At 37.0% G+C, this 72,089-nt stretch overlaps 1 long non-coding RNA gene across 1 annotated transcript; it reads left to right on the top strand.

Annotated features, from left to right (window-relative positions):
- Nucleotides 1-29,210: 29,210 nt before the first annotated feature.
- LOC131273156 (uncharacterized) lies at nt 29,211-53,663 on the top strand. The gene is made up of 3 exons (XR_009180318.1): nt 29,211-29,287; nt 44,860-45,013; nt 53,358-53,663. It is a non-coding gene; the product is annotated as an uncharacterized lncRNA (long non-coding RNA).
- Nucleotides 53,664-72,089: the final 18,426 nt, after the last annotated feature.

The following is a 72,089-nucleotide window of genomic DNA, read 5'->3' as shown; positions in this document are numbered from 1 at the left end:
AGGCTCTTACCACTCAGGAGTCAGCATGGCATAGCAAGGAGCTTGAGAACCCTGCCTCAGTAGACTGCTTGTCTGGGTCCAAGTCTCCACTGATTATTTTTTATGTAGCCATTTGAACATGTTACTAGTTTTAATTGTTAACTTTAGTTTATGCACACATTTACTATGTGACCTTTGGTCAAGTTTTTTCACATTTCTGTACTTCAGTTTTGACAGCTCTAAAATGAGGACAATGATTTGCACCTATCTCATAAGGTTTTGAGTTAATGCTGGCAAAGTAAAGCACTCGGAACAGGACTGGCAGGGCACAAGGCAAGCAGCATGTACTAACTGCTAGCTCTTACTGTGTAGCTTGCATTTGGTCCAATTTTGGGAGTGACTTCCTTGCCCCCCTTGTATTAATTACCAATGGCTGGGAGAGGTGCAAATAAGCCTTGAACTTCACATTCACAAGGTGTTTGGGAAACTGCTCAAAACACTTTGATGTGCACAGAAAAATATTTTTCCTGGAGTCATTATTATCACTGGGGCAATGAAATCTCTTGGGCACAGCCTGGAAAACCTCTTCTGAGGACTCAAGACTCTAAGATCATTTAAATATCTCCAATTGTGAGGAAGCTCAGAGCTTTATATTAAAAAAAGAAGAATCTATTAGAATTTAAGAGAAAGCTGATTACATATGAATGCAGAGAAGGGAATGCTAAGAAGATTAAGAATGCCATGCCCCAGCCCCCTTTTCCACAGGGATATTCTAATACGGACACCATCCCAATCAATAGTACCCAAAGGCAATCCTTACCTCCCTGTGTCTCTCCTGTTAAAGAGTGAGCTCAGCCTTTGGCCAAAGGTAACAATAAATATTAAAACCTTTATTATCAATGTTTGATAGCAGCATGAAACATTTATATTTATGTATTATTTTATTTGCTGCAAAGATGCAGGTGGTTGTAAAGATGCTATTGCTAGACCATTTACAAAAAGAAGATCTAATTATCTTCCTACCAATTTCCCATTGTTAGAGATGAACAGAATGTACTCAACAAGGAAAAACTGTGCTGGAAGTAGGGTTGTGATAATGCTTGCTTAGAGCAAAATAATTTGTTCTGAATCAAGGTCGACAGTATAGAGGCTGTTGTGTTTTGCCTGTTTCTTAATTTTCTATTTAACTTCCTTCACAATCTTTCTGTGATTTAGAAACAAATGTGTACAGACATTTTGGCAATTACAAAAGCTGTTTTCAAATGATAGAAAGCATTAACAGGAGAGGTAAGACATTAAGTATTCCTTCCGTGTGGATATGGTGAGACCTTGCTCCTTATGTAGATTTCTTTGTGTAATTTAAAAATAAAGACCCTGGAGCCCTCCATCCAGCACATTTCTGTGTGTAGACATAAGTATGTTGTTCAACCTATTTTGTTTTGGTAAATGTGGGACATACGTGGGGTTGAATGGGACCTCACATATATATTTTTAATGTAATATTATTACAAAGTCAATAAAAAATAAAAAAATTAAAAAAAAAAAATGTGTACTACAATGGGATTAGGGAAAAAAAAAATCATTGTATTTATAATCCCGAAACCCTAAGTGGGTGGCTAGATCTTAGAGCACCTGTTTTGAATTCAACATACCTGGATTTGAATTCCCCTGCTGTCACTTATGACCATTATGCCCCTTGGCACAATACTTTCTGAACTTAATTCCTTTGTCCATAAAATAGAGATTATGACATCTATCTTCATAGGTGATTGTGAGGATTAATTAAAATTTATAAAGACTCTTAGTAGCAATGTTTAGCATACAGTAATCTGCTTGTTAAATAGTAGGTGTTTTGCCTCTACCAGCAATGGTTTTGTGAACTAATTTTAGAGGTGAAAATAATAAATCAGACACTTTCTGTGTACATAGTTATTTTGTCAGGTCATTTAAAAGTTGCATTTTCAGTTATATTAAAGAACATTTAGCTTCTTGAAAGTGTTCAATTATTTCCAAAAAGTAAAGAATTTACTCTAGTTTTTAAAAAATTTTACTCTTTCTTGAAGATGTAGCATTGCAAATTTTCTTGAAGATACAGTTTCAAAGTATAATGTGTGTGTGTGTGCATTTGTATGGCTTTTAACCAACTCTTCCCGTACATATTCAAGTATTTTTATTGTTTCATGATGTGGTGGTTTGGAGCCATAGCTGCAGAAAAACATGTTCTTAAATTTAATGCATTTCTGTGGGTGCGAACCTTTTGATGAGATCACTTCACTTAAGGTGTGGCCCAATTCAATCAGAATGGGTCTTATCCTATTACTGTTGTTCTTTATAAGTAGAATGAAATTCAGACAGATAGAAAGCAAGCCCTGGACAGCAAGAGCTGAAGGTCAACAGAACCTGGAAGAGAAGGGAAAAACTAAGAGAAGACAGCATGTGCATTGCCAAGTGACAGAGGAGCCCAGGACCGAGGATCACCAGCAGCTAGTCCCAGAACAAATTCTTCAGGAAGAAAGAATTGCCTTGAAGATGCCTTAATTTGGACTTTTCCTAGCTTCGAAGCCATGAGCCAATACATTTCCATTTTTTGAGCCTAACTATTGCATGGTTTTTGCTTGAACAGCCAAGGAAACTGGAACACCTAACTGCGCTTTTGTTAACATGACCATGAAAGAATTTTAGACATTTGCTCAACTCTTCTAAATAATCTCTCGCACTGGGTGTTGGAGGTCTGACACAAAGTAAACTATATATTTAATAAATTATTAAATACGTGCTTTTAAAGGAGCCATAAATAGCTGCCCTATTAATATTGACTTCTCACAGTACAAAGGATCATTCAACCATCTAGTTGAGAAACATGTTAATTAAAAATTGGGGCGGCGGACTTGACCCAGAGGTTAGGGCGTCTGTCTACCACATGGGAGGTCCGCGGTTCAAATCCCTGGGCCTCCTTGGCCCGTGTGGAGCTGGCCCATGCGCACTGCTGATGCGCGCAAGGAGTGCCCTCCCACGCAGGGGTGTCCCCGTGTAGGGGAGCCCCACGTGCAAGGAGTGAGCCCCGTAAGGAGAGCCGCCCAGCGCGAAAGAAAGTGCAGCCTGCCCAGGAATGGTGCCGCACACACGGAGAGCTGACACAACAAGGTGATGCAACAAAAAGAAACACAGATTCCCGTGCCGCTGACAACAGAAGCAAGATGCATATATTGTTTCAAATTTGGAAAAATCAAGAAAAATATAAAAGAAAATTATTTATAACCTCACTGCCCAGCAGCAATGACTTCCTTCTAGTCTTTTTTCCCTTTGAAAATCATTTCACATAATTGTTAGAAAATAGAATGTGAAAAAGAGAAATAAGAAAAAATTAATTAATAGATCCAAATATTGAATGATTCTTATATTCCACAGAATAATCCCAAGGATATGGAAAAAAATAATACTGTTCCCTAGTTGTGTAATGCCATTCATCACAAACCAAAAATGTATCCTTATTGTTATTTATTTGTTGTACATGCCTGAGCTAAGGACAGGTATTGTTATCCTCATTTACAGATCTTCAACAGGCATTCTAGCACTAGAAACTTCATCCCATGAGTCACACATCAGAGTTCCGTATAGCTTTATCTTTTTTTTTTTTTTTATTAATATGAGAGAGAGAATAATTTCAATTTTGAAGCCACTGAACATTAGGGATGAAATGTAGAATGAGTGTTATATAGCGTCATGAAATTCAACTGCTTTTGATGACTGGAAAATAGTGTCAGTAGATTTTGCATAGTTTAATACTTAAGGAATCTAAAGAAAATATGCTTACTAGTTACTTGTAAAGGCAAGTCTATAGAGGAGGTTGAGGTGGTATTGTATAGTTTATTTTTTCTATTATTAACTGCTAGGATTTGAATTCTGTTCTTTTTTTGTTTAAATATTCTTTCTGTTAGATCATAGTGCTGACCATTTGGAGGAAAATCTCTCTATGAAACCCCATGAAAGATGGAAAATTAAGTTCTCTGAGCCTTGACTGAAGTTTTCAGACAAGTAGGGATTTTTCAATTGCTTCTATTGAATTTTTATAGGCTTATATAGAATTTAGAGCATATCTACCAATATCCTCTTTTGAGGAGGATATGCTTCTTAGCTTGGGAAAATTATGCTTAAATTTCTGATTGAATCTCCAGAACCTACCTAATTTAATCTGAACCAAAAAGAGAGAGCTCATATTAAGAATTAGATTGCTTCCAAATGTTTGATATGCAAGAGCCAAATGTGGTGTGATTTCCCTGCAAGTCAAATTTTTTCATAAATTAAACAAATTAAATATGGAACTGCTACATATTTAACTCTTAGAATGTACAAACAATGCAAGGGAAAAAAGAAAATCTCTTGGGTCCATATTACTCTGATTCTCAATCATTTCAGTGTTGCAAGATTATAATCAAATAATTGTCTCATTGAAAATTTTGGTGTGCTGTATGTAGTATAAATATTTTGTTGTCCTAGAATAAAAAGAAAATTCCAAGTGTTAAATGGTTTAAAATTGTAAGATTATTTAAGCCCTTCTGTTGGTATGCTTTAAAAATGAATTTGCTGAAATTATCTAATTTTTATCTTGGCGCAGATAGATACAAAAAGCTAGATTAACATTGTGGAAGGGTTTCTTTAATTATGCCTATTTCATTTTGCATTGGCAATTAAATTAGTAAACACTTATTAAATATTTGTTATGTGTGAGATATTGTGATAAGTATTACAGAGTATACAAAATACATGGAATTTATTTATCAGAGAGTTTAGGGATTTTCATGAGATTTTCAGATATGAAACTATTAGAGACAGAGTAGTTTATATTAAAATAATTATCAAATAAATTTTTGATAATAATAATTGAAAATATTTAAGAAAATATGGACATTATTCATCCTCACTAATAAAGAAATGAAAATTAAAACGTAGTATACTTTATACCTATAGGTAGCAAAAACACATATATATTGGATAAAGTAGGAAAGGAAACTAGGTAAGAAAAAGGTTTGCATGACTCTAAAATCTCAAATTAAAGTTCAAGATGCAGATGATAAAAATCAAAACTGTACTATTGAAAACTTCATCAGTGATATGAAGAACAAATGCCCTTAAGAGAGGAAGAGGTAAAGATTTGAAAGTGATAGAGAAAAAACAGATGAGAAGGACAAAGACCCATGTTAAAGCTAAGAAGTATTTCTGATGAAAATAGTGCCAAATGACTATGTCTGAAACTTATTAAGTATGTTAACATATATGGCAAATAACTTCTTTAAATTAAAAGGTTAAAAGAAAAAAGTATTTTTATGCATACAAGGAGAAAAAGAGGTGACCTGTAAAATTTCGGTTGAACTTAGGCTTCTATAATATCAGAGATCAGAAGACAATTTAATAGCATCTGAAGTTTGAGGGAAAAATATCTTGATTCCCAAATTTTATACCCAGACACATAATTCATGTTTAAGTGTGCCAAGTTATACCACTCTTGTGCCTACCTTGGAAAAAAAATTCCCACTGCCCACACCTCCCATGCTTCCCCACATTAGCAACATCTTTCATCAGTGTGGTGCATTCATTGCAATTGATAAATACATTTTGGAGCATTGTCATTAAGCATGGATTATAGTTTACATTGCAGATTACACTCTCTCACATTTGATTCTGTAGGTTATGGCCAGATATATAATGGTCTGTATCTGTCATTGTAATGTCATTCAGGATGATTCCCAAGTCCCAAAATATCCTAATTCCCTTTGTAAGGTGCTATCCTAAGTATATAATAGCAATATAGCAATATAGGTGATGTATATATTAGCAATAATATTGGAAATGCTAGAATATAATAAAATTATGAAACATATATGATGGAATATTACATATTCATTAGTAATTATGTTTTCAAGCTGTTTTTAAGCGTAAGGAAAAATACTTTCCTTGTATAGTTAAAGAAAAAGAAGAAGACTCAACCAAACTTAGACACAGAGTGATCCTAATCATGTATGTGTATGTCTATGAAATATACATGTATATATAAAGACTGATAGAAAATGTAAGTAGGGGGTGAACAGTATATGTCTCATGGTAGCATTTTTCTTTATATTTTTCCTTCATTTAAAAAATTTTCATAATTCAAATTATTGTGTACGTTATGATTTCATTGAGTAAAATGTGTGCTTATGAATTATATAAGAAAATAAATTTATAATTAAGGCATTAGGGTCATGGGATTTATTATTTTTTCAAATAATTTCAATATACTATTTTAAATTAAAAATGGGAATTTACAGAGAGTTGAAGACAAAGACACTGAAACATTTTTAAACTCTCTGATAAACTTTTTTGTTGGAGAACTGTCATTGAGCTAAAAGCCAGGCAATGGTAAAGTCAATGAAGCTTCATTTTCTATATTGTTTTCTTTGCTTGCCTGAGATCAGAAACAATGACTTTCAAAAATTTTGACCCACATCTTCCCTTAAAGAACTTTGAAAATACTATGTACTCTTGTTACACATTTTTAAGCTGACATCTACAACTTTTGCATTAATGCAAAATTTCTGTTTTTTAATGTAATTAATGTAATTTCTGTTGAATTATGAATGTTAAAATTATAAAGTAAAATGGTTAGATCACTTTTTAAACATATCCAATGGAATGTAAATACTTTAGCCCAATGGTTTTCAAAATGTGGTCTGTACTCCTGAGATTCTTGTGGTACTTTTGGGACATCAGCATGATCAATGCTATTTCATAAAATTATGAAATAGTTATTTGCCATTTTCATTGGGTTGGTACTTATACTGATAATACAAAAGCAATGGTGGATAAGATGACTGGTGCCTTAGCACAAATCAAAAAGTGGCACTAAACTATACTAGTTATTACTCAGTGTATTCTTTACTGTCACACAGTTACATCTAAGAATGTCCATTAAATTTATTTAGTCTTGATCCTTGAGTATACATCTTTTTTTTAAATTATATTTTTTACTAGACAAATTGTAGGTTTACAGAAAAATCATTCAGAAAATAGAATTTCCATATATCCCCTCTCAAACACACAGTTTTCCCGATTATCCACACTGCATTAGTGTGGTATCTTTGTTACAATTGATGAAAGGATATTATTATAATTTTATTATTAACTATAGTCTATAGCCTACATTGTTTCACCAGTTATGTTGTATAGTCCTATGTTTTTAAAAAAATATGTATTCTAGTAACATATAAACAACCTAAAAACTTCCCCTTTGACCATATTTAAATATATAATTCACTGTTATTACATTCACAATGTTGTACTGTCATCATCACTACTACCCATTACCAAAACTTTTCCATCACCCTGGTGTTAGTCAGGGTCTCCAGGGAAACAGAACTGAACATAAAGGGTAGTGAGTGTAGGTAAATATGAGATTTATTATAGGAATTGGCTCATGAAACCATGAGGCTTGGCAAGTCTGAATTCCATAGGAAATGCTACAAGTTGGAAATCTAATAAAGGTTTCAATGAAGCTGGTTGTCGGAAGTAGAGACAGAATTAATTTTTTTTCTGATGGCTGAGATCATCAGTTCTCCCTTTAAGGCTTTCAACTCAATGGATAAGACTTCTCTCATTGCTGAAGACATCTCTTTCATTCATTGACTGCAGATGCAATCAGCCATAGATGCAACCATCTAACTAATAAGTTAAATCCATGAAATAACCTCACAGTAATAACCATGCCAGTGCTCGCTTTTTTTTTTTTAAAGATTTATTTATTTATTTAATTTCCCCCCCCCCTCCCCTGGTTGTCTGTTCTCTGTGTCTTTTTGCTGCGGCTGCACTTTCTTTCGCGCTGGGCGGCTTTCCTCACGGGTGCACTCCTTGGGCATGGGGCTCCCCCACGAGGGGGACACCCTTGCGTGGCACTGCACCCCTTGCGCGCATCAGCACTGCGCATGGGCCAGCTCCACACGGGTCAAGGAGGCCCGGGGTTTGAACCGTGGACCTCCCATATGGTAGACGGATGCCCTAACCACTGGGCCAAAGTCCGTTTCCCGCCAGTGCTTGCTTGACCAAACAACTGGACACCATAATCTAGCCAAGTTAACACATGAGCTTAACCATTATAGTCCATCCTTCGTAAACGTGGCAGCCATACACATCTCTTTAAATCATACTTAATCTCTAAATAAAAAATATTAACATCATACTTTTTGCCTAACATATTCAACTGTCCTGTGTACAACTGGAAACAAACTAACCTTTTCCCCAGAAGAGGATGCAAGTCCTTGGGTAAAAGTCACTCTTAAATTTGATATCCTATAACTTAAATACTACAACATAAAGTTAATACAACATATACTATATATTAAGGGGATAGTATAGGGAGGAAAACAGAGAAATATGCTTCATATATAAATACAGATATATTCATAACAAAACAAAGAAGAAACACTCATAACCATTATAATCTTCATTTCTGCAACTGGTCATGTGGGCATAGCTCATATGTATAATTACCCATTCCATATTCCCTAGACTCTCAGCAAGCTAATTTTGGTTCTTTGCCTGGTGGACTGACCCAAATCTTCATTTCTAAAGGGTCTGTGTCATTGCCTGAATTGGGTTGTTGTAGTTTTCCATTGACTTTAGTCACAGGACAATAGTAGTACTAAGAGATGCAGTAAGTGATCTCATATATGCTGGTCAAACTTTTCTTTATCTCTATTGTTTTGTAGCAGTCCTAATTGCCCCCCCTCCTTTTAAAATTTCTCTCCCCCCCCACCCCTGTTGCCTGCTCTCTGTGTCTATTTGCTGTGTGTTCTTCTGTGTCCACTTATATTCTTGTCAGTGGCACCAGGAATCTGTGGCTCTTTTTGTTGTGTCATCTTGCTGCAACAGCTCTGTGTGTGTGTGACTCCACTCCTGGGTGGGCTGCACTTTTTTCACGCTGGGCGGCTCTCCTTACGGGGCACACTCCTTGTGCGTGGGGCTCCCCTACGTGGGGGACACCCCTGCGTGGCATGGCACTCCTTGAACGCATCAGCACTGCTCATGGGCCAGCTCCACATGGGTCAGGGGCCCTGGGTTTGAACCCTGAACCTCCCATGTGGTAGGCAGATGCTCTATCCATTGAGCCAAATCTGGTTCCCCTAATTCCCCCTTGATAATCAAGATTAATCACCCCAGCAAGTACAGTAATTCCCTTGCTTGCCTGTTGATTCAGAGGCATGAAGAGTCCAATGTAGCTGGATGGTAGTTTTAACTTCTAGTTCAATGGAATTGTTGTGTTACCTGGTGGAAGCAATCCTTTGGAACTAAGACTTATAGAACGGCAGAGCTTAAAGTTGTGAGAACAGGAAGCAAAAACTTTTCTAGGGGACCACTGGGAGTAATGAGTGATACTTCTCCATTTGCATCCCTTAATTCCTGGACCCATTAATCTTGGCTGTGGGATATACAGCACCATAGAGTGGTTACTGGTTTAGAATATACACAGCCTCCTGGAGAACATTGCCCCAGACCTGCAAGGTATTGCCACCCATTTGGTGCTGTAATTGGGTCTGCAAAAGGCCATTCCACTGCTCTATCAATCCAACTGCTTCAGTGTGATGGAGAACATGGTAAGACCAGTGAATTCTTTGGGTATGTGCCCATTCCCATACTTTATTTTCTTTGAAGTTGCTCTTTGACCTGAAGCAACACTGTGTGAAATACCCAGATGTTGGATAAGGCATTCTGTAAGTCCACAGATGGTAGTTTTGGCAGAAGCGTTGCAGACAGAAGATGGAAATCCATATTTGGACCTTCTGTTTTTATGATTCAAGTTACACTTTTGTTCATTTGACCTAAAACTCTTCTGATTTTACATATCAAGTAAGAATTTAGTAGATTTCCCACCTATTTCACTTCTAGTACCCCATGATCAATTAATTAACACCATAGTTCTCTGTGAGTCAGACTATTCTGATTACTGCTTTGACTCTGCTGTCTATTATGGTAGCCACACCTACCTTATCTTTGGTAATTAAGTGCTGTCACTTGACTCCTGCCAACCTGGAATCAATCATCCCAATTGTATTTAAGGATCCAAGTTTAGTGGCAGCAGTTCCCACAGTAATATCTGACCAACAAAGATGAACAACCACAGGGATGATGGAACTGTTCTTATATTTCTTTCTCACAGTCCTGGTGAAAGGTGTGTCCTCTGGACAGTCCTGGGGTGAGTGAGCAGGTCTTACGTGATAAATCCACTCTAACATTCCAGTCTCTATAAGTTTTTGAATCCCCTTATCAAAATTATACCAGGAAAGTTCTGGCATTTCAACTACAAAATGTCCCCACCGTCATCATTATCAGCCTATATGTCCCCATTCCAATTTCTAAGATGTCATTCCTTCCCAATCAATTCCCTACCTTAATAGCAGATACTCTGCAAGGTTGGCAATTCAATTTATGTTTTAATTCACCCATGCACACAATGAGACTGTGGGTCCAGTTTTCAGAAATCGCAAATCTGCAGCTACAAGAAATAAGAGTTTCTTTCAGGGTACACATAAAAACTTTCATGTCCTCCTGCAGCGCTTGAATTGGGAAGTTGCAAACTAGATCTCATCCCTTTTTAAATAAATGCATCCAGTGTATTTAAGAACAAATAGCCAACATCATTGTATTTTTTAACTGTGCAAAACTCTATTAAGGTATCAAATATACTGTTACTCAGAGCCCTTCCTTTTATGATCATTTGAGTAGTAGTATGCAATGGTGATATTCTGTATATCTCTATTGCTTGTTGTGTATTTTCCCCAGGATTTCCTGTGTATAGGATTGTGTGATTTACAAATAAGAAAGTTTTACTTCTTCCTTTCCTATATGGATGCCTTTATTTCATTTTCTTGTTCTTACAGTACAGTGTTAAATAACCATGACAGTGGGCATCTTTGTCTTGTTCCTGATCTTAGAGGGAAAGCTTTCAGGCTTTCAACAGTGAATATGATGTTTGCCATTGGGAACATGATAGCTTCCCAATATTTCATTATTTTTCTTATGATATTATTGGTGATCATAACAAATGTGAATTTTTGGTATTTTGTGATGAAATAGGTCAACAGTTACAAGATCTGCTTAACTCATTGAGTCCATATTTTCCAAGTGAGAAATTTATGATATTACAAGTCTTGCTTGGGTAAAAGATTAATTCAAAGTACAAGACAGACCAATAGATTTTCAAGTTAACAGCATGAAAACTTCATTGATGTGGTTTCAGATTCCACATTACAACTAACCTTTAAGAAATTACTATTTGTTGAGTTTGGTGTAGTGTCAAAGAATTCCACATTTATAGGAAAAAGCTATTAAAATGCTTTTCCCTTTTCCATCTACATATCTTTTAAAGTCTGGATTTTTTTCATATCCTTTAGTGAGATGGCTTATCACAACAGATTAAATGCAGAAGCAAATATGATAATACAGTTGTCTTGTATTAAGCCTGATACTAAACGTTTTGCAAAAATATAAAAAATCATCACTCTTCTTACTATATTGTTTTTGCTTTGGAAAATAGTTATTTTTCATAAAACTAAATTTATGTTAATATGATTAGGTTTATTATTGTTATTTTAAAGTGAATTAATAAATACTTAGCATGGTTTCTCTCAATTTTGAAAACAATATATATTTTAAAAAACGTATTAAAAATATCTTTTGGATTGAGTTGTCATTTCACTTATTGGTGCATGATTGATCAAAACAACAGAATAAATACATCTCACATTTTGATAATTATTAAACCTCAAAAGAATATTTTATTAAAACTGTATCTCTTCATGAGGATATGACTTTTTTTTTTTAGGTGGTGGATTCTTTTTTTTTTTTTTTCCCCTCTCTTTATTTTTCTTAAATGTTATTCAAAAAATATGAGAGGTCCCTACATACCCCCACCTCCCTCACCCCACTCCTCCCAAATCAACAATCTCTTTCATCATCATGGGGCATTCATTGCATTCGGTGAATACATTTTGGAGCACTGCTGCCCCACATGGATAATGGTTTACATTGTAGTTCACACTCTTCCCCAGACCACCCAGTGGGCCATAGCAGAACATACAATATCCAGCATCTGTCCCTGCAGTACCACCCAGGACAACTCCAAGTCCTGAAAATGCCCCCACATCATATCTCTTCTTCCCTTTTCCTACCCTCAGCAGCTACCATGGCCACTTTCTCCACATTAATGCTACAATTTCTTCTGTTACTAATCACAATAATTCCATAGTAGAATATCAGTAAGTCCACTCTAATCCATACTCTATTCCTCCATCCTGTGGACCCTGGGATGGTTACGTCCACTCCACCTCTATATTGAGAGGGGGCTTAGATTCCACAAGGATGATGGATGCAATTCTCCTACTTGCAGCTGTAGGTGCTCTTGGCTCCCTGGTGTGGTGGTTGACCTTCTTCACCTCCCTGTTCATTGGCTGGGATAAGTCCAATAAACCAGAGGGTAGGATTTACAAGTCTGCTGAGGCTGGATATGACTGTTTTAGTTCACATTTCTGTGGCTAAATATTACATTTGCTAGATGAGACAGATTCAAAGAAAATTACCATCAAAGGAAGAGAATTTACTGAGCAACTGGCAAGAGCAGCGCTTACAACAGTTGTAGTAATGCTTCATTTTATGTGCAATAGTAACATTTGCATCCAGAAATTTTCCATTGGATTCATTTAAATCAAAGAAGTGCATAGGTGGAATGAATGTATGATCAGAGCAATGGTTGAGAATAAGCTAGAGGTGTGAACAAGGGAAAAATAAATACTGCTCTGTGCCATCTAATATTCTTTTAGAAAAATTAATGAAAACACAAACATTTCTGTGATTCAGAGGACTTCATCAAGAAGGTGAAAAGGCAGCTCAGTCAATGGGAGAAAATATTTGGAAATCACTTATCCAATAAGGGTTTAATTTCAATTCTACATAAAGAGGTCATACAACTCAACAATAAAAGAGCAAGCAATCCAATTAAAAAATGGGCAGAAGATTTAAATAGATATTTCTCCAAAGAGGAAGTACAAATGGCCAAAAAGCACATGAAAAAAATGTTTCATATCACTAGCTATTAGGGAAATGCAAATTAAAATAACAATGAGATATCACCTGACATCACGTAGAATAGCCATTATTAAAAAAACAGACAACAATTAGTGCTGGAGAGAATGTGGGAAAATAGGAACACTCCTTCATTTTTGGTGATAGTGTAAAATGGTGCAGCCTCTGTGGAAGACAGTTTGGCAGTTCCTCAGGAAGCTAAATATAGAACTGCCATATGATCCAGCAATTCCTTTACTAAGAATATATCTAGAAGAACTAAAAACTATGACACAAACAGACATCTGCCCAACAATGTTCATAGTGGTGTTGTTCACAATTGCCAAAAGATGGAAACAACCCAAGTGTCCATCCACCAATGAATGGATAAACAAAATGTGGTATATACATACGATGGAATACTATGCTGCAATAAGAGGAAATGAAATTGGGACATATGTGATAACATGGATGAATCTTGAAGACATTATACTAAGTGAAGTAAGCCAGGCACAAAAGGACAAATATTGCATGGTCTCATTAATATGAACTAAACACAAATAATAAACACATGGAATTAAAATCTAGAGTATAGGTTATCAGGAGATAAGATAAGGGTTGAGAAGAACTATGGCTACTTAATGTATGTAGAAGTTTTAATTAACTTGACTGTAAAAGTGTGGAGATGGATAGAGTGATAGTAACACATTACTGTGAGAAAGAACTGGTTTATAAATGGGATTGTGACTGAAAAAGGTAGTCAGGGGAAGTAAATGTCAATAGAAAGAAAGCTAAAGAATAATCTACAGACTGAATAACACAGTGAGTCCAGAGACGGTTGAGAATTGTGGTTAAGGGTTCAAATGCAAGAGAGTCCTTCCGTTAACTAGAGCAGATGTACATCACGGTTGCAGGGTAATGGGAATATGGAGAAACATGGGAAAACTACAATTGATGTGACCTACAGACTGTGGTTAACAACGGTACTATAATATTCTTGCATTAATGCCAAGCTATACTGCGTTGATAATGGAGATGTAGTATGGAAAAAGGGTGCCAAATGTATCCATGGACCATGATTGGTGATAATAGTCTGATTATATTATATTATATAATCTGTAACAAATGTTCTACCAGGGTATGGAGTTGTATGGGAAATCTACACATCTGTATGATTGTTTTGCAAATTCACAATATCTGTAACAAAAATACATTGAAAAAAAAATAGTATGGGTTGGGGAAAAATACACCAAATGTAAGATAAGGAATATAGTTGGTAGTAATATTTTGACAATGCTGTAGCATAGTTTGTAACAAATGTTTCACACCAATGTAAAGAGTTGGTGGAGAGGTGATGTATGAAACCCCTGTGTGATGTTATGTATGGTTATTTTGTAAGTTCACAATCTTTACTATACACTTATTGTTTATGTGTGTTCATGTATGAATGATATACTTGAATAAAATATATATATATATATATAAATTAATGAAAACATTTCTTCTACAAGTGTGATACATGGTCAAGAAAATGTAACCGCCACTTGCCTCTGATATGTATTCCTTTTACCCACGATGTAATGTTGAGTGGTCAGAGGTCATTGTGGATACGATCTTGATTTGAGGCTTCCCTAACCCCAAATACCTCCCTATTGAGAGATGCAGTGCCTAAAATTCTCCCCTTAGGCTAGCAATGGTAAAGTGAGTTAGTTACTGAGTTGCTTTTCTCTACCAATGAACACTTAAGAGAACCCAGGGCTGCTGAGTAAGAAAGAAGTGCTGAAAAGAGAAAGCTTAGAGAAAATGTAGCTGAAGAAGGGAGAGGAGGCAAAAACACAAAGCAGTTTGATTTCATAATGTGACCCACACTAACTATAAAACCTGTTATTATACATTAGAAAGTCTACTGTTAAGAGTCAAGTTTCTGTCAGGGAGAGGAATGCAGAGGGGAAGGAGAGATCATTGACCCAAGGAAAATTCAGGCTGTGACTCCAAATATCTGAAAGCTAATTTTAGTTACGCTGTTTGTTCAACACATTTGAACAGTTTTATATTTTTATACATTAAGGAAGTCTTGAATTCCTTATACTTTATAATGAAATCTTTGTAAAGGGGACTCAGTGGACTGTGCTTAGGGAAAAGGCAAATTTGACTATTTTGAACTTAATTGAAGAGGTTCTCATTTGAATTGACTTGTGATCTTATTGAAAGGTAAAAAAGTCAGTGAAAGATGACAACCTTTAATAATGATTTTCCTCTCTGTCCCTCAGTGTCATGTGTCCCAATCATTTTATTGCTCATTTGAGAAAGCTATGTCATATGGCATGTGCAAGTGCATGTGGGTTCCTTTAAAGGCAAGTACAGGTCCTCAACCGCTAACTTATGGAAGAATTTATTTTAATTCACAGTACAGTGAGTGGTGACTAGAAAAGACTCCCACATCCATAGTTATAGAGAGTCTATAGGTGAACTTGGCCACACACAAATTTGTTTTAGCTGGAATATTAAAATCATAGAGCTTATGATTTTTAATATGACTTTAGAGCTGAAAGGACAGATATATCTTTTATCATTATCAATATTTCTCATTTATATAAACTATATATGAATATGCAGCTGTAAAATTATATCAGTATTTGCTGACCTAAAAATTAAATATATTATAATTAAAATATAATTGAATGTACGTGTAATTTAATAACAGGTCAAGTGCGCTGTGGATTTTTTGTTTTGTTTTGTTTATTTGTTTTGGAGTTTGGGATTTTGGAGTTTATGACTCATTCCTTATCTGTAGACTATGGATAATAGAAAAACCTCATAAGAGGTTGTAAAGATTTAATGAAATATTGCAAGTGAAGCACTTAGCACAGTGTGTGACACAATAATTGTTCAATACACATTAAAGTTATTTTTATTTATAAAATAAAAAGTTGAAATAAATCACTCATTTTTGGTTGCCTAAATGTAGAGACATACCAAATATTTTATCTTTTCAGTTCAGGTCAAGAGTAAAAAAAATACATATATATTATGTCTAAATAAATGGGTCAGCATAAACTAAGGCTTGGTTAAATTCAGTAGACTGATATGTATTAACCTGATTATAACGATGCAGTTGCTGTGTTGGAACAAGGCCAGTCTCCACTGAGACAAAATTAAGTCCTAAAGGTACCAGGCTTTCAACTCATACGCATTGATAAAACCTCCTTGTCATATTTATACCTAATGTTTTTTTAAATTTAATACAAATTCATCTCTCTCCCTCTCCCTCTCTCTTTTTCTTTTATATAATCAGTGGAGCATATTATAGTGGTTCTTCATAGAACACTGCATTGTAAAGACTTTTTGTAAATGTCCACGAGCTTCCTTAGATGAGAATGAATCCATTTGAATAAAACCAGTAATCTGAAGGTAATTAAAGTAGTTTTGTAAGGTGCAATAAACATCCATTGTTGCGTCTACAGAGCATTAGTTTATGCTATTGTGAAGAAGATGTCTTTTTAGTCCCTGAGCTGTTTTGAAAAATTTCAGAGACCACAAGTCTGAAAAAAACAAGGACAAGATAATGACTGGAGACACAATTAATCCCAGTGCCTCTGCATTGTACAAACTGTTACAATAATCAAAGAAAAGCTGCATAGGGGTTATAGAAAGAGAAGTTAATGCATAGACTTTTTTTTTTTTTAACTTAAATGTGAGTGTTAATAGGATGTAATGGACAATAGCTGAGAAATTAAAATAGCATAAGGTAAGAGATGATGTTTAAAGGAAAGGAAACATCCATTTAAAACATTTGCAGAAAACGTGAAGTAAAATTTGTGTTGATGTGTATTGGAAGACAAGATTGTATCTAGGCAAACACTATTGTTTCTTTAGGGGTGACCTCAGTTGGTGTGTAGGAAAGATTTCAAAAGCTGGTGCCAAACGTCACACATTCCTGACTCAGAATTCTTGCCCACTATGTAATGGGGCTGAGCGCTTGGGTGCTTGGAAGAAACTGTTCATGTACGCTCTGAAGGTCAGCTCTTATCTGGCTGTAACATCGCAGTACTTTTAACTCTTTTCAAACTTCCTTCACAAATGATCTGTCTTTATGAGGATAAACTAGAATAAACAAGACTCTTCTGGACCCGACTCCTATCCTAGGGCCTTCTAAATTGCGTAGCTACGTTTGAAAGTCAAATCTTAACTTCCAAGTATGAAATAGTCAAATATTACTTTCCTGCTCTGCAATTGAATGTCAATCAGAGAGATTTCAGCTAGCTCTTCTTTCCACTCTCTTTTCTACAAAATGGATTCAGTCAGCATTTTAGGATAACCACATTTTTTTTTTTTAATCCATGGTCATTTCACAAAGAATTTTATGATAAGAAATGTGAGGTCTTTCAGATTCCAGGGTGGGTTTTTAATGTCTTGTCACTCGAACCACTGCAGCTTCAGACAGGTAAGAGTGGTGGAAGCACTGGGCTGGAGCGAGGGCATTCTAGTCCCTGTTGTATGAAGTAGATGTTATCAATCCACGTCAAGTAGTTTTTCCACATTCTCACCAATCATGTGCAAAGGTTTGCACATGAAGACAATCATGTCTCACATTGTCACTTACCCTGAGGTAGATCTCTTCTGACCTGTTTACATAGAAGTCACAGAGGCATCTACACTTCCTTTTCAGCTGGGCAGAGTAGTAAATTCTAGGGCCGCCAAAGAATCAGGCATTGGTAATGAGGAAAGCAAGGGTGCCACATATGAATGTCTCATGGCTTGAAAATTCCATTTGCATCATGCACTGATATCCTTTGCACACATAATCAAATGGTTACCCTTCTAAAATGGTCTTTATAGTTTCTCAGTCATAAGGCATTTTTCATCAAAATAGCAGTGAATCTGAGCTAAAGCTCTAATGTTTGCATCCTCTTGGAATATGGTTGCTAGATTTAGCGAAAAAATAAACAGATAACAACGACAAAACAGGATGCCCAATTATATTAGAATTTCACATAAACAATATTTTTCCTAGTGTGAGTATGTACCATGCAGTAGTAAGGGCACACTTATACTAAAAAAATTGTTATCTAGCTGAAATTCAAATTTAATTGTGTATCTTGTATTTTATCTGGCAAGCCTACCTTGGATCCTTTGTAGATAACAGGAAGCATTGACATCTTTTCACAGATGAAGCAACTGAGGCCTAGAGAGGTTATATTTTAACTCTTGGATGGGGGACCCAAAATATAAAGTACTTCATGCCCAATATTGTGTTATAAAATTTTTTGAATATAGCAAAGCTGAAAGAATCATACAGTGAACGCCCATATAGCTACCACCTAGATTCTACAATTAATACTTTGCTGTATTTACTTTATCACATATCTATCTGTATTTCCATCCCTTTACCTATCCACCAATCCATCTTATCTTTGATGCATTTAAAGTAAGTAGTACATTTTACCCCCAACCACTTCAGCATGTATGTAATTAACCAGAACTGAATATTTATTTATGATTTTTAAAGTAAAATTTTCACATGGTGAAATGCACAAATCTTTTTGTACCATTTGGTGCTTTTTTAAAAAAATAAGATATTATTGAAGTATATCATTCATATATGAACATGCATAAACAGTAAGTGTATAGTAAAAGTTGTGAACTTGCAAAGCAAACATGCATATCATCACACAAGACTCCCACACATCACCCTGCCACCAACACCTTGCTTTGTTGTGAAACTTTTGGCACAAGCTACAAAATAGCATCATCAAAATATTACTACTAACTCGAGGCGGACTTGGCCCAGTGGTTAGGGCGTCCGTCTACCACATGGGAGGTCTGCGGTTCAAACCCTGGGCCTCCTTGACCCATGTGGAGCTGGCCCATGGGCAGTGCTAATGTGCACAAGGAGTGCCCTGCCACGCAGGGGTGTCCCCCGTGTAGGGGAGCCCCACACGCAAGGAATGCACCCCGTAGGGAGAGCCACCCAGCACGAAAGAAAGTGCAGCCTGCCCAGGAATGGCACTGCACACATGGAGAGCTGACACAACAAGATGACGCAACAGAAAGAAACAGATTCCTGTGCCACTGACAACAGAAGCGGACAAAGACAACGCAGCAAATAGACACAGAGAACAGACAACTGAGGTTGGGGAGCAGGGAAGGGGAGAGAAATATATAAATAAATCTTTAAAAAAAAAATTACTACTAACTATAGTCCATATTGTACTTTTGGTGTATTTCCCCCCCAAACCACCTGATTATTAACACCTTGTATTAGTATTAACATTTGTTTTAGTTCATGAGAGAACATGCTCATATTTGTCCTGTCAACCATAGTCCATCTTCTACCACTGGATGCCCTGTGTTATATAGCGCCATGCTTCGTACAATCCATTCAAAGTGTACGCTCAATGGCTCTCATTTTCATCACAGCTTTGTGCTTTCATCGTCTCAGTCAATTTTAGAATGTTTTCATTACTCTGAAAGGAAAAATCTCTCACCCCTTTAGACCCTCCCTATAATTGTCTCTTAGAATTTATATACCTTCTATGCCATTGCTGCAAAGTTATTACAGTATTACTGTTAACTATCATTTATAAGTTATGTTAGTTGTAATTTTCCTGTTTATCACCATATTCTTAACACTTTGTAAAATAACATTCTTATATTTATACTCTTCTGTTAGTCAGCCAAAGGGGTGCTGATGCAAAATACCAGAAATCAGTTGGTTTTCATTAAGGGTATTTAATTGGGGTAGAAGCTTATGGTTACCAGGCCATTAATTGTAAGTTACTTCCCTCACCAAAGTCTTTTGCCATGTGTTGGAGCAAGATGGCTGCTGATGTCTGCCAGAGTTAAGGTTTCCTGGCTTCCTCTCTTCCCAGGGTTCACTTCTCTCTGGGCTCAGCTCCTCTGTTTTCTCCACAAGGTCATCTGTAGACCATGAGGATCTCTAGGCTTTGCCTCTCTCTACAAGGGCAGTTGTAGACTATTAGGCAACTGGCCTGTTCCTCTTCCCAGGGTCTTCTCTCTTTCCTCATGACCAAGTTCCTCTGTGTGCTTACTTCCCAGGACTCCAGCTCAACACCCCAGCATCAAAAACTCCAACTCTGCCCTTTGCCATGTCTTTTATCTGTGAGTCCTCACCCACCAAGGGGCAGGGACTCAACACCCTCCTAATGTGCCCCAATCGAAGTTCGAATCATAATTTAATCACACCCAGGTACAGACCAGTATACAAACATAATCCAATATCTATTTTCGGAATTCATGAATCATATCAAACTGCAACAACTATTAATCACAATCTTCCTCCACCACTAATATCACTGTTATACCTATACCTACCCAAGATTATTCTCTAGTTCCCTTTCAGTTGACATTTATATCCACAATCTACCCATTTCAGCTACAATCTCATTTATAAATCAGCAGTGTTAATTATATCACTATGTTACCATCAACTCTATTCATTTCCATACTTTTACAATAAACCTTATTAAAAATCCTATGTACAGTAAGCATTAACTTCCATTCTCAACCTACATTCTATCTCCTCGTGATCTCTACTCTCTAGAGTTTACCTCCATGAGTTTACTCATTGTACTTAGTTCTTACTAGTGAGACCATACAATATTTGTCCTTTTGTGTCTGGCTTATTTAGTTCAATATAATATCCTCACGGTTCATCCATGTAGTCATATGCATCCCAATTTCATTTCTTTCTACAACTGAATAGTATTCCATTGTGTATATATACCATATTTGCTTAGCCATTCATTGGATGATGGACACTCAGGCTGGTTGCATATTTTGGCAATTGTGAATAATGCTACTATGAACAATGGAGTGCAGATGTCAGTTTGTGTTCATGCTTTCAGTTCTTCTGGAAAAAGACAGTATCAAACCGTAGTTAAAGGGAAATTTCAGAATCTTCACTAGAACTGGTTAACTGCTGACCCCAGCATCCTTAACCTCTCAGGAAATGCAAGATTTATAAGTTGTGGGTGTTTTTTTTCTTTTGAAAAAAGGTCTTAATAATTCAAAGAACTTTTTAATGATTTTAAAAGTGCATGTTAAGTACTTGATGGATTGGATCAATTCAGACTTTGTAGTGCAGTGTGTTGACATCCTCTTCTCTACATATGGAAATTCAACAGATGTACAGAAATGCTACACAGGATGGGATGTTTTTCTTTATGACATTTCCTTGTGCATTTCATTGGAGAAAAGAAATGTGTACATGCATGTTATCGTGAGTCATTAACTATCAAAACAAGCTTATTCACAAACTTGCTTTGATCCGAATTTCCTGTGATTTATCTTTGCTGTCTCAGTATGCCCTGAATTCCTGATTGTTATTAACTCCTCAAATATTTACATCACTCCAGATAATCAATGTGGATCACAGTCAATACAGATGTTACAAGATCATAGAAGAAAGATGGCATCAGCACAATAACATTTTAATTATCATAGCATGTGTTTTCAACTGTATCTTTTGTTTATAGCATTAGCGAAAACAGCTACTGTATATATCTAATTCACAGCAAGTATTAAAATGATTGAACATATAAGTTGCAGCTTTTCCCACCAAAGACTTTAAGCAATAGTGTGCTGCTTGTTTAATTAATTTAAATCATGCTGCTAAGACTGTATTTTCACATTCTGTTTCCCTGAGCTTGCACTCTCTGCAGGGTTACTCAAATGTTATGTAAAACAAATTTGCTTGTGGAAGTTTTAATGATACAAAATATTTGATTTGAGCTAACATATTGATTCTGTTAATGAAAGCACAAGATGTGCTATTGTAGGGGAAAAATTAACCATTTCATCTGTTTGGGAAGATTCTGTTTGATTTGTAAATTTTATTTTTCAAGCATCATATGCTTCACTTTTGCCTATGCTGAGTGTGAAATATTGCAAAGTTTTGTAAGACCTGGGACATATATACTTTGCTGACTTACCTCCAGAGTCTTTCACAGCCACAACTCCTGTAGAGCTGAGAATTGCCTTTTGGGGAATGAATAGGCAGGATCAGTTTGCTGGTTTAACACTGTCTAGCTTTTCTACCATAATATTTCACTGCCTCCTGGTAACAGCCACACTTAAAAAATATGACCACATCCACTCTTTTTTGTTGGAAGAACTGTGGGTTTGCACCAAGGTGTTTCACCAAAGGCAACAGCATCAAAGTTATGCTTTGTGGACAAAGCAATGGAAGAATTAGTCACATCACCTCCATCAGCTCATCTTTACCTGAAAGCTGCATGAAGTAAAGAGTAAGAACTTGCTAATGATTAAAAGTGAAGGTCTGGCTTCCTCTTTCTCCTGCTGTTTTACAATAAATATTGCTCTGATACAATGAAATGGCTTCATTCTTTTCCAGTTTCCCAATTACAAACTACATCATCTATAAATAAGAGCTCTCTTAGGGACTCTGAGTATTTTTGATGGATCACCAGAGGAAATGTCTTATAAAATCAAAGATCTAGTTATAACAGAAGGAGGTCTGTGGTAATCACTAGGAATCTCCCTTTATTTGCCTAAAATAAGAGCTTATAGTAAGAAGACCATGATGAGTTAGGAAAGGTGAGTTCTGTGCCCAGATCTGCTTCTGCTGAGGCTTCAGGGAAGGGTCTCTAGAAGGCAGGGAAGGGGTCACAGAGAAAGACCATGAGGTGTGGCTGGCTTTCTAGAGCTCCACTCTTCCCCAAAGTTCTGACTTGGCTAAACTCTTCCAGCCAACCAAGTTCATGGATAATTTTCTTTTTTCAGTTCAAGATAATGAATATGTTAAACTTCTTCAAGAGAAGTGAAGTTAGGAGCTCCTGGGGACTAGTGTAAGAAGATCTGCAGTCAGTGAAGAGTGCCACATTGGGCCTCTGTTTTAAAGATAATGAAGAGGACATGGATCCACATTGCCTTCTTCCTCATGGGAAAGTTAAAGTAGAGTAATGGTAGAGAGTCTGTGAAATGCTGAGAGGGTGATGAAGGCAGGTGGTAGAGTCTTAAAGGGAGCTCAAGAATTTTGCCAGGTCATGTCACTAAAGTGCCACTAGATAGAAAACATCCTGAAAAATATGGGTACAGCATGTTCTTAATAAGAAAACAAAACAAACAACAACAAAGCAAAAGCCTTCAGAGAAATAATAATACTTTCCACTACCTATCCATTCTCGCCCTTAAAATATTCTTGACACTAAATTACTTTATCTTCCCCAGTCCTGGAGTCTGGTATGTTAAGCTCATTTCTAAGAATTTTACCATTTGCTCAATCATTCATTCATTTAACATTTTTTGAGCTTCCCCTGATGAACAAATAGTGATAATTATGATAAAATGGGGGGGGGGGGAAGGGAGGTAAAATAAAAGAGGCATTCACAAGATGCTACTAAGGGTTAGAGTGTGTCTAGCCTGAATCTGTCTGGGGCAGGAGGAGGTGTGCTGGTTTTGCTGCAGGGTAAGGTGAATTTAGGGAGTAATAAAATGATGCCTCACCTTGTGGGTGATGCAGGGGCATGTCATAGCGTAGGGGCTTTCTAATGACTTACAGTAAGTTTTCTAGGCCCAAAACTAAAAATGTGGATATATTTTAAACATTATTTACACTAAATAGAACAAAAGAAAAAAGTTACAATCATTTGACAGGATTGAAATTCAAATATGTTAGGTCACTGGAAAAAAATTCTTTTGACCAATCTTGATTTTGTAGAGCAATATTACTACTTTATGCCACTTAGAGTGCTATTAATCATCTCCATTTATAGAAGTGTTTTATCATTGACCAAATGAATCTAGTGTGTGAAACTGTTTTTTTAAAATTAATTGTCATTTATAAATGCCCTGTTTTTCTTCAATCTGTATTTTGACCAAATTATAGTAATTCAATAACGTTTTATTATTCAGGGTTATGTTAATTTGTAATTACTACCACACTAGAACTTAGGGTAATATATATATATTTAGCAAATAATAGTGTTAATGACAAGTTCATTGAAAGTAATTTATGTACTAATTAAAAATAATTATTATTCTATTTATTAAAGTTAGAGCCTCCAGGGCACAGGTCCCAACAATATAAATTAAGTTCTTCCAAATAATAAACTTACATTTCTTTGAAATATTTCATAATTTAAAATTTCTTCCAAGTCAAATTTATCTTCTAATTTAGCAATGCTTTATTTACTTTTCTAGTCAAATACTCTGACAGTTTGAAGCTTTTTGTGGCTCCCAGAAAAGATCGTGTTCTTAAAGTTAATCCACGCCTGTGGGTGTGGGGCTGTTTGACTGGATTAGATTCAGTTAGGGACTCTGATTGGATTGCTTCAGTGAGGCGTGACCCAGGATGGGTCTTGGTCCGCTTGCTGGAGTCCTTTATAAACAGGAGAAATGCACAGAGACACAGAGAAAAAAAGTGGTAGAGACAGAGAAACCTCAAGAAACTGAGAGAGAGGTCCCAGAGGCCAGAGGCTGGAGTCAGCAGAGCACAGAGGCACAGAAAGAGGCCCCTGAGAGGCTGAAAGTAATGAGGCTCAGGAGAAAGGGAGAGGTGAGTCATATGCCTGAGGCCCACAGCTGAGCTCTGGAGAAAATAAGCCTGAGGTAGAAGGCAGAAACCCAGACTAGAGAGCAGGCAGTGGGTTTTGCCACATGGCAGGAGTCCAGGATCACCAGCAGCTGACCTTTGGTGAGACAGCATCTCTGATGATGAGTTGATTTTCACGGCCTCAGAATTGTAATTTTTTAAACTAATAAATTCAGTGGGTTTTGCCACATGGCAGGAGTCCAGGATCACCAGCAGCTGACCTTTGGTGAGACAGCATCTCTGATGATGACTTGATTTTCACGGCCTCAGAATTGTAAGTTTTTAAACTAATAAATTCCCAGTATAAAAGCCAACCTCTTTCTGGTATATTGCTCCCAGCAGTTTTAGCAAACTAAAACAAATACCTAACTAAATAAGTCAGATGAACCCTGATTCAGTTGGCTGCAACGTGACTAAAAATAATATCTTCAGAAGTTCCTGTTTTCCATGGGTTCACACCCACAGGAACGGATTCAGAGTAAGAACATGTTTTTTTTGGGATATATAATTCAAACTACCACAAAGGATAATAACCAATGCTTAATAAATTATAACTCCAGTGTACTGTTACCTGAAATCAAAGCTTTATGTTAATAAATATCACACACACACACACATATACATTTTGAATTATAAACAATTTGGATATAATAACACTTCTGTCTATGTTATTCAGCTAGAAGATGTTTTTTATTTCCCCTTCCCCTGCCTGGTGACAGTGTCTTCAACTGTTTAGAATACTAAAGGATTGGAAAACAATTTAGAAAACATGGGCTTTCAATTTGCAAGATTTGGTTTGTTAAATGGAATGAAAAGTCTTAGAAGCCAGTCATTTTTATTTGTGGATATTGCTGAATCAGAAGGTATTGGATATACACATTGAAAACAGTCCCAGGATACTAAGTTAACCACAGCTGCTTTGACTCTTAAGACTTTCTATTTTAGCTTCATATCTTAACTTTCTTCTGAGTGGCTTAAAGTGATCTTTTGTTTTGAATAATCAATAGATACTTCAGTTCCCAATTTCCATTATTTGCTTCCTAATGCAAAGAAATAATTATTTTATGATTGCATACTTTTATGATTTTTGTTCACTCAATTTTTATGGTTAGTTAAGGATAAAGTCATTTCTTATCACTTAAAATGCCACATGTGTTCAACAATTTTCTGAATTGTTTTCCTTTGACATTGTGAAATGAAACCCACATTTTTTAGAATTACACACCAAACTATTATAAAAATGAAGTGTTAGAAATCAATTCAAATGTTAAATACAAAGGACATCCTTGGCTCATTAAGTAAAAATATCTCATTTAATGAGCAGGAAAGCACTGGAGCACACTGAACCCTGACACAAAGCAAATTATTTAAGTGATAAATTATATTTTATGGGGAGTGTAAAAGTTAATAATACTCAGGGGCATGGTAATAAATGCAGAGGTGTAACTAACTTCATCGACTGCTTTACTTACAAACATGCCATATGTACTTAGTTACTTGGTATGATCATAAAAAGAACAGAAACCACACGATTCATAAAGTGACCTTAATATGATAACTTGCAAGTGCATCCTTTATATCTTATTGTTTTAAGAGATCCTCTTTTTTTTTCCTGTCTTTGGCAACATTCTGCTTTCTTCATTTTTGTTTTCACTTTTGGTCAAGCATTGACCTTGCAGCAGTTAAAGCTGCAGCCTGCTCCTTATCTCTCAGCAGCCCTAATAAAATCAGCCATGCACTCATCCTCTCTGGTGCCCCACAAATGACCTCAGAACTCACTTCAAGAGGACCAACATGCCGTATGAAGAAATGGGTGGGTTAGCTATTGTGTTGGCACCACTCTGGCTCTTTCCTAAGCAAACATTTTTCAGTCGTGTTGAATAGACCCATAAATTAATGTGGTCAATAAACTTCATCCTTGCTTTACTAAGAGGCACAGAGACCTGTTCACTGAATTTGCCTCCACATAATAGGAATGAAGGGAAGAGTTGCAGCAATTGTCTAAGTGATTGAGAGTGAAGTTTAAGGAAAGGAACTGCAGTTGTTTTTTTTTTTGAAATTTAAATTATAGCTATGTTTTTATTTCCTGCTTTGAAATGAAACTTCTTCATCTTTGGACTTGACCTACCTGGTTTAGGATTATGGGCAAATTCTAATGTGATAAAATGTTGCCTCTGATGGGGTAAGTTCTAGAAGAAAATCTAGTTTATAGGTGCTACATGAATGGGTTCTTTTCTGGACTTGGAAAGTAGCAAAGACGATTTTGATCTGTGCAACCATTTTGAGGCTGAATGCAAAGCTGGAAAGAGCAAATTCCCTTAATGCCAGAGCAAATATGACTTTCAGTGTTGTTTCACACCTGTGAGCCTTTGCATATTCTGTTTCCTCTTCCTGGTTACTTTTCTATCTTGACCATTTAGCAAAGTCATATTGACATTCGAAACCAGCTAAAGAATGGACTCTTCTGACCATTCTCCTCTCTCCTCAGGTTGAATTAAGTATTCCTTCTGTGCTATTTATCTTGCATATTTATATACTGCATCCTTCTCTCTGTATTATAACTTATCTATTCATATTTCCCAAAGCAGTATAAGATTCATGATCTAGAAACCCTGTCTTGGCCACCACTGCATCTCTAATACCCAGCAACATGTCCAAAAATGATGGAAGGAAAGAGACAGGGGGAGGGAGTGAGGGAGGAAATCCTTTCTTAGCACATATGGCACCTTTGTGCAAAGCAATCCGTTAGAAAAAGGCACCCTTTCCTCTGGACTCATGGAGCCTTGGACCACGGTGCAAGGTTTGGCTAGGGGAGAACCAGACGAATTTCAGTCCTGACTCTTACCCTCTTGAGACTAAGGAAGAAAGGAATACAGAGGAAGGAAAGGAGAGTGGAAGGGATCAAGGAGAGTTAGGGGAGACAAAGCCATGCGCTCTTCAGTTCTGGACTCCAGACTCCCTAAGGGCAGAGACCATGACTCTTAACATTTCATTTCCTAGAGCCTGATGAAGTACCCAGCACATAGTAGGCACGTTTCCATAGTTATTAAATTGAACTGATTTGTGGATATATGAGATTGTGTCAGATACTTTATACGTAGCAGGGAACTGAAATGGCAGAAGGATAATGATGAAGGAAGATAGTTGGGCAATGGAGAAAGATGAGTGTGACAATTAGGGGAGAGTTTAGGCAACTATGACTTAAGTGTTGAGTACACTGGAAGTCTGAGCTGAGTGGCCTAATTATACACTATTTACAAAAAGTGCCAAGAATTGCTGTAGTTTTATAGAATAATTACATTAAATTTTTTCAGATTAGCTTCTAGAGATAGAAATTATTATCTATAGTTTTTAAAATCAAAGAAGACTCTCCATAACAAAGTGGAGCACCTGTTTCTGAAAAACAATCGCATGTGAAGAAATATATGTAAGACGTGAATTGGTTGTCTAAAATGACAGCATTTACTGATGAATGTGTTCACAGTTTGGATAATTACTAACCAGAATTGGATTTGTTATTTAAGAATTTTCAAAGTTATCTTTCTTGCCCCAGATCATAGTTATCTTTAAGAATATATATACATAAGGTTGGTTTTGATAGAATAATCTGGTCCTTTGAAAGTAATGATGTAGATTATTGTACCACTTGGACACTAATCCCAGGCTGCTACTTAATGGGAGTGACTTTGGACAACTGAACACCTCCAAAATTCGATTTACTCAACTCTGAAACGGACAAAGTGTACCTACCTCAGAAGGTGTTATGAGGTCTTGATGAGATAATGTTTATTGCTTGCTTAGAACAAAGTTGATCTATTAGAATGATTATTACTGCTGCTTAATAGCAAAGTATTTTGTAAAGAAAATTTTTTCATATATATATTTATTTATTTCCCATACTGTTTACTTTCCTCTCCTTCCACTTCTAGTTCACAGGGTTTTGGGGAGCTGATCATGGTCTTTTGTTATCGTGGGGGACACTTCACAAAGCCAGCCCAATCTGAGCTACTAATACAGTCTAGAAGTCTTATGTATGAGATGTTTTCTTTAGCGGGGATTGCAAACTGGAGCCCCACAGAGAATCTGCCTGTGTAATTTGCCATTGCAAAAGACAGCAGAGCTAAATGTTGAAGAGTGAAAGGTTTTAGGAGATAATGCTTAAGTTTCAGGATCTAGTTCTGACTGAAGCTAGAGCTAGAGCTAGAACTATCTCCAGACTTTTAAAATATGTGAACTTTGGGAGTTGGATTTCTTTGATTTGCAAATGAAGCTGACCAGACTAACTGTAATTTTATTATGGCCACTCATAATAGAGTTGACTCTCTCATGCTTATTTATTAAGGGGCTGTTTGACCTCTCCTTATTTAATGTCAATGAGTGCACTTTTAGCAAGGAACCTACAGATTTAGTTAAAAATTAAATTAGAGTTAGAATCTTTAGTGCACATGAAATTTAATTATCAGGGATTATTTTTCTAAATTAAGGCAGCCGTTTCCTCCGCTGGTTTGTAGCTGCCATCTTGTGGGGCTGGACTGGGCTTCTTGAGAGTTGCGCGCGAACCTGGTGGTTCATCCGCGTGAAATGGGTCCTGGCCGAGAAGTGGGGAAGAGGAGAGTCCTGAGGGAGACGACCCGCCCCAGAGGAAAGGTTTCTGTAGCCTGGGTCTGAGCCCTGGGTGGGGAGTACGAGGGATTGTGATGTGAGGGGGAATCCCGAGCTTGGGTTTGTCGGCCTTGGCTGCAGCTCTGAAGCTTTAGTGTCGATTCCTTGGGCTCCTGGGAGCCCAGTCACCTCTGTCTTGGAGAGGGTCTGATCATCAGCCCCCTCTACCGACAAAGGAGGTTGCCCGAGCGGCCGCCTGTCTCTCACAGGATCCCAGCTGGTAATGGGGGCAGGGAGAGGGATGCCTCACTGCGCAGATTCGGAAGGGACCTTTACGTCGCTGTCGTTGGCGGAGAGCGGCTGCTTTGAGCGTTTGTGCTTCCGGGTCGGTAGGCTTTGCCTCTCGCTCCTCGGGCTGTGAGGGCGTCAGGGTCTGGGCAGCATTTGTTAGTGGGCGCCCAGCCTTCCTGCAGCTGACTTTGGTGCAAAGCTAGAAAGTGGCGGGTCTTTTTTGGAACAAGTCTTTGAAGAGGCCAGGGCAGTGAAGGAAGACTTCTTTTAACTCCTGATCTCCATGATGGCCTTCTGTTGACGATGTTTAACCCTGCCGTGACAGGCTTTGATTGCTTTGTCTTGGGGCAGAAGAGAGGCTTTTGTAAGGCCGTTCAATGAGTAATCGCAATAAATGAAAATCAAATATAAAAATAAAATAGGACCCTAGCAATTAGAGGTATTTTATTTTTTAAACTTAAAATCATTCTCATATACTTACCCTGTTGTAGGCTTCTCCAGGGAAGAGAGAAACTTGGAATCCTCACGAGCTTTGGTTCACCCAGCCCCAGGCACAGTGCCTTGTCATTGAACCACCCACGATGTGATTTTTGTGGCCTTGCCTGCATCTCGGGTGGAGGCAAGATTGTCTGCTTTCCTTCCTTCCTTCCTTCCTTCCTAACTTCTAAACCAACTTTCTTGAGAAAAATGTTTTTAAGTACTAAAAAGTATAAAGAAGTAAATAAAATACTCATGTTTCTACTTCTCACATTAACAATAATTAATATTTTGGACTGTTTTCTTTGAGCTTTTTTTACTCTTCTCTCTTTGACCATCTTCCAACTTTTTTCTCATACCCCCTCTCCTAGGCAATCGCTATATTGCTTTAGAAACCTGTGGATCCTTCCTGTTTATTCCCCATAATTTTACACACCTGTATGACTCTGAACAATACATATCATTGCTTTGTGGATATGTTAATAAATTACATAGATGTTATGTTCCTGTACATATTGTCTGGCATGTCTTTTTCAGTTAACACATGGTTCCTCTTAACTGCAGTATAATTAATTCACCATCTTTCTTTTGTTCTTGATGGACACGTAAATAAATTCTTTTTGCTATGAGTGTCATAAAACCTGCTTTTACAAAACAAAGTAATTATACTGTGTTTGAAAATCATAATAATTGCAATTTAAATTTTCAAAGTTAAAGACTGAGGGGCAATTAAAAAAACTAAATTTTACTGCACTGTAAATTGAGCATATGTACGATCAGTTTCACCAGATGCAGATTTTCTTAGTCTACCTCTCATATATTAACTGTCTGTATGGATGCATCTTTACATCGTTTATTTTTTTTTAAGTTTGCCTTTAGCTCATTTTAAAAGAATTATGTGATAATTTGCTCTAGCCTCATTAACCTTTTTGTTGTCCTTTGAACATACCAGGTACACTACTAGCTCAGGACCTTTGCACCTACTATCCCTTCTGCCGGGAACAGTTTCCCACATCTCCCATGGTTTCTTCATCATCTACCTTCATCATCTACCTAATATCTCTGCTCAAATGTGAGGCATTTGAGGCCTCTGTGAGGCCCTCTCTATTGACTCTCTTTAAAATAGCACTTTTACCCCCTTATTGGCACTCCCAGTCTCCTTGTTTGCTGTATTTTTCTCTACAACATTACTTATTTTACCTATGCTATATGTTCCACTTTTTTTTTTTTTTTTTTAATCTAGGTACTGGAGATAGAACCCAAACCTCTTTCATGGGAAGCAGGTGCTCAACCCACTGAGCTATATCCATTCCCCAGTTCCACTTTTTAATATGTTTATAGTTTCATTTTCAACTAAGCTGAGGCTCCACAAAAGCAGAGATTTTATCTGTTTTGTTTACATTGTGGTATCCCCAGAATCTAGAATAACAGCTGGTACATAATAATGCTCAAAAGTGTATTGAAATAAATAAATGAAAAGTAGAAAATATGCAAACTATAGAAAGTATAATGCAGAAGAAAGAAAAGCACTCATAAGCCTACCTCTTAGAGACATTTTGTTATATTGCCTTTTCATTAGTAGATGAGACCTAATTGACAGGACTAAGTAGTGAATTTTAAGGTGAGGAAATGGGGACAGCTAGTATACCCAGATTATGTGAGAAGTAAGAATAAAAACAAGTGAGGAACTAAACTAAGTAGAATGTAGGTAAACTACAAAGCTTTTGGATGTTGCATGATGTGAAAATCAGAGAGTAGCAGGAGATGAAGTGTTGAAATCTGCTCTTACACTTTCCTCTTCAAACCTATATTCTCTTTCTCTGCTTCACAGCATTTATCCCATTTTCTAATTACATTTTCACTTGTGTGTTTGTAAACACTTGTCTGTAAAAAAAATAGATTGTGAGTCCCATGTGTGCAGGACCTTGTAAATTTTAATCTCCATTGAATATCCAGTGCCTAACATAATGGCTTTCCCAGAGTAGTACTTTTAATTGAGTGAATAAATGAATAAATGAATAAATGAATGAATAACATGAAGATAGGAAGATGGGGTAACACAAGAATTTATATTTTTGGTTTAACATATTAATAACAAGTTCTTCAATTTAAAGGAAATTATAAAAGTGGGGGAAAGTCTTTCATATTTACCCACATATTTACTTTTTCTGGCATTCTTCATTCTTTTGTGTAGATCCAAGTTCCCACCTGGTATCATTTACCTTGTACCTGAAGAACTTCCTTTAACATTTCTTACAGTATCAAATTCTCCTAGTTTTTGCTTATGTAAATTCATTTTTCTTTAGTCTTTATTTTTAGAAGATATTTTCCCTAGATATAGGATTCTAGATTGACTTTAAAAAGTTTTATATTTCATTACTTTAAATTCATGTTTTTCTATTGTCCTCCAGCTCATATTATTCCTGATAAGAAGTGTGAGATAATTCTTATCTTTGTTCTTTTCTATGTGATATATCTTTTTTTGGGTCTCCTTTTAAGATATGTTCTTATCGTTTGTTTTCAGCAATTGATTAAGGCATGTTTTAATGTGGTTTTCATTTTGTTTACCTTGCTTGGGGTTCACTGAGATTTTTGAATCTGTGGATTTATAGTGTTTATCAAATTTGAAAAATGTATGCCACTATTTCATGAAATATTTTCTCAGTCCCCTCCCTCTTTTTCTGGAACTCCAATTACATGTATATTAGACCACTTAACATTGTTCCACAGGTCACTGAGGCTTTGTTAATTTTTGCGGTCATTTTTCTTTCTGTGCTTCAGTTTGAATAGTGTTTACTGCTATGCCCTCAAATTCACTAATCTTTTCTTCTGTAGTGTCTAATTTCATTAGCTTATCCAGTGAATTTTTCAATTCAGATATTGTAATTTTCAGCAATTGAAGGGCCATTGGTTTCTATCTTATATTTTCCATTTTTCCCCTAATTATGTTCATATGTTATTTTAAATCCTTGAGTATGTTTATAATAGCTGTTTTAATGTCCTTGTCTGTTGATTCCGTCATCTGTCATTTTAGGATCTGTTTTTGACTGATATTTCTCTTGGCTATGGCTTTCATTTCCCCACTTCATTTCATGTCTAGTAATTATTGACTGGATGCAAAACATTGTAAATATTAGTTTATTGAACACATGATTTTGTGTTTTCCCTTATAGAATGTTGAATTTTGTTCTGGCAGGCAGTTACAGATCAGCTTGATCTTTTGAAGCTTGTTAGGGCAGGTCTAGAACAACTTTTACTCTAGCTAAATTAGTCCTCTCCTTCCAGTCCTGTGTGAATTTTATAGCTTCCTGATTTTTCTTTGCCTGGATTTCTGGAATGTTACTTTATGCATGTATGGATTTTTTTTTGTTTTTTTTTTTTTAACAAGGTACTGGAGATTGAACCCAGGACATCATACATGGGAAGTAGATGCTCAACCACTGAGCTATATCTGCTGCCCAATGAAGTTGGTTTTTTCATTTTTGTTTTTAGGAGGTACTGGGGATTGAACCTGGGACCTCATACATAGGAAGCAGGTGCTCAATCACTAGAGCTACATCTGCTCCCACATCTGTGGATTATTATTCAGAAAAAGACTCAGACTTCAGGAACTTTCTCTTTGCAGTTCTGTGCCCCTAAAACACCAGCCAGCTCAGTCTCTATGAACTCCATTTTCTATTTCCTCAACTTAAAAGACTACTGTGGTTTGGTTGGATATACTCCTCCCTGCATTCTAAAAAGAATCTCTAGATGGAAACCTGGAGTGATCAGAGGGCTTACCTTGTTTGTTTCTTTTCTCTCAGGGACACAGTCTTCTGCTTTCCATTGCACAATGTCTGAAAACCATTGCGTCACGTATTTTGTCAGATTTTTAGTTATTTAAAATGGGTGGGAAAATCTTGTCCCAGTTACTCCATCATGGCTTGAAGCAGAAATGAGTTCTTCAACTTAGAAAGTAAAAATTCTTCAAGAAGATCCTCAAAGTGCTATGATTAATCTGTAGTCTTAAGAAACATTTTAGGTATATTAATTATTGTTTGTCTTATATGTTTCTATTCCACAAGCAACTGGAATTGGATACTCATTCCAATTTCTTATTTACCATTTTTATTCCTTGTTAAATATTCTTGGGCTCTGTGTTGATCTTCATTTTTAGCTACAATGAAAGATCCCATCTGCATTTGATTAGATCTGAGTATTATTCTATAAGCCTTGCAACCTTTGTTATGAAAACTTTTTGCTACTGAAGTGCCCTGCTGTTTACCACACTGCATGTTTTTGGATTGTGTTTCTACATACTAGTATTGATTGCCCTTAAGTTTTCACCTTATGCAATACTTTGATCTTTGCCAACTGCCCTCTGAGAAAAATCTTGTCTTGCTTCCATTCATGATAATAGGATAAGAGTCTCAGACTTCACTGAAAATATTATTCTCGTTAGAGGTCTTTAAAATATGGTGGAAAAAATAGGAAACCTGATGCTGGTGAGAATAACTTCTTGCTAAAGAAATGAATGAGGTTGAATAACCAGAGATGCTAAACTTGGTTCAAACTTCAAAGACCCTCTCTGTTAGTACTGTGCAATAGAACTTTCTGTGATGATGGATATGTTCTACACTGGCACTGTTCAGTATGGTGGCCACTAGCCAGCCATGTGTGGCTATTAAGCACTTGAATTGTGGCTTGCACAACTGAAGTACTGAATTTTTAATTTAATAATTTTAGTTAACATAACTAGCCATATGGGACTAGTGGCTGCTACATTGCCATTCTATAGCAATCCTATTTTAATTATAGGAAGAACTTGTAAGGGATTAGAACAATTAACTATTGATTGTCCTATAAACATTCTATTGTGAATTTTAAAATGCTACTTAGGGGAAAGGTATTTGGATAGAAATGCATAAAACAAGAAAGAGTATTTTGGATATTGCATGGGATGGGGCACTGTTACTATAAACTGATGGCCTTGAATTGGAGAAAAGACTCAGATCATATTGTTTTAACCCTTGGAGTTATGGGTATCTAAATTTTTAAGTAATATGTTTTAGAAATTTATTTTTTACTTTGTCACTGATTGCTACACCTCCAACTCTTTCTACCTAAAACAAGTCCTTTCAAACTAAATGAAGTATTGCAAACCACATAGGAAAGATGGAGAACATTTATGATATGGTAGAAGACCATGTTTAAAATGTATCATCTGTATAAAAAACTCAATTTTCAAATAAAATAATTTCAAAACATATTTGAATAGGATTTAATAATATTTTCAATTGCTTTCACCTGCATGATCTTATTTCTTCCTTTCATTAGCCCTATGAGTCAAGTAGAGTGGGCGTTATTATTTCTGTTTCATAGATGAATAGTGGGGCTTCAGGGAAGTTAAATGACTTTCCCTCCTTGGTCACTGAGTATTTGAACCCAAATGATTTTTTTCATTGTGTATTTTTTTCCCAATTTACTGGTTATCTTAATGAGGCCACTTCATTTTAAAATAACTGGTTCTTTCAGGTTCTTCAAAACAGCGTGACTTCAAACTTGTACAGCTTCACATTTATAATTTCTCTGCTTTAACAGGGAGAAAGCTTTGATTCATGTCAGTTGTGTAAAATTAATGGTATGCTCATATTTTATTTAATAAATATTAATGGTTGGATTTCACAGAGGGCAGGGGGCTATTTTAAACCTTTACTGTAAAGAGGATCATTATCACATCCTCAAATTTGATTTCTGGAGTGCTTATTTATCAATATTTATTAGACACTTTCGTTGGTTCTAATTATGCTTCCTAGTTCACCCTGCAGAACACCTTTCAGGCAGTGTTGCTTCAGCTAAGTGTATTCCAGAGTGCACTTATTTAGCAGTTTTGTCCTTCAGCAAAGGTTTGTTCCATCATTGAGATATAACTCAATTGTTGTTGTTTTTTCCATCAGCACATGATACAATAGAAATCCTAAATCAATAGCACTTTTTATTCTTACACAATTGATGCACAACAGCCTTCTTCACATCGAGGTTTAATGTGTTGTAAATTAATTATCTGGAATGAATACAGGGTCAATGGACCTTGGTATGACCGGGATGCAATGTTAAAGTATTCCATTTCCTCCTCTGCTTCTCAGCATTCTTACTCTGCCTTTTGTTCACGTCAGTTATACCATCTTCTGCAATAAGCTCCCTTAAGAGTATCTAATGTCCCTCTAGGGATTGATCGATAGAAAAAAATTTGCTTTACCATAAATTTGCTAAACTATTTTCTGCCTTCCAGGCAAAAAAAGAGGCATTTTTATTTGTAATGTATTCAGTGGCACTTTTTTCTTTCTTAAGAACATGTAATTGGAATTTAGAATTGCCCAAGTGAATATAACACACTTTCTTTTAATTCAAAGCGATATCTTAAAAGATGTGTGTAAATACATGTGCATTTTATTATCTACCATTCTTTAATGGAAATGAAGATAATTGTTTATTTTCCAGAGTCCAGTTCAAGAAAAATAATTTTATCTACCCCATAATCTAATTGTGGATATGATGGCAATCCATTTCAAATGATGTAAAATCAGACACAGTAAAGTGGATTTTCCATCAGAAGCAAAGCAATTAAAAAGCAGGAATTCACTAAGTTTTAAAGTACTCAATTTTCTATTTTCTTTAAAATAAGAATAGTAGAGGCAAACTCCATTACAGTTTCGAGGATAGCCCTGCTATTAGTAGCTATAGAAACAAGGTAGCCAGGTAGTGAACAAGAGAGAAAGAGGGAGGGAGGGAGGGAGAGAAAAACAGAATATGAATAGAGGAAAGAAAACCACAAACCTGGCTATAACATTTAAATATTAACATTGTGGTTTTGGGACTAGTGAATTGGGAAGTAGATTGGCCAACACCATTGCTAGTTTGTCAGTATGAACACTTCGTTGGTAATGCCTGGTTTCTCTGGGACTTTGGCTGATGATGCTGCTCCTAAAAAAATGAATGCAACTATCCTCAAAGAAGAGGTAGTGAAGACTAGGGATATAGTACACAAGTGCTGAAATTCAGGAAGCACACTAGGGTAAGCTTCATGATTTTTTGCAGAAACCCTTTCCCTTCCTGTCAAGTTCAGAGATGGAGAGTGGAACCAAATCTACTTTACTTCCCTTGACAACGAGGTCAACTCCACTTGTAAATCTGACCTCCTTTGTTGCAGCTCCGAGTGTCAAAGGTAGGGAACTCAGTGGAACACTGAAATCGTACAAGACAGAACACATTTTCCAAACTCCAACTTGCCACATGTCTGATGGAAATGCTTCTGATCTTAGTTTAAATTCCCCAGGAATATTTTCAGCTTAGACTTTATCCCCACATCTGCCCTGGATCATCAAAGCATATTACATTGTTGCTTGAGTTTTAGTAACACCCGAACAACTAAGATGGATGTTCATAGGAAGCAGCCTTTCTAGCTAAGGGAGTGTGTTTTCTTGCTAGTCAGAGTCTTAGAGGCTTGTACTGCTATAAAATATAGCCTCTATGCTTCTATTTCAGAATGATAAATTATGAGATGCCCCAACAGATACTTAAAATGGAGGTAATTGCTAAAAACTAAGCTTTCATAAAAAGGAATCATAACATTTCCACTGTATTATCATCTTGAGTTACTTAGCAGAATAACAAGGAGCTTGGGGGTTGCCAAATAGCAAGCAATGTGTAAAAACAACCAAATAAGTTCAGGTTTTTGGAATGAAATTAACTATGTAAAAAGGCAGTATCATATAATAATGGTTACGAACAGGAGTTGGTTCATTACAGCCGCAGCCAAACCCATCCATCTGGCTGCCTGTTTCTGTAAACAAAGTTTTATTGGCATAGTCAGGCCTGTTCCTTTACAGATTGTCTATGGCTCCCATTGCAGACCGGACCATATGGCTTGCAAAGTTGAAAATATTTACTATCTGACCCTTTACAGAAAGAGTTTGGACACTTCTGGGAAGATGACATCAGAGTAAGTAGGCAGGGCCCAACTCTCTCAAAAACAACAGAGGAAAAACAAAGCTTTCCAAGGGAGCTACTTCGGGGATCTGCAGACCAGGAGAGTGCTGTCCATCATCCAGGAAGGAGAGGGACAAAGAGACAAAGAGGGCTAACAATAACCATGAGTTACTCACCCCTGAGGCTGGGAACAGCACATATACCCCACCCTCAAGGCAAATAGCCTCAGTAAAACCCCTGGCTCACTGCAGCCACCTGAGAGGGGAAGAAGGTCCTTCTCCCTGTGAGGAAGAGGGCTCTGGCAGTGGGTGGAGAGTGGTTTCTCTTCAGTGAGTTTGGCCGGCTGAACCTGCTTTGAATCTCAGCTGCAGTCAGCCCAGGAAGAGGAGGTTGAAAGAGATCTATCTGTGGGGGACCTAAAGGGAAAATAGGTGTGGGATTGGCACCTGGCAAACTCAGAGAGAGAGAGAGTAGGGTGTAAGGGTGAGGGGAGATAAGATGGGTGGAAGAGAGGTAAAAAAAAAGACCTCGGTCAGTGCTAATGCAGCCCCAGGGAGAGGGGAGGGAGATATGATCAGGAAGGCTGTCACATCCACCTGCCCTGGGACTGAGGGGAACTACATGACTAAGGGGGTGGGCGGAGGACGGGCACCTGACAGCCCAGGAGAGAAGGAAGCCAGGAGAGATAGAGGGAAGACTATTAGAAGTCCAATTAGCCTGAGGGGATAGAGGGAGGAGAGAGCCAGATGAGTTTTCAGAAGCCTATCTAACCTGTGGAATGGGTGTAGCTCAGTGGAGGAATTCCTGCCTGACAAATACTAGGTCCCTGGGTCAATCCTGGTTCCCCCTAAAAGAGGGCATCCAGAGAATGATCCAGCAGGTTGTCAGGCACATAGCTGGCACCTCGTGAAGGGAACTTTTAGACAGAAATTTTTTTGTTTTAGGCTTTTTGAGCTGTTATTTTCTATTTTTTGTTATTAAAACTTTTTTATTCTTTATCATCCACAAATGGGTACCTTACCTGGGGAGGAAAGGCTGCAGGGTAATTGATGAGCACTGGCAGCCTGAGACAGTTCCTAGGGGTCTAAGAGGGAAGTTTGTTTTTCCTGGGTTGTTTTTTGTTTTTTCTGTTTCTTTCCCCCCTGCCCCCTTCCTTTTTTTTTCTCCTTAGTTTCTTTACTCATTTTTTTTCTTTCATTTTCCCCTCTTCTGTTGGTTTTCTTTCATTCCATCTTCTCTTTTTTGGTCTTCTTTTTTATTTTTATTTTTTGCTTTTCTTCTCTTCTCATCTTTCCAGTCTTTTATTTTATTCTATTTTTTTCTTGTTTCACTTTTTGATTTCACCTTCTAAATTCTTATTCCCTTATATTCTTTATGATTTAATACACTTATTACATTTTTCCTAACCCTTTTATGGTTCCTTTTCTAATTTTTTCTTTTTTTACTATTACTATTATTCTTTTCCTTTCCTTCTCTCTTTAATTTCTATGGTCTTAATATTTTTTTCAAGGGAACCCAAACAACTACAAGGATATAGAATAAGTGGAACCGAGTGTCAAAGAGGAAACTTAATACAAAACAAAACAAAATAAAACCCTATGGTAGAAAGAGAAACTAACCATCTGAATAAGCCCACCAAGATAAGCAGATGCCTGGATTCCAGCATAAAATTACCAGCCATAATAGGAAATAGGAAGATATGCTAAGTCTAATGAACAAACTGAAAAAAAAAACAACAGGAAGTGATGCAGAACATGGAAAAATTGATAAATATTGTTTGTCTACAAATATCATGAATCAACTTAATGAAGTGAAGGAAGACAGAAAATATATTAAGAAGACATACTGAATATAGAAAAAATTCAGCAGGGACTCAGGGAATTGAATGACCATGCAAAATGCATAAGCATGCACGTTATAGGCATCCCAACAAAGCTGGCATTCAAAAATGAGGGAGACTTCAAAATATTCACAGATAAACAGAAATTAAGAGACTTTGTCAGCAAGAAACAGTAAAGGGAGTTCTGCAGGTTGAAAGGAAAAACAGGAAAGAAAGGGTTGGAAAAGAGAGTAGAAAAGAGGATTATTAGTAAGAGTAACTAAAAATATAAAAGAGAAATAAAAACAAAATATGACATATGTAAACCTAAAGAAAAATGGCTAATGTAGGTACTGCCTTGACAGTAATAACACTGAATGTTAATGGATTAAATGCTCTAATCAAAAGAAACAGATTGCAGAATGGATAAGGAATTTTGACCCATCTCTATGCTGTGTATAAGAAACCCACCTTACACCCAGGGATGCATGGAAGTTGCAAGTGAAAGGTTGGAAAATGATTTTACATGCAAATAATAACCAAAAAAATGGTAGTTAGACTAATATCTTTATTTATTTATTTATTTATTTTAATTGATTTTGTAAAAATATTACATTAAAAAAATATATGAGGACCCCTTCAACCCCACCACCCCACCCCACCACTCCACCCCCCAGCAACACTCATTCCCATCATCATGACACATCCATTGCACAAAATAGACTTTAAATGCAAAACTATTGTAAGAGACAAAGAAGGACACTATATATTAATAAATTTGGTAATCTATTAAGAAGAAAGAACAATCATAAACCTTTATGCACCTAACTAGGGTGCCCCAAAATACATGAGGCAAAATTGGAAAGACTAACTGGGGAAATAGATGCTGCTACAATTGTAGTTGGGAACTTTAATATACCATCATCACCATTAGACAGAACATCTTGACAGAGGGTTAATAAAGAAACAGAAATCTTGAATAATATATTAGAGGATCTAGACCTAATAGACATACAGAATATTATACCTCAATAGAGCAGGATATACATTCTTCTTGAGTATGCATGGATTATTCTCTAGGATAGACCACATGCTAGGTCACAGAATAACTCTTGACAAACTCAGAAAGATTGAAATTATAATTTCTCTGACCACAATGGAATGAAGCTGGAAGTTAACAAGGCTCAGAGAATCAGAATAGGCATAAAGATATGGAAGTTAAACAACATACTCTTAAACAATTAGTGAGTCAAGGAGGAAATTACAAAGGAAATCAGTAACTACCCTGAAACAAATGACAATGAGAACACAACACAGCAAAACCTATGGGATGCAGAAAAAAAAAAAAGTGCTGAAAGAAAATTTGTAGCCGTAAATGCCTATATTAAAAAAGAAGATCTAAAATCAAAGATCTAACTGCACACCTGGAGGAACTAGAAAAAGAATAACAAATTAGTCCCAAAGCAAGCAGAAAGAAGGAAATAACAAAGATTAGAGCAGACCTAAATGAAATTGGGAATTAAAAAAAAAGCAGTAGAAAAATTTAACAAAACCAAAATCTGGTTCTTTGAGAAGATTAATGAAATTGACAAACCCTTAGCCAGATTAACAGAGTTTGCCACCCCCTGGTTAAAAGTATGGACTATTGAGTCACACTGCCTGGATATGAACTAGGCTCTAGCGTTTACTGGTTGTGGTATCTTGAACAGGTTTGTTTTTTTTTTTTTAATTTATTTTTTATTTGAGAAGTTGTGTTTATAAAACAATCATGCCCACCATACAGGATTCCCATACATTACCTCATTACCATCACCCTACCCTTCTGTTATGACATGTTTGTAACACTTGATGAAAGAACATCATCATAGTATTACTACTCTCTATAGTTCATAGTTTATACTTGGTGTGTACAAACCACCCTATTATTAACACCATATCTTAGTACTGTATATTTCTTATAGTTCATGAAAGATCGTTCTCATATTTGTACTGTTAGCCACAGTTCATCATTGTTTTCTTTTTTTCCCTAATTTTTATTTACCACAGTCCATCATTTACCACGGGCTTACCACTGTGTTATATGGTTCCCCGTCTTATACAAGCCATCCAAAGTGTACCCTCAGTGTCTCTCAGTTTCATCACAGAGTGGTGCTTTCATCAGCTCAGCCCATTTCAGAATGTTTTTGTTATTTCAAAAGGAAAAATTGCATGCCCTCTTATATTCCCCATTATTATTATTATTTTTTAAAAGATTTATTTGTTTTATATCTTTCTCCCCCGCTCCCTGCCCCAAGTTGTCTGCTCTCTGTGTTCATTCACTGTGTGTTCTTCTGTGACCACTTCTATCCTGATCAGTGGCACTGGGAATCTGTGTTTCTTTTTTTGTTGCGTCAACTTGTGTCAGCTCTCTGTGTGTGTGGTGCCGTTCTTGGGCAGGCTGCACTTTCTTTTGCACTGGGTAGCTCTCCTTATGGGGTGCACTCCTTGTGCTTGGGGCTCCCCTATGCAGGGGACACCCCTGCATGGCAGGGCACTCCTTGTGCGCATCAGCACTGCGCATGGGCCAGCTCCACGTGGGTCAAGGAGGCCCCAGGTTTGAACCTTGGACCTCGCATGTGATAGGGGATGCCCTATCCATTGGGCCAAGTCTGCTTCTCTATACCCCCCATTATTGACCCTTAGCATTGATATGGTAACTTCTTTGCCATTACTGTAAAAATATTGCAATATTGCTGTTAACTATACTCTGTACATTACATTAGTTGTATTTTTTCATGTATCTACATATTCTTAACACCTTGTAAAAGCGGAACATTTTTGTGTTTGTGCAATTAGCCACTGTCATCAGCTACCACTGAAATCACTATATTATACAGTCCATAGATTATCCTCTATCTTTCTTTCAGTTGACATGAACCTCCCTAGATTACCCTATCATACTCACTATCAGTTTTACCATCAAGTCTATCCATTTCCCCACATTTAGAATCTACCTTATTAAACTTTCTACTGCTTTCAGCATTAGCCCCCCCCTTCTCAACCCACATTCTATCTCCCAGTAACCTATACTCTAGAGTTTAACTCCATGAATTTACTCATCACATTTAGTTAATATTAATGAGGACAGTATTTGTCCTTTTGTATCTGGCTTATTTCATTCAAGATAATGTCCCCAAATTTCATGCATGTTGTCATATGCATCCTGATTTCATTTCTTCTTACAACTGAATAGTATTACAACATACATTGTAATACTATTCAGTTGTAAGTAATTGTAATCAGTTTAGCCAGTAATCAGTTGATGGACACTTAGGGTGTTTCCAACTGTATTAGTCACCTAAAGGGGTGCTGATGCAAAGTACCAGAAATCTGTTGGCATTTATGAAGGATATTTATTTGGGATAGAAGCTTACAGTCACAAGGCCATAAAGCATAATTTACTTCCTTCACCAAAGTCTGTTGCCACATGTTGGAGCAAGATGGCTGCCGGTCTCTGTGAGGCTTCAGCCTTCCTCCTCCTCCTAAGTCTCCATAGTCCCAGCTTCTTGTAGTCTCAGCTGGAGGCTAGCATAAGGCTTGCCACTCTTCCCAGGGCTCATTTCTTTCCAGGCTGAGCTGCTCTGGTCTCTCTGTAAGGTCAGCTGTAGACTATCAGGCTCATCTCTCTTCCCGGGACTGTGTCTATAGACCACTCTCTCTTCCTGAATTTTGTTTCTGTATGAGTATCTGTTTTATCCCCAGGGGGGCTGGGATCAATGACACTGAATTACACTCAAATGATGTGGTGGGGTCAGAGGCCTAATCTTAACATAATTTAATCAAGCATCTCAGCTGAATTTAATACAATCAAAAGGTTATCATGCCAGAGGAACCAACCAGTTTACAAACAATCTATGTTTCTTTTTGGAATTCATAAATAATATCAAACTGCTACACTCTACCCTCTGAATTCCAAAAAGACATTACAATATTAAAAAAAAAACACCTTAAATCAGTAACAATGCTAAGTTCAAAATCATACCACAATCAGTTTAAAGAAATACCATTTGTCTTAGGGCAAAATCCCATCTGACTGTAGACCTCTGAAACTTGCAAAATGATTTATCTGCTTTCAATATACAAATGGACAGACAAACGATAAACATTTGCACCACCATAAGGAGACATTGGGAGGAAAACATGAGTCATGGGTCCCCTACAGTTCTGTAAACCTGCATGACATACTTCATTAGCTTTTAAAGTCTGAGAGTCATTCTCAAGATGATGGTTTCTTCTTCCTGGGCCTTGTGGGAGCCCATCCTTTCCACAGGCTTGCCTAATGGCAATTTTCTTGGTTCCACTCTCATCAAGCATCTGGGTGGTGACCAAGCTCCAGATCTCACCCTCCAATAGTGTTGGGGTGATGACCACACCTTCTCCAGTCCCTGGAGTAGAGTCTTAACACCCCTACTACAGGGAGGTGAAGGCAACATCCTCCCTAACCTTTGGCATACCATTCTGAATTCATGCTGGTCCTCTTTTTAAAGTTATAAAAGCAGCCTTGGCTGGCCTTACAAACTTCAACACTCTCACCACTTGGTTCCGATTTGTTTTTTCAAAAGATCAGCATGCAACACTTGTTTTTTCACATGTTGTGACTTCCAATACACTGTCACCCGATAACTGCTTACTGCTTCTCATTTACCAAAATTATTAACAGTTTTTCAACTTCCTCGAGTGTTTGAGAACTCTGCTTTGTTACTGCTTTAACTCCTTTTGCAAACTCAGCCTTTTTTATTGCTTCTTTATTGTTGATGATGGAGACTGTTGTTCTAGGCATACTGTATTCCTAGCAATGGGAATACCACTCTCATATTTGCCTGTTATTTCTTTTATTTTTTATTTTTGCTCAAAAAAAATAATTTTCTGCTTAGCGCTATCACTGCTTATTTTCTTAAGACCCATGATCAGGAAAAAAAATGCAAACATTAACAAATTGATCACAGAAGCTAAGATAAGACCACAGTGGCATGTGCACAAGGCAAGAGTTACTGCCAGACTAATGCATGACCCTTTGTTTCAGCTGGAAAGTGCAGCAAGTCATGAGGCAACTGACACCAACAAGTTCTAACTTGCTTGTTGACTACCAAACAAATGATGACTACCAGGACAAAATTTTCATGTCAAAATGCATTGAGTATCAAATTTGATGAGTTTCAAAGCAGGCGAGTACCAAGGTATGACTGTAAGTGAAATGCTTTAAAGTCAGAGAGTGAGAGCCTTCCAACTTTGTTCTTTTTTTTAAAGACATTTGTGGCTCTTCAGGGTCCCCTTCCCTTCCAAATAAATTTGATAATTGACTTTCCATTTCTGAAAAAAAGGCTGTTTGGGTTTTTATTGAATCTGCAGATCAGTTTCAGTAGAATTGACAATGATATGTAGTATTCCAATCCATGAGCACAGAATGTCCTCCATTTATTTAGAACTTCTTTGGTTTCATTTTATTAAAATTTTTTTTTGTAGTTTTCTGACTGCATGTCTTTTATGTCCTTGGTTAAGTTTATTCCTAAACATTTGATTCTTTTAGTTGCTTTTGTAAATGGAATTTTTTTTTCCTGACTTCCTCCTCAGATTGCTCTTCAGTAGCATATAGAAATGCCACTGGTTTTTATGTATTAATCTTATATCCCACCACTTTGCTGAACTCATCTATTAGCTCTAGTAGATTTGTTGTGGATTTTTGGGGGGGATTTTTCTAGGTATAGGGTCGCATCATCAGTGAATAGAGAAAGTTTTACTGCCGCTTTTCTTATTTGGGTGCCATTTATGTATTTTTCTTGCCTAACTGCTCCAGCTAGAACTTCTAGCCAATATTGAGTAACAGTGGTGACAGTGAGCATCCTTGTTTTTTTTTTTTTTCCAATCTCAGTGAGAAGGCTTTCAGTTTTCACCATTGAGTATAATGTTAGCTGTGGGTTTTACATATATGCACTTTACCATGCTGATAAAACTTCCTTCTATTCCTAGCTTTTGGAGTGTTTTTATGAGGAAAGAATGCTGTATTCTGTCTAATGACTTCTCTGCATTAATCAAGATGATAATGTGATTTTTCTTCTTCAATTTATTAATCAATTTATTACACAAAGTGATTTTTCTTGTGTTGAACCACCTTGTGTCCTTGGGAAAAAACACCCTTGATTATGGTGTTTAATTCTTTTAGGTGCTTTTGGATTCAGTTTGCAAATTTTTTTTTTTTTTTTTTTTTTTTAGGATTTTCGCATCTATATTCATTAGAGAAATTCATCAGCAGTTTTCTTTTTTCATAGTATCTGTGATGGTGAGGCTATTGTGTCAACTCTGCCAGGTAATTGTACCCAATTGTTTGGTCAAGGAAGCACTGGGCTAACTGTAATACTTTACTGCAGTGGTAAATCATATATATCTGGTTATAATTACATCAATCAGGGAGATTGCCATCAGCAGTGACTCAAGCTTAACCCAATCAGTTGAATCCCTTAAAAGGGGAAGTGATTCCAGCATTGAGAGAGAATTTCCCAGCTCGTCTTTAGACAGTCAATATCTCCCAGAACTTGTCAAGAATCTTCACTGGACTTTCATTGGAGTTCCTGGTTGCAGTCTGCCTGTGGAACCTGGACTTGTGCATTCCCCTGGCTGTGTGATAGATCTCTTACTGTTGATGGATATCCCCTGTTGATTCTGTTTCTCTAGAGAACCCTGACTAATACAGTATCTTTACCTAGTTTTGGCAATAGGGTGATGTTAGCTTCATAGAATGAGTTTGGTAGCTTTCCTTCTTGTTCAATTATTTTGGAAGAGCTTGAGCAAGAATGCTATTAGATCATCTTTGAATGGTGGGTAGATTTCACCTGCGAAGTTATCTGGCCCTGAGCTTTCTGTTTTGGGGAGGTTTTTGATGACTGTTTCAATCTCTTTATTTGTGACTTGTTTGTAGAGGTCTTCTCTTTCTTCTAGGGTCAATGTAAATGATTCATATGTGTCTTAGTCAGCCAAAGGGGTGCTGATGCAAAAACCAGAAATCTGTTGGCTTTATGAAGACTATTTATTTGGGGTAGGAGCTTATAGTTACCAGTCCATAAAACATAAGTTACTTCCCTCACCAAAGTCTGTTGCCACATGTTGGAGCAAGATGACTGCCAACGTCTGCCAAGAGTTCACGCTTCCTGGGTTCCTCTCTTCATGGGGCTTGTTTCTCCAGGCTTAGCTGCCCGGCTCTCATCACAAGGCCAGCTGTGAACTATCAGGCGACCAGTTCTGTCAGTCTCCCTGGAGCTCGAGTCTCCCTGGGCTCACCTGCTCTGCTCCTGTGTGTGCCTACTTCCTGGGCTTCAGCTCAAAACTCTAACTTTGTTTCTGCCTTGTCATCCTCTCTGTGAGTCCCTGCCCACCAAGGGGGTGGAGATGCAACATCCTACTGATGTGGTCCAATCAAAACCTTAATCATTATTTAATCAAGTAAAACTAAAATCTCTGAATCCAATACACTCTAATACACCCAGAGGAAAAAACAAACATAATCCAATATTTCTTTTTGGAATTCATCAATAATATCAAACTGCTACAGTGTGTTTCTAGGAATTTGTCCTTTTTGTTTATGTTGTCTAGTTTGTTGGCATACAATTGTTTCATAGTATCCTCTTATGATGCTTCTTTTCTTGAGAAGGTATTCTTTATGTCTCAATTTCCTAATCTATAAAATGGGCATAATAATATCAATTTCCTTTTAGGTTGCTATGAAGATTATATGAGATAATGTATTTTATTTTAGGAGTCTACCTGGCATGGAGTAATCAGTATCCTCTTCTACTTCTCCCTGATTCTCAAACCTCCCAGAAAATTGCTGGATCCCTACTAAAACCATCTTTGCTTTTTTTATTTTGTAGAAAACTGCTTCACTTTTGTCAGAACAGTAAATTTATAGGCAACAGGACTCTTATTTCCTAAAAACATACACATAAACAGTCCACTCCTATTAGAAGAGGTGACAAGAATATTAGTCACCTATGGGATATTCCCTTATTTTAAGTCTCAGATTTTGACCCTAAATTTAGTTCACAAATAAAATTCAGTCATTTTTTCTTAAAAATAATAAGATTGGCAGAGTGTCAATCATCCCACTTGGCAGAGGTATAGGATGAGGAAGTTAAGAGAAATGTTACCCCACAGATAACACATTCTGAGAGAACCAAACCCATGTCTTGGAACTCAACTTCATTATTTCCAACAGAATAGAAGTCAGCATCCTACCACAATGGAGACCAAGAAATCACAGGGAGTGATTTCGGCAGCCCCTGGCCAGTTTTACTAGAAAATATTGCCAAGTTGGTAAAGCACGTCCCTGTCGGTTAACACTTTCTTCCTTTCCCTTGTGCCCCTCCCTTCACTGCCTTGACTGTTCACAGGCCCCTCTAGTGCACTACCAGACTCCTTACATCTGACTGCCTCCAAAGTGATTCATGTTCCTAAATGATCTTTCCTTGGCTCACCGTCCTAGTCCCTGGGCACATTGTTCTCATTGAGGGAGCCATCTGTACCAAGCCAGAAATTGAGTGGATTAAAAACTCCTTCTCAAGGAATAATTGTATTTTAAATGGAGAATGTTTGATGCAAATGAAACTCTAATTAGTGAGGTCTTTTTGGGCAGAGGAACCATCTTCATGCCCATTGCTTTCTCTAGTTGAACCCTGTCTTTTCTCCAATGCCAGTAATCAGCAGTTTAGAGGCCTTCTTTTCTGAAAGATTGCCAAATCTTGTACTAGGCCAGATTATGTTATAATATCTCATTCAGAAATATATCCAAAAGTACCGTGTACAGGGTGGAATCTCCCTGTGCTATTTTGGATCAAATGTGACTAGTAAGGAATCGTCCCTCTATTCTACAAAAAGACTATGCCTAATGTTTTAAATTCATTAATGTGAAAACTAAACAGAATCATGTAAAGAGCTACAAGTCAACTGAGAATACACTGGATTTTCTTTCTATTCCTCTTAGGTTGGGAAAATCCCTGTTTGAAGGAGAATTTAGAGTATGATGTCTGCTGCATCTATAATTTGTGTACTTAGTGATTCTAAGTATTGTAATTTAACCTATTCACATCACTCTTTGACGTTTTTTTCCTTTTTTTTTAAAGATTTATTTTTTATTTATTTCTCTCCCCCCTTACTCCCCCAGTTGTCTGCTCTCTGTGTCCATTCGCTGTATGTTCTTCTGTGACCATTCTATCCTTAGCAGCAGCACCGGGAATCTGTGTTTCTTTTTGTTGCGTCATCTTGTTGTGTCAGCTCTCCGTGAGTGCCGCGCCATTCTTGAGCAGGTTGCACTTTCTTTCACGCTGGGTGGCTCTCCTTATAGGGCGCACTTCTTGCGCGTGGGGCTCCCCTGTGTGGCAGGGCACTCCTTGCGTGCATCAGCACTGCGCAAGGGCCAGTTCCACACAGGTCAAGGAGGCCCGGGGTTTGAACTGCGGACCTCCCAAGTGATAGGCAGATGCCCTATCCATTGGGGCCAAGTCTGTTTCCCTCTTTGAAGTTTAAACTCATGTTGAGAAGCTCTCAGGTATTGTCACTTAGTCTTGAATTTGAGGGAGGCTATATAATATGTCTTGCAAATTATCCTGGACTGTATCAGGTACATTGTTTCCGTAATCCGAGTCCAATAATGTCAATATATACTGATTGAATGTGTCAGAATCCTGAAATTATAGAGTTCCTTTCTTCTTTAAAGTCTAACTTTTTCCCTCAAAGATCATTGCCTTAGACTTAAAACACCAATGCAAGCTGGAGGGCAGTTTCCATTATTTTCAACGTTTTAGAGGAAAGACTAGCAGGCATCAAAGCATTTGACTTCCCTGAGTTCAATAATTTTTCAGTTGTGGGCCTATGATGACAACTCAGGCTCCTTCCAGTCCCAAACAGTTCTCCATTGCTGACCATACGACTTCAGTGGTGTGTTGCCTCAGTTTGCTGCTATGGCACTCTGCTGGAATCATGCTATAAAATCATTTCTGAAGAAATCATGTGTGTTTCTAGTTTGATAACCGAATGATGGATTTGGTCTCAGATGAGCCCAATTGACCCTGAATGCTGTTCCCTAGTGAGAGAGTGCAAGGGTTCACCAGTGCAGTCCAACTGGGAGAAAGCCACCCTACCTTCATGCCCTGGCTTTGGAGACATTTCAGACAAATTTGCTTCAGTGTGGGAGGACTTCTTTATTCTGTTAATACCTAAATTAAGAACAATAGTGCTGATACTAGAGATGAACACAAAATAATTATATTATGACTCTCTTTGACATTATGACTAGGCACAAATTACTTGGAGAAGGAGGTGTACACATCTGATTTTTTTAACTGGAATAACACCCCAATTTTCTTTGAAGGTGTAACCAATGGTTGGGAAGGAGCTGTAGGAGGAATGGCAAGAAGAAGGCATCATTCTGAGGTGGTAGGGGTTCTTCTCTGCCCACTACACAAATTGAAGTATTGCTACTAACCATGGTCTGTAGTTTACATTATGGTTTACACCTTGCACTGCACAATTTTATGGATTTTAACAAAATGTGTAATGGCCTGTATCCTTCATTGCAACGTCATGCAGAACAAGTCCAATGCTTCAAAAATGCCCCATGTTATACCTAATTTTCCCTCACTCTCCCCTCAGAACCTCTGTTGACTGCTTTTTTATCAATTTGCAAGTTCTTCCATTACTAGAATAATAGTAAGTCTACTTTAACTCATAGTTGCAATCCCCTTTCTATTGTTCATTCCTTGGGTCTTGAGAATTTTAGGGTGGTGATGCTCACTTTGCTTCCAATTCAGAGGGGGCTTTGATCTCATGGGGTAGATAGGTAGAACTGTCTTACTTGCAGTTGTAGATACTCTCTTTTGGGGGATGGGCTTTGTCCATCATCATCCTTTTGTTAGTTGTCCTGGCTGGATGAGTCCGATGAATTGGAGGGTAGGTGTTGGCTGCAACTCTGCTGAGATTCAAGGTTTAAGATGCTTCTTTGATGATGAAATTTATTGTGATGTTTCAAGCAAACAAAGACATAATAAAAAAGAAATTTATTTTTAGACAGGAACCAATAGGCAGACTTTTGTAAGGGGTGGTTATCATGACTGATATGAGAAGAGGATTGAGTCTTAGACATAAAAGAATGGAGAAAAATATATTGAGGTTTTAGGAAAAAAGAAGGCATTTGACTCTAGAGAGGAGTGCCTCTGTGAAATATTAATATCATGATAGTTTAGCTATTGTTCTTATGATTTCCCTATATTGAATGCAGTTGTTGATTCACTTCCCTTACTCTTCCTCTGAAAATGATAGTCACTTGGGCCAATGGGTCAGTAGCAAACAAGAGGGGGATGAAGGCAGAAACTTAAGGTAGATTAACCAAGGACACAGAGCTACGTTATGGTGGAGTCAAGTTTCTGGAAGGAGTCTGCCTCTGAATTCTACTTATTTTTATAGTACCTTAGAAGAGGGAGGGGACATTCAACACATAACAGAATACATTATGGGGTAAAATATAAAGGAAATAAGCCTATACAAGGAGCCATGAAAAGGTGGGCTTCCAAAAGGCAGAGACTTGAAGCTTCTTGGAACTTTACTAACCCTCCCTCCCTCTCCCCATCTCCCCAGTTATAAAAGTTATTTACAAATGCAGTAAAAATGCCTTCATCTCAGAAAACATTGACTATTTAGGGAGAAAAAGAATTTCAACTGTGTCTATTATATTAATAAAATTCATTCATATTTATATTAGCCAAGATCTAGGTATGTATGTCTTTTTCTAACTCATGTCTCTGTGTCTCTATTCTGTGCAAGTCTGTATATTTGGAGGAGGGTTTTCTTTATAACTCATGTTTACTTTTCTGTGTCTTTTTCATGTTCTTCATTTCTCCTCCCTTACCTATGTTTAACTTATGGAGTTATCTATCTCATCCCATTTTATTTGCTTCATTTAAAATAGTTTATTTTCCCTATGCATAATTTCATGTGGAAAAGCCTAGATAGATTTTCACCATCTATATACCATTGAATATATGTTATCAGAAATATGGTTTTGTGAATTCATATTTTCATTTCTGTAGTTAAAAGTTAATACCAGAAAGGATATGAAATTCATGTTTTCATTTTCTTCTCATCCCTAAAAGCTTATGAAGATAACTCATGTATTTGCTGGGGTTTTTTTGTATGCAGCCAGAATTCAATAGTAACAAATAATTAGAAAATTATTTCTTATTTCTAGCATGAATTTACAAATGTTTATACTCCATTTTATAAGTTTATAAATGCAAACAATATTCTGCCACTAGCTGTGGAGAAAGGCAATGTCTGTCACTTTTACATACTCTGATAACTACCAAAATATAGCTATGTTTTATATCAAGTATTTAGAAATGCATGTTGAGTAGAATATCATTAAATTCACATTCCCTGTATTCTGCTGTTTTCTTTTGAGTCTCAACATTAAGCTGAGGGGACATTTTAAAAATACAAACAAATGTATTCTTCATTGAGTACTTTTTCCACTGAAATGTAGAATTATTTTTTCTCTGTCTCTCTCCTCTTTAATCTTGCATTCCCTCCTTTTTCTGTTTTTTGCTTGATAACTAAAATGAAGTTAAGGCATTATGTGGATATTTCACACCCCTTTCCAGTTCTCTTCCCTTCCTTTGACTATTTAATATCTCAAAATGCAGTATTATAAAATATATCAGCATTATTCCTTTAGGCACTTTATGGAATTAATTTACGTCATAGAAAATACAATGTAAGGTACTAACCCCTTAAAATATCTGGTCTACACTTTACATTACATGAAAGGAAACAATCAATTTCATTTATTTAACCATGTTTTTCCAGATGAAGACAGCCTTGTGAAAATGTATGTATGGACTGCTAATTTCATTATCCTAATCACAACTTTGCATTAAATGATACATGTAATTACAGGATGTTTTAAACAAAGGTTCTGTTTTCCACACTCCTGTTCTCATAGTAATAGCAAATGACATAACCTTGCTAGTTAGATCCGAGCAGCTTCAATTTCATGAAATGTCTTAGTGAGTTGGTTTGATTGTTAATAAATCTAAAGAAACCTACCGGGAATGCTTTATTAATTGAGAGACAGGTAGAAATTTCCATTTTACAATGCTTTTTTTTTTAATACCCAATGTGTCTCGTGAACCATTCAATATCTGAATCATTCTGGAAAAGAGCTATAAACAAAACACGTAAGCAATTTGGGCTTAAATCTAGGGTTGATTGAAAAACTGGTGGCAATTGCAGATGCTGGGAGCTGTTTGCCCTATTGTATTCAATACAAAAGTGACAATCTGCCTGTACTAGACCTCCAGGGGAAGTCATTACAGGAGTAAAGTTATAAGGAAGAGTCCAGGTCTATGTATTTTAGTTCAAAAAGGGAAAAACAGAAAAGAATCAAAACAGTAAAGTGAATCTACCCATGTTTAGCTATTAAATTCTCTTGGTTAAATTAAATAAATACATTTAAAAATTAATATTTTTTTCTTTCTTCAGGCTTGCAGAATCGGTCAAAGGGAGTCAAAAATTCATTCATCTGAAGCGGACTTAAAGGGAAGGCTCTGGTCCGTGTGTCAGGCTGCCCATAGCCCAGCCTGGAAGCAGTAGCTCTGCCACTCTGATGGGGACATTGAGGCAGCAGGGGGAACCAGGCAGCCAGACAGTGGAGATGTGGGCCTCATGAGAAAACATCCTATTTTGGATTGTTTCATTTTTTTAAGTGCCTATAATTTTTAAAGCATTTAAAGGAGTATGAATATAAACGTGTGCCTCTGAGAAAGAGAAATTAAACTTGGAACCCTATGTGCCCCTTTTGATTGCTCTCCTCCATTTCTGTACCTTTTCCTCCTTTCCACATCTCTTTTGTCCCATGTCCTGTCCCATATAGGCGCATACCTACCACTTATGATACAATTTGTAAAGCTGCTTCTATATGTCCCAAAGGTCATGAGCTGATTTACTTACACTGTTTGGAGCAAAGCAGACCTTGGCTGCTTAGTGCACTTTTGACAAGGAGTTTTCATTTCCCCTAATGGGGTGCCAGGGAGTTCTTCTGTGATGATGGATCCTCCTGATTCCTAGTTGTGAAAGCTCAGGGGCCCAGGGAGGGTGAGAACAACAACAGACCAGGTGATACTGGCTGGACACGTGGGCAGCACATGATACTGAATGGGCTGCTTCTTGAGGATGTTCGAGTTTTAAAATAATGAGCCAAATGGTAAGAAATCCATATTCTTACATGAAAATTTGATACAGATGATGGAATCAAATCATTATATGTGGATTTTTGAAGCATTATAAAAACAGTCAAAATAGTCTAGTATAAAATTAAGTTAATTTTATAGGAGCCCAAAGATAGAGTCTTATTGTTGGTCCTTGATTAGTTTTAAGTGAGTCAGTAAGAACAAATGGTTCTTTTATAGTCATTGAACAAGCATTTATTGAGAACCTAGTATGAACATTGCCTGTTTCAGATACTACAGATATAGACAATATACAGAGACAGACAAGGACCCTGTTTTCACAGAGCTTACATTGCCTCTGTGTGTGTGGGTGTGTGCTTATGTCATGTGTGGGGGTCTGAGATTTTACCTTATGCCAAGCTAACATCTACCTGCCACAGTTTCGTGACCCCGCAGTTAGAGACAATGCACAATTTATTAATCATAGCAATAGCTGTAGCCATCATTTTTCTTTACTGGGACCCTGATGCTTAGTTCCTACAGGACTATGCAGAAAGGACCACATGGCACCTGCACGTGCAGAGGGTTGCTTGGAAGTAGAAGGACCTTGAGCTTAGGGAACCTAAATCTTTTATAATGGGCAGTAAGCATGCCTGTCCTTTGGTTCATTAGTTCTATCTTCCTGTTTGTAAACAAAATTTTGGTAAAATATACAGAACTGTTCATGAGTGCAACAAAATGGGTAAAATGTCACTTAGTTTACATTAGTTCATTACAGATATCTGTTGCATTGGTTAAATCTGTATGAAACATAAACATTTCATACAGATTTAACATTTATTTTGTAGAAAAAGATGTCAGCAACAAGATAGTGAATATTTGTCAAAGTAAACCATTTACATATTAATTTCAATAAAATTAGCATTGATGATAAGTCAATAGGACCAAAAATTATCTTCATTATTCTTTAGCTTCTAGAGACATGTATGATTGTATTTTGCTAACTTTCAAAAGTGGCATAGTGAGGGAGAGCGTGGACTCTGGAGCTAGCATGCCTGGGTTTGAATCCCAGCTATGGCACTTATTGTATGAAAATGGGCAAATCACTTAAGATATATGAAGTTCATTTCCTCATTTGTAAATTAGGAATGAATGTATAGACCTCTGTTTTAGTTCACTAAAAGCTGCCAAAGCAAAAATACCAGAAATGTGTTGGCTTTTATATTGGGGTTCTGAGATTGTGAAAGTGTCCAAATTAAGGCATCATCAGAGATACTATCTCACTAAAAGGTGGCTGCTGGCAGATCATGCATTCCTGCCACAGCCAGACTCTGCCTTCTCCTCCAAGCTCACTTTCTTCCTGAGCTCAGCTGTGGGCAATGGAGCATATGGCTTGTCTTTCCCTGAGCCTCACCCTTTAGCTTTGGGCTTTTCTGCTGATGCTAGCCTCTGGCCTCTATCTCAGCCTTTCAGAATTTCTCTGCATGTCTGCTGCTTATAGGTGATTCTGGATTCCTTTCTCACAAGGCAAGGTAAAATGGCAGCTGTGTTTCTCTGTGTCTTTGTGCTTTTCAGTCCTCAGTTTATATAAGACTCCAGTTTATATATGATGCACCCTGGGCCCTATGATATAATCAAAGGCCCTAACTAAAGTTATCTAATCAAAAGGTCCCTTACCTGAACCTAACCAAAGGGTCCTACATGCAATAGGTTTACACACACAGGAATGGGTAGCTTAAGAACCATGACAGTTTAGCTATTTTAGGGAACATAATTTTCTGGGGTACACAAAAGATTCAACCCAGGACAACTTCTTAGAGTTGTAAGGAGGGCTGAATGAGTTAACATACATAACTTAGAAAGCACCTGGTGGACGGTAATACTATATAAGTGATAGCTAGCTGTTGTTACTATTCTCTTCTTTAGCCATGTGTCATGTGATGCATCTCCTGTCTTAGTGCTCAGATCCTCATGAAACCAAGGGGGTGGGGTGAGTGCCTCTGACTGGATGAGGCATGGATGCAGAGAAGACTTGAATAGTATGGCTTAAAAGAAACTACTACTTTGACTGAAATGCTTGATTGGATTTTTGACAAGAACTTATATGGCTGAAAGCTTTGAGAAGACATCTCAAGAAATATTTTCAAATTAAATTTTACATTCCAAATATCTTCTTCGATATTTGTATTTTGCTAATACAATGATGAGAATCTCTGACTTTTAGAGCACTTACTGACTTACCAGTTAAACTATTTATGTTGACCAGCTAAACTTACTACTTTAACGAAAATAAATCATTGTAAAGCAACTTACGGTTTTGGAAATGGACATTTACCCTTTTATTAGTTTTCTGAATCTTAAAGCATACACATTAAATTCCAGGACCACAAAAATTTGAGGCTGAATGCTCTTTATCTCCTATACTGTTTCGTTAGTCCTGCTTATATATTTAATTAAGAAGTCTGGCCTCCTGATTCTAGAAATTCTCCTAGTGCCCCTAACACCTACCCATGGTGATTGTGCTCTTGCCACTTTTTTACTCCCTATGCTATTTTCCATTCTTGAAATATTTCCTTATTTGGTTAGATTTACTCCTCACGTACCTCATTTTTTAAACAAATTTTATTGATTTATATTAATAAAGCATAAATCCATCCAAAGTCTTTTGAGGTGCAAAAGCATTGAATTTTGAGGAGGTCACATTTATCTATTTTTCTTTTGTTGCCTGTGCTTTGGGTGTAAAGTTTAAGAAACTATTGCCTACTACAAGTTCTTGGAGATGTTTTCACACATTTTATTCTAGGAGTTTTAAGGTTGTTGCTTTTATATTTAGGTCCTTGAGCCACTTTGAGTTAATTTTTGTAAGGTGTGAGGTAGGGGTCCTCTTTCTTTCTTTTGGATATGGCTATCCAGTTCTCCTTGCACAATTTGCTGAATAGAGTGTTCTGGCCCAGCTGGGTGAGTTTAATGGCCTTGTCAAAAATCACTTCATGGTAGATGTGTCTGTTTCTGAGTTTTTGATTTGGTTCCATTGGTCATTGTGTCTTTGTGTCAGTACCATGCTGATTTGATCATTGTAGCTAAAGTAATATGCTTTAAAGTCAGGAAATGAGAGTCCTCCAACTTCATTCTTCTTTTTAAAGACATTTTTGGCTATTTGGGGTTCCTTACCCTTCCAAATAAATTTGATTATTGCCTTTTCCATTTCTACAAAAAAGGCGGTTGAGATTTTTATTGGGATTGCATTGAATCTGTAAATCAGTTGGGTAGCATTGACATCTTAATTATAATTAGTCTTCCAATCCATGAACACAGAATGTTATTCCATTTATTTAAGTCTCCTTTTGTGTTTTTTAGCTTTGTTTTGTAGTTTTTTGAATACAGGTTCTTTATGTCCTTGGTTAAGTTTATTCCTAAATATTTGATTGTTTTAGTTGCTATTATAAATGGAAATGTTTTTCTGATTTCCTCCTTAGAATACGCATCAGTAGTGTACAAAAACTCCATTGATTTTTGCTTATTAATCTTGTATCCCTCTCCTTTGCTGAACTTGTCTATTAATTCTAGCAGATTTGTTGAGATTTTTCAGGATTTTCAAAATATAGGATCATATCATCAGTGAATGGTGAAAGTTTTACTTCTTCCTTTCCTATTTGAGTCCCCTTTATTTCTTTGTTTAGCTTAATTGCTCTAGCTAGAACTTCTGTCACAATATTGAATAATAATGGTGAGAGCCTCACTCATTTTTTACCTCGTCATAGAGTACTGGAAAATTTCTCATACCTTATTCCCTAAATTAACAATGGGCAAACAGAACTCCTTTCATCAGAAAATGTCCTTTTTCTTGGAAGGAAAATGGGTGATTGCCTCTTAATAACAACAAAAAGACACTATAAGGAAAAAGAGTGGACAAGGCTGAAAATTTGTTGAGAAGTCACATTCTTTAGTAAACAGTAACAACACATTATGAAAATATTGAAAATTAAAATAAAATAAGGCAAGGAATATTTTCTTTTTTCCCCCAACATTTTAATGGTGAATCAGTTAAGTTAATGTATCCCTAAGTGCTAACTGCCTGAAACACACAGGCACGCCCTAAAAGACATTGATCTTGCTCTAGGGCACTCTGGCTAAATGGAATTGCAGTGGACAGTCTCTTCACTCTTACCCTCCTGGGAAAGGCTGGTGCTAAAACATGAAGTGACTTGACCATTCATAAAAAGCCCTGAAATGAAAATGACTCAGTCATTATATTCATAAGACATAGAACAGATTTTCTGTTTTTTTCCCCCATAGTCGGCTACAGTCATTTATATTTTATTTTATTTTTTTAAGATTTATTTTTATTTATTTATCCCTGCCCCCTACCACTTTCTTGCTGTCTGCTCTCAGTGTCCATTTGCTGCGCGTTCTTCTGTGTCTGCTTGTCTCCCTTTTGTTGGATCATTTTGTTCCACCAGCTCTCCATGAGCGCTGGCCATCAGTTCTCTGCCGGCGCAGGCCATCAGCTCACAAGGAGGCCCTGAGACATGAACCCAGGGCCCCCCATATGGTAGATGGGAGCCCAAATGATTGAGCCACAGCTGCTTCCCTCTACAGTCATTTAAATATTTACGTATTTTCCAAAATCCCTATAGAGATATACCTGCTATTTTGGTGCTTGAAAAAATTGCAATAAATTTGTGATGGATGGAAGTCCTTTGAAGAGTTTCAGGCTGTGCCAAAAATCTTAATCGTGGATTGGCTTTTGTAGAATTTATGGCCCCAATTAGAGTGAAAAAATAAGCAAGCACTGTATAATCATGCTAAGTCTCTGGACTAGATTCACCAGTTTCCTGAGTCAGAACAATTATTAAAACATTCAATAGTCAGATAAACAATTTTCAGCTAGAAGATTATTTTACAATTATAAAGAGTCAGTTTGAAAATACCTGCAAAGGGACACTAAGGTTCACTACCTGGACCTCAAATTATAGTAGAGGGCAGAGAGAAGTTTCTGCATTGCCTTCAACTGCTTTTAGCTACAGCTGTGGGAAGCTTGTGTTAGCACATCACAGAAGGACCCTAAAAGAGTCAAGAAAATAATGCTGAGGATAAAATAGAGGACGACCAGAGAACAGAGGCGCTCTGAAGGCGAAAGGAAGCGTTGAGAGGTTGCAGCAGCCTCAGATGAACACCTTCTGTCTTGCAGGTGGCTTGCAGCAGTACGGTAACGTTACATTTTCACAAGCCCCACACTACAAATGCAAGCATATTTTAAAGGCAGGCACATGGGAAGAAAACATGTCAGAGCAAAGTGGTGCAATTTTTAATGGAGCATGTGTTTGTCTTGTAAGTTTGTATGTCAGAAGGTGTCCGGTTCCTGGCCACCAGGATTGACGCAGGACGAGAGCCTCCACCCCCCCCTTCCGAGGCAAGGTGTGATCTTTGTTTATAACCTTCCCGATTACACTTACAATGTGTTTCTTTCTCGGTATTTGCATACTGTTGTATTATAATAAACTGTCTCCGTGGTGCGGGTTTTACGAGCCATCCTCAGGATTGAGCCAGGCCCCCGTTAGGCAAAGGTTAACAGCCCAATAAAAAGAACTTGTGCACCACCGTAAGATTAACGCGAGAAAAGACGCAGTTGCTGTAAGGTCGGTTCGGAAGGAAAAGTTATGCCCTTTTTTTTGAGGAATAAGATGAAGCATTTGTCAATAATAAATTAATAACCCTCATGTTAGAGTTGTAAATATGACAAACTCTATTTCCTATGTTCAGTAATAAAGCTACCTATTATTTTGGTAAGAAATGCCTAAATTGAAATTCCAAAGGGCATTATGAACTTGAATTAAAAAGGTAATAGATTTTTTAATAAGTCCTAGGTCAAGATGTATTATAAAACTATTTTCCATAGGGCATAGACTATTGCATTTATTCTTTTAATATACCAGATCTAGTCTTACTTCAAGCAGCCAGCTGAGGCTGCTTGTCTGTTGTAGTCTCTCCCACCATGACTAACAATGAACAGATAACCTGATAGACTATGAAACGTTTTAAATAGAACTGTCTTCCAGAGAAACTGTTACAGGTTTAATGCAGATCTGGATAACTTACTTTGGGAAAGAGCAGGTAAATATTGTTTGGGAGTGAATAGAGGTAAATATTATTATGAATTGTGTAAATCATGAAACAAATGATTTATGCACTGACATACACTCTTATTCTGATTGTTCTAATTCAGGACTATGGAAAAGATAGTTGTAGTGTTTCAAAATTCAACAGACTTTCACAAAACAATTATAGTTATACAAACCATATATTAGTAATAAAAACACTAACTCTGCAAGTCCTTAAGAGTTTGGCAAAGAGCTTGACCGTGCATTTGAAAAGTGGTTTGCATATTATTCTAAGGTGTAGGAGGTGAGTTTCTTTCTTTCCCCAATTTATAGTTTGGGACTAAAGCCAAAGCTTTGCTTTGTAAACCACTCTTTCTGCTATGCTCTATAAACCTTCCTCTTTGCAGGGGCTCTGTTAGAGTTCTCCCTTGCATGTGCCCCACATCATTTCTTACATCTCGGCTGGATGCTGGGGACTGGACATTTCTATATGTAGTAATGGAGATAAAGGGGAGAAATCTGGTGACTAAAAAAAGAAATAACCAAACTCATTAGAGGCAAGTGGCTCTTACATTCTTACTGAAAAAGGAAACTATCAGGAGTGAACAAATGAACAGGAAAACAACTGCTTCTTTCCATCTTTAGATACCCCGTGGTCAGGGAGGAACGAATGTATGATGGTGTCATGGTTATTGTAATAGTTGAATTCATCGTAGATGGTTTTAGGTTAGTTCCGGAATTTACTTTATAATGCAATTCATTGTTGGTAGCATTACAATTCATTGTTACAAATTGTCTTCTGTTTTCTGTATCTTCTATAAAACCAAGATTGTGGTAAGATAAAAGAATGCCTGCCTCTTTCATCATGGACACATGTAGAGAGAGAGTAAATCTGGAAAAGAAATTTATACTTTTTCTGGAAATGGGAGTCACTCATAAAACATTTAATGAGTTCAAGGTCCCCTTCCTCCCATTCTGTTTCCTATTCATTCAGACTGTCGACAACCAGAGGTAGTTGGGGCAGTGACATGTCACTGAGTGAATCTGCTTCAAATTTTGGTTGAAAAATTTATGAAAACTCTGAATTAACAGACAAAAATTATATACTATTTTTTAAAGGTGATATTAATATTCAGCAGTCACAACATTTAAGTAGAGAGAAAAAGGAAATGAACTATTTATGCAAGCACAAAGAGTTGGTTACATATCACAATAGACCTGAGAGTCTTTGGCAAATTTTAAAAATTTGCTCAGGTTGTCTAATAAAACCCGCTCTAAGGTGTTTTCACAAGTATAACCCCATTGCCATTTTTATGCATGCTGTGGACTTGTTCATCAGCTGCATTTCTGTAAGATGCCCAAATGCCTCCTGATGCTGCTTGTCTCCCTCTGTGCATCTCTATATACTATATGCCCTCATTAATTTTAGAATGAATTTAAAAGAGAATCCAAATAACGCTTCCAATTAGTACCATTTTTTCCCCCTGAGTTGTAGTACACAACTCACTGAAACAACCCCCAGAAGGTTGAATTTTATTCTAGAAACAGTCCCAGATAAGAAAAGGTCTAACTGATGCCTAGCAGTCTCAATGAATCTTCTAACTCAGTTAGAATTCTGTTCCTGCTGCTTGGTTAGCATTTTGTCCCAGTTCCTGAGTTCTGTTCTTTGTCTCTCTCTATACCTTAGGACTTGGGATAACCTACCAGCTTAATTTTCTCTAAAAGTTCAAAAATTTGTGCTGCATTATCAGGGAGTAGTAGTTGTAGCATGGCTAAATTTGTCTCAACATATTTTCCCTCCTGATGAAGTCTGTGGCAATTTGTTGTGTGTGTGTGTATGGGGGGGGGTGGAGGAAGCATGGTGGAGTTATATGTAGGTTGGCACTGCTGAGAAAAGAGGCTAAAAGATCACATATGTAACAACTGGATAGTTAATAATTGTTGCAGTTTGAGATTGTTTATGAATTCCAAAATAATCTCTCTTTTTGGAATTCATAAATAATCTCAGACTTATCTGGGAATCTTTCCTCTGGGTGTGATACCCTTTGTATTAAATTCAAAGTTTTATTTACTTGATTATGTTGAGATTAGGCCTTTGATTCGATCACGTCATTATGGCAGGCACGGTTGAGTCCCCGCCCTCTTGGTGGGCTATACCAACAGACTTTCACTCAAGGAGAACACAGAATAAGATACACCCAGGAAAAGAGAGAGCTCCATAGACAAGGCAGAGGATAGAACTTGATCCTAGGGCCCTGGAGAGAGATGAGTCATTTGTCTGATAGTTTGCAGCACCCTGACCAAGCCCGAAAAGAAATGAGTGGCCCAGCCTGCAGCTGAGATTGGAAGAAGCTGGGCCCATGGAGGATTAAGAGAGAGAGAAAGGGTGAAGCCTTGCAGACATTGCCCACCATCTTGTTTCAACACGTGGCAACAGACTTTGATGAGAAAGCAACCTGGAGTTGGACTCTTCAGAGCCTTGTAACTCTAAGCTCTTACCCCAATAAATGCACTTTATAAAAGTCAACAGATTTCTGGTACTTTGCGTCAGCACCCTTTTGGCTGACTAATGTAATAATCATTTTTATATTTTCAGGAAGCTTCCTGTAATTCTTAAGCAAGTACCAGACCTGGGTTTTCATGGCTCACCTTATGCAATGAAGGCAGTCAGGGAGGAAAGTTAAGGCTCTAACGTGCACCAAAGATGTCTGAGAGTTAATAGGTGAGGAGTGAGAGTCTGAGTGTGAACTAGAGGTTTTGCTGCTGCTGTTCTTTCCTTTCTTCGCCATGAAGATGGGCATCTTTTTATTTTCAAGTGTCTCTCCCCATTAAGATTTTTATTCCCAAACAGCCTGCCATCTCTCCATCTCTCTTCTCCCAGGTGGCTCAGTGCACCTTCCCTTTTGGCCTTTCCATTGTCACTGCTCCCTAGAACTCATGGCTGCCCATTACACTCCACTTCCGCATAGTCAAAGCACCTTCTCTGTGATATTTATGTGGGCAAATCTTTTGGTTTCTTTCAAAAAAGACCATTAACGAAATTGAAAATAATCCAAAGTGTCAGGGAAATTTGGGGAACCACAGAGGCCATTTACCAATTCCAGGTAAAGAATATTTTACTATTCTAATATTCCATTTCTCTTTAAAATAATGCCATTTAATCATTGTCCTATTTCCTAAATTTTATTCATTCCCATATCATCTTCATGATTTTTGCCACGTCTGTTCATCACCTGAGTATTATTTATTTAAAATAATTTTAAATTGTCATTTTAAGTTTACATGTATCTTAATTAAAAGAAAACTTTGCATCACCACACTAATGGAAGATGAATATCATTTTCCTTATATGAAAGGTGATATTACCAGTCAATAGAATGTAAACATGTCATTAAATCCAAATTAGTTAACTGTAATCTACTGAAGGCTCTGAGTCAGATGTCTGCTTTTTTATTAAAAGGGAATATTAGCAAGAGTTAGAGAAGACTTAAAGTCATGCTGGCATCAAACTTGGAATTTTCCTTGATTTACCCATAAGGAATAGAAAATACTTATAAAGGGAATACCCCTCTTTTTATGATTTTTATGTTTAATTTTGAGTCTAACTATCACTTATAGCACTTGTCCCACTCTGATCCAGCCCCAAGATGGACTTTGAATGAAATGAAAGGAGAAAAAAAATGTCTAGAGCTCACTGGTGAAGAAGGGTCTCATATCAAGGCCAGTTGCAGTCAGAGAGAAGATCCAGAGGGAAGAGTCTCTTTTTGTTTTTTAAAGTCCTTTATTTCAGCTGTTCCTGAGCACATTGGAAGCTCTGTGGAGAAGGACTGGGGAGGGAATGTAGAATACAGTCCCTGTAGAATTCTATTTAGTCCGAGGAAATGTGTTAGGCACATACTTAACACAGGTTCTTTTAGAGAAAATTGTGAGGGCAGTTCTTTGTGTTGATTTTGATTATTAAGGTAAAAATAATTTTTCCTTTCTGAAAACCCACAAAAATTACTTGGCTGAAATACAGATCATGTTCTAGAAGGAAGTTTAAAGAGATGTAAAATTTTAGGACAACCAGTAATCCCAGATTTTAGGTGTCAGAGCATTTGATTCATTCTTGTTAAGGCTCAGACATCAATAAATAAAATTCTGGCTGACTGAATGAGTAACCTTATAAATCGAAGTGCCCAATTACTTTAAAGACCTGCAGTTTCTTTTTTTTTTTAAAAAATCTTTTTAAGAAATTGTGAATTCCCTGAGTTTCAGGACTCATAGATAAAGTCCATGGGACATTCCAAGTTCTAGCTTTCACTCTACAAACATTATATTTATAACAACTTTATGCTGTGGGTTAGTCTATGAATAATACAATTTGGGGCTTCTGAATTTATGAATGAACAGGCAGCTTTGAACTCCTTATGGCAGCGGCACTATGTGCCATCCAAAGGTAATTTCCCTTAGATTTACATTTTATTTATTCATCTTGTGCCTCTAGTGCCAGGTGCTGTGTGAGGCCTTGGAAGGAAACATGAGAACAAATAGCAGTCTAGAGAAAGAATGATAAAGCTGGCAAACAGTGGCCTCCTCAATAAATGACAGATTCCACAGACAGAAGTTGACTCTTGAGCCTATACATTAAAAAAGAAATGTAAAAGGAGGAAGAGAAAACAATAGTAGGAAACTTGCCATGACTTGGCAAGTAAGGAAAAAAATCACAAGGAAACCTGGCATAAAATAAATATGATGTTATTTTGTGAAGCAATATTCTTAAAAGTAAATTGGCTAAATTATTTTGAAAGAAGAGAATGAAAATTATCATGTATAATGATAAGAAAACAGACAAAACCAGTCTAAGCTAAAAAAAAAAATGTCAAGGTCAGGCATTCTCAGACAAGGTGGAATTGAAATTTGAATGACTGAGGAGATCAGAGGTGAGAAGGTGACAGGTGCGTGGATATCCCAAAGCCTTATGGGTTACATCGTCTTCCCTTTTGTCTTATGAGAATTCTCACTTGATCCAGGTTTTGTGAGGTTTGAAGCTAAAACAATTTAGGTGTGCTTTCTTTGAGAACAAAAAATTCAAAACTATGAATAGAAAATTATGCTTGGGACCTTAGAAGGAGCCCAGGAACTGAGGAGTCCTGTTTGCAACCTTCATTAACCTCACAGTAAGTCCACCTCTAGACCCCTTTGGAGTACTCCAGGCGACTGAGGAGGTAAGGTGGGCTTGGGGCTGCTGCATGGAGCAAGTGGCCTGAAGTGGCTGCCTTGGGCCAGTATATCCCCATCAAGACAGTGGTAAGATAGAGAGAATTGTGATTCTGGAGTGGCCTTAGGAGATAAAGGAGTCATTTCGGATGATCTCTGGCTGAATTAGTGATTGTTGAATCACTGATGTGTTTTGGAAGTGTAAAGGGATAAGTGAAGCTACTCCTTTTTCCTCCCTTTGAGTGGCCAGATATATCAGAGACTGTGTAGGGCACTTGGAATCTGGGAGTTCAGTCAGCAAACCATGGAATAATATGGATGAAAAATGGTAGCTGCTTAGACTAGATTGGTAGCAATAGAGGTAAGAAGCAGTTGGTTTCTTGTTATACTTTCAAGGAGAAGCTAGTGAGAGGTTGCCATGGGTCAGAGAAGGAAATGTTTTGTCTTGAACAACTGAGTTTTAATGTGATGATATGAGGAGAACTGTGAGAGGAGAGTTTTAGAGGGAGTGGTAGGACTTCTCTATTGAGCCTATGTTTGAGACCTCCGTTAGATGTCCTATTGGGAATATTAAGTAGGTGGTAGGATGTGACAAATATTTGGAGTTCTGGAAAGACAAATATTTGGGAGTCAAGTGTGACCAATGATATTTAAAGTCATGGGATCAGATGAGATCATCTAGGGAATAAATACAAATAGAGGAAAAAAATCTGTATATTACGTTTCTTTTCCTGAACTTTTGGATATTACTGTCATTGAATCTCTAGAGAAGGCATTGGGAGATTATGAGCCTAAATTCCTCCCATTTTTTCTCTCTCTATACTTATGACTTGTATCTTAAATACTTCAGCATTCCATACAAGGTTTTCCATAATCTGACCCACTTCTTCAATTTCAGTTATACCAAACTGCAAAGGCACCATGCTGTTTCACACCTTTGCATACATCTTTTTTTATTTTTAAATTGTTTTTTTAAAAAAGATACATAGATCACAAAAAAAGTTACATTAAAAAATATAAGAGATTCCCACATACCTCACACCCCACCCCACCCCCACTCCTCCCATATCAACAACCTCTTTCTTCATTGTGGCACATTCATTGCATTTGGTGGATATATTTTGAAGCACTGCTGCACTGCATGGGTTATATTTTACATTGTAGTTTACACTCTCCCCCAGTTCATTCAGTGTGTTATGGCAGGATATATAATGTCCAGCATCTGTCGCTGCAATATCATTTAGGACAACTCCAAGTCCCGAAAATGCCCCCTCATCTCATCTCTTCTTCCCTCTCCCTGCCCTCAGCAACTACCACGGCCACTTTCTCCAGATCAGTGCTACAGTTTCTTCCATTACTGGTCACAATAGTTCTATAGTAGAATACCAGTAAATTCATTTCAATCCATATTTTATTCCTCTATCCTGTGGACCCTGGGCTGATGATGTCCACTCCACCTCTGCATTTCTTCCTCATGGAAAACTCATTCTGCTTGCAATATCAACTTCACACACACACACACTTTATCTGGATAATTCTTACTCATTTTTAAGAATCTAAGTATCATGTCCTCAAAAAGCCTTCTTATCTGCCTTTCCCCTGGGTTGGCTAAATCCACCTTCTGGGCCCCATCTTCCTCTACATTGGAATAATCCCCTTATTATTTTGCTTTATTGTCTCTTTCTATCTGCCCAATCCTCGGTATAAAGAATGCTCAACAAGTGTTTCTGGAAATGAATAAAAATATTAACTGAAACAGTGTGAGCAAAGTGATGAGTGAAGAAAGTTATCCCACTGATGTAGAAGAATAACACAATAAGCACATGTCAGATAGAAGGTACTGCTCTAAGTTTCTCAATGTCCTTTGTGAGGCTTTGCACCCAGCCTGGTGCTACTAAATGTGAAATAACCATCCATAAACTACCAGTGAGGGGAAAAGAGGAAATAAATTAGAAAATAAATCTTTGCAAGAAGGAGGAGGAAATAGGAAAAAGAGGAGAGTGGGCTCCATTCTGAGGACAAATTAGGCTATGTCTAACTGTAATCCGTCCCACATTTTGGCAGATGGGACCTGACTCGTGAGAGTGACCGTCTCAACTAGAGACTTAAAGTAAGACACAATTATAAAACTCCTTGTTTTAAAAGAAATAATTAACTGTTCTTAATAAATGTGAGTTCTTTTAAATTCACTATTTCATCCAATCAAATGATTAATTTAAAAAATTTGAAATCATTTAAAAGAGTTTCTTTTAAAAAATGTTTAAAAAATAATTTTAGCCTCAAATACTTCCTTTATATTAACAAAAACCATCATCTTTAAATTGCTGATAGACCAGATTTCAGTTGAACAATGTCCTGTATGCTAGTTTTCCTCACACAAATTGGCTTTGGCATCTATCATTTGTTACTTTGCTCAATCGTAAATTCCTTAAAAGCAGAAACTATAAGATGTAGATTTCAACCAATGTGTTGTATTTAAATGTGAGGATATAATTGTATGATTTCAACACGTTCTTTGCTTCAAGTATGGAACATATATACCATCCGATAATAAATGCTCTAATAATAGTTGTGATTTATTAGCTATTCTATGCTATATATGCTTTATCTCATTTTATGCTCACTACATTCCTATGGGATAAGATTTTTTTTTTCAGTCGAGAAGAAGCAGAAGTCATGGGACTTGAAGCAATTTGTCGAGTATCAGAAACCAAAAATGCCTAAGCTTTTTCTTACCCTGTCTTAACACATTAAAACAAATCCTAAATAAACTTGTGTATCTCTCCTACATATTCTTAAGAATACCATTAATTAGGGAACCCTAAGTATATAAGTAGATTTGAATATCTTTATTAACATATCATTCAATTTTTTCTCATTATGAAATAGAAGTGACACATTACTTCAAACATACTTTGAATTTGACAGTGGTCATAAAGCAGTGGTTATATTGAATAAAAAGAAATACTTATTTGAGATAACATTGAGTAATAGGATTTCATACCTATTTAACAATCAGGAGTACTAAAATACATAAATACATACATATGTAAATAAAAATAAATATGTAACTTTTGGGATATACTTCATCTCTGAGAAACATAAATTAATGAACAGTGAAATCCTAGTTTAACGTTCCCTCAAGCCAGGCAGGCTTCCCATGCTTTAAATTTGCATCTCTGCTCCCAGGAAACACATTTAATCTTCTACCCTGATAAACTATAAAATAAGTCGCACCTGATGTTCTTTTGCTCAAGCTGTTGCTGCTGCCTGAGATTCCCTTTTGGCCTGGTCCACCTAGAAAACATTTTCTCATCTTTCAAGAATCGGCTGGTGACTCAAATCTGTATCTCAAGTCCAGACTTCTGTCCTCAGCAACTGTTGGAGGTATTCAGTTCCTCACTAGTCATCTCGACTTGAAGTTTTCTGGGGTATCTCAACTCTTCATGAGCTACTTCTTCTATGGCCACCACAGGGAGAACAGAGGGTTCGCTTTCTGGTGCCTCCATTGTATTTTGTACAAGCTTCTATAACAGTGTCTGTAACACTTCATTCAAGGTCTGCAAATACATGGCACATGGACCACCATCTTCCATGGTTATTACTATGCTCATAATAATAGCTATTACTATTATTAGTATTTGCTGAACTCATGTGTGTTAGCCAGCTAATGCCAACAGATTGGAAGTGAATGAACAGATAAAACCTATTCACCATTCCTGCAAATAGACATTTTATATTCATCTTTATAAACATCTTAATCTCTAATGACATTTATAGGTAAATTAATGATCTAACAGAAATCTGTGAATGTTAATATGCATTAATAAACAAATCACACCGTTTTCTGATAGGGTTTTTGGTGGCAAAACAGAGTCAGTTTAAGAAACTCAAAGTCTGTATATTCAGCTTCTATGCAGAAAAGTTCCTGCTTGGTGACCGTCAGTCTAACAATCCAGCCCATGCTCTTAAGCAGTGAATTTTAATGTCACTGACATTAAACTGAAGTTTAATGTCAAAAAGTTTCTCTCCAATAAGTCAAGGGAAAAGATGCAAAATCATACCTATGACAAGTATGCAATATTAATTGTTTGGCTAATTAATTTTTAATATCAATCCTGTTTAATTAGTAACCAAGAAGCAGTGGCTGCTCATACTGCTAGAGCTTGTGTATTATTTAGGTGTGAAAGCTTAGACTGCATTACGGTTTCTAACTTTGCAGGCAGTTCAAAATTTATGACTCCTACATGATACTTAAAAATTCCTCTTAAGTCAAATTATAATTATTAAGTAGTTAGAATTTTAGTTACATGCTGTATTTCCTTTTTATAAAAGGAGATATTATCTGAGAGAAGCTTGACTGCTAGAGGCTAATGAGATCAGGGTCTTTATGGAATTTTGTTTTTGAGACATAAAAAATTATGTCTCTTAAAGAGAAAAAAATAATTAATCACTAATCAGTGAATTGCTTTGGTCTCCATATCCAGAGAACAATCTCAGTTCTGTCCTGGAAAGTCTTGAGTTCGTTTTATTTATTTGTCTAAATGTTTTGAGATGATAGGGTTGGTAACTCCTCTGTCTCTATTATTTCCTGTTTCCTATGTTATGGAGCCTCTATATCATTCTGTTAAGTCAGGTGGAAGGGAAAAAGGAAGCATTGTTCAACTGATTAAAAAAAAAAAAGGCAAGAGAAAATAGCCCTCCAATTTTATATGTTTAAAATAGAAATTGGCTGATGGGCCTCAAAAAACATTTTTGTGATTATGCCCTTAGAATATATGATGCGTTTTTATTTTCATAATTAACAGGAAATACGTGTTATACATTAAATGTGACACAAGAGATATGAATTATGCAGTCAACTCGGTATGTGCTGATGAGCACAAAGCCCAAGGCACGTTCAGTGGAGTTTCTATGAAGATCTATAATGAGTTTCAAGTACATCATTTCCTGATGGAGGATAAGAAAACATCCATCAATGCAAATTTTTGCACATTTTTTTGGCTTTTATGAATACTTTACAACTTCTAAAAAGAATGAATTTCCAAAGTGAAATTTGATCAAATTCTATTAGTAATTTTACATTACTGTGTAGGTTCACACACATATTTAAACTCATTTTAGTTTAAATGTGGCTAGTGCAACATGGTTTGATGTTGCACAATTTAATAGAAATCCTACTCAATTAACATCTAGATCTATCATATTAGTTTTATGTTGGAAAATAAACTGTGCCGTGGAACAGAAGGAAGCAAGCAAATATTTGCATATGACATAGATACTTTTGAATTTAAAGATAAGACTTTCATATACATATGCAAAATGAACTTGCATATTTTATTCCTTTAATTCTTTTGGAAGAGTTGAGATTTCCATGAATATATTAAAATTTTTCTTGTATAGGATTTTTATTTTCTATTAGGAAACCATTTAAATATACACAAGTCAGGAGTAAAGGAAAATGTGTAAGGAGTAAAATTGTGTGGAATATTAAATAATCATTATAAGTTACAGCACTCTGAGGTCCTTAGAAATGCTTTATAGAATAACATATTGTTATTGTATAAGAAATTCCAATAAGGTAACAGCCTTCTAATTGGTTCCCTTAACACGTCTCTTCTTGCACAGTCCATTTTCCTTGATAAAGAGTTATCATCCTGAAAAGCTAATCTGATCACATGGCTTCCTTGTTTAAAGACCTCTGTTGGCTCTCTGGTGCCTAGAGGATGAAGGCTAATCTCCCCAGCCTGGCCCCAGTCTGTTCCTTCAGCCTCATTTCCTGACAAACTCCTCCACACACCTTAACCCCTGGTCCCTGAACTTCCGAGCAGGGCAGGGGTGTGTGTGGGGGAGGTAACAGGGTGGGAGAGGGCAGGGCTGAGGGCGCAGGATAGAAGCTTCCTGGACATCACCCGTTCAGTGCTTGTCCTCGTGAGGTGATTTGCCACATTTATACCCAAGGTGACTGGCAGTGCTATTATCAACTGTTTTCCTTTTCATGTTGCCCATTCTCTAGTCTCTAACAGAGACATTACCAAGTAACAAGCAGTTAAAACTTTCTCACAACGTAGTACAAAAATGTAAAGAGAAAATACACGTTTGCGTTTGCTCCTTTCGCATGCTATAAATTACCTCATAAGTATGGAAAGTGACAGTTTAGCAATTCCATGTGCTCACAGAGGAAGGACACCTTGTCGCAAAGGAAATGGCAAAAAAAATCCCTCAACCTGCTGAATCAGGATTGTCCAGGGGTCTCCAAGCGTGTATTCCTTGCTCCTCACACTGCGCCTGGCATGTAAGTGCTCAATGGATGTTTGTTAAAACGAGTCTAATTGACTGATAGATCTTAATAGTAGGTTGAAGAATGGAGGTGAAGAAGGTCAACCACCACACCAGGGAGCCAAGACTGCCTGCAACTGAAAGCAGGAGGATTGCATCCAGTTTCCATCTGGAATCTAAGCCCCCTCTTGATATAGATGTGGAGTGGACACAACCATTCTAAGGTCCACAGGATGGAGGAATAGAGTATGGATTAGAGTGGACTTATTGATATTCTATTCATGAACTATTGTGATTAGTAATTGAAGAAAAATGTGGCATTGGTGTGGAGAAAGTGACCATGGTGGCTGCTGGGGGTAGGGAGTGGGAGGAAGAGATGAGATGTGGGGGCATTTTCGGGACTTGGAGTTGTCCTGGGTGGTGCCGCAGGGACAGTTACCAGACATTGTATGTCCTCCCATGGCCCA

This window comes from Dasypus novemcinctus, chromosome 13 (assembly GCF_030445035.2).
Source record: "Dasypus novemcinctus isolate mDasNov1 chromosome 13, mDasNov1.1.hap2, whole genome shotgun sequence".
Classification (NCBI taxonomy): domain Eukaryota; kingdom Metazoa; phylum Chordata; class Mammalia; order Cingulata; family Dasypodidae; genus Dasypus; species Dasypus novemcinctus.
The sequence above is the reverse complement of the archived record's forward strand: the minus strand, read 5'-3'. Positions and strand labels throughout refer to the sequence as shown.